We start from the raw sequence: 72,089 nt of genomic DNA, 5'->3' as shown, positions 1-72,089 counted from the left end.
AAGGACATTTTACACGACAACATCAAGATGCAAATTTAGGCGTCACGCCACAATATTCTCCGACGCTTTATAATTTTATGTTATCCTGATGATATCTTGCCGATTGTTTTTGTACTTTATTATACGAGGAGGCTAAACGTTGCGCGCGTGAATCCTTTTTCTTTTACCTGACTTCTAATGCACTTTAGTAAGGAAGAGTAGGGTTGACCTCGAATATTTGTGAATTTGTCAGACCACAGAGTGCGTGCGTGGGAACTTAACATTAATGTTGGTATCCATCAGTAAGTTTTGGTTCACGCTGTCAAAGTCCTCTATGTCATAAAGGTGCACTATACATGTTTGCTATTTCAGGACTTCACGTAACTTATGATAACGTAATGTTCTACTTTAAAATGCCTTATACTAAGGTAAAAGCATCACTTCCATGATGCGAGTTTATGTGCTGAAACCAAAATACAAAAGTGTGAGCTGTTATGTCACGCAGTATTCACTAGATAACTATAGGCTTTGCACATGCTGCCTGTGCCCTTTGATAAATATAATACGAAAACAATATAGCTATATTTTAAGTTCATTGCGTTATAAGACATCTATTTGGAAATAAACATTAGAAAAGTTTATTCCCACAGGTAAAGCGCTCAGTCTGTAACACTATCTCAGTCCCCTCTCCCGACTGTTTATCTACACTTTATACACAGGCTATGCCAGTTTTCAGTTTCCGTCTCCCGTGGACCCAAGCTAACACCTAGAAATCGGTTTCACTATACATCTTGCTCTATCCTTTTTGTAACAGTGTGATGCATCAGCGTCGTTTCCTTTTTTTTTTTTTTGTCTAATGTGGTATCCTTATTTGCACCCCGTAGAGATATCCCCGTTGGAACGAAATGCGAGAGCAAAATCCAGCAATGTTTTGACAAGAGTACTGACATCTTCCGGTATTTCATTGATAAGCTTTAGCATCTGAAATCAACGCAGGAGTTATGATGGAAACCGTATCCGAAATCGAGATATTTCAGCAATCTCAGGTATTTTTGTGCGTAAGCATTTTTAGGCGAGTACCCCAGCAAAATCTGACAGTCACGCGAAAAGTGTAATGCCTTGTATTTCTACAAATATGCGTAATTTCCGATGTTCATACATTTAATCGTTATAATACGATAAATTTAGATGATTGATAGCTTTATACGTTAGAAGCAACAATCAAAACAAAAATAATTGATAAGAGAGAATACCATATGATGAGATTTATGCATACCGATAGCGATATATAGGCTACCTTAGAAATTGCATGGGAAAGCCTATAGTTGGGGTGAGCCAACTGAAGTTTGAGGGTGGACAAGCTTGAAATTGAGGGCTGGCCTAATCCAAAGTTGGCTCTAGGCGAACTTCAAATTTGGGGGTGGGCCAACTTAAATGTGGGGTTGGGCCAACTTAATATTTCGGTGGGGGCCGACTGAAAGAGGGGGCTATGCTTGCGCGTATTTAGACAATTCCAGTGGAGTTTCTGCATTTTTTATATTGCAGCCATAGCCTAGCATGTAAACAACCCAGTACTCTGCAAAACGCAACTGCATAGCTATTCAACCTATCTGCATAGCCATGCGCTACAACCTCGAGTGAAAGCATGACACATGCTATTTTAAGCGCCTTGGGGAGACCATTTGCGCATCCAAGTTTCATTTTTGCTGAATTGTTTGAACATTAGGTTAAACCAACAGTATATATAAAAGCTGGCGCTCAAGAAAAAGTCCAGGCGGCATAATCGTTCTGATATTACTAAAAATTTAGCGTGTAACATGAGCCTAAGCAGTCCGGTGAGTAAATGGATGAATAGCGGAAATATATGTTTGAGGTGGCAAAGTAAAGACATTCATTTCAATCGTTATGTGTGTGAAAAGATGTGCGCAGAAATAAATAAAATATTAGACACAAGTTATACTAGAATGTGGCGAGCCACATGCGCATATTCATAGGTCATAAGAACAACTGATTTTATGTGAACACTTCAAATTTATATTATGTATATACTATGGGATACGATTGTGTCAATCTCGCATGACTTTGAAATACTTCTCCAAGTATTTGAGATAGAAAGGCAGATTATTAAAAGCTCTTGTAAATACTTGAAATGAGGCACCAAAAACAAAAACTCCTAGAATACATGACCTACGCCCATTGTTCTTTGATACTTTTCTTTGATACACTTTTTATTGAAAAGCTCAGTATTCGACTCTACAAGCTACCAGATAATTAGCTGTATAGGCTACGCACCTTCGCAAAGAGACTCGTCCGCACCTGCTAGGCAGTCATCAGTACCATCGCAGAGGAATAAACTTGGAAGACAATCGCTGGGAGATCGGCTTGGGCAGTGGAACTCATTTTCTTTGCACATGGTCGTGGCACCTGAAGTGAAAATGCAATAAATGGTTACACCCATTAACCGTAGTTCATACGTTATTCGGTCGATTTCAAAAAAATAACAAGTAATGAAGAAACTGTAGCATGCAGCATAATTTACGCTTGTACGTAACATTCTGCAGCAAGCGAAATCAAGATCAGCCAAGCTTTCAAAGTGACTGGAACATGCCGTTAATTGCACGCAGGAGAAGTTCATCTGCAAAATTAAGGAGCGTTTTGACCTGATTATAAATTTCTCATCCAGATAATTGTCAAAAGGTATGGTGAAGCTTACTAAAAGGTTCTGAAGGCTCTAAGTGACTTCGGCATCACTAATAGCTGAAGCTCTAGTGTATTGTTGAGGCGTCAATAATCTAATACTAGTCGCAAGTAAATACATCACATGCATTGTGAACGTTCTACTGAGCGCAAAAGTTGCAGGAATTGGAGAGGCGTGGGGGACAGGAAAGGTGCTCTCTTATACTTCTGTAATTTTTTAGCCTACCACAGCGTTCACAATACATAACGAAGTAGCCAAATAGTTCAACAGGACCCAACTAGCCCTCCTACATAAAACATGACATGTACGTGTCCCTTAGTCAGCGTATGCTGAGTCTTTCATTCTATGATTTTAAAGGCTTTCCTTCTACAGACTTCGCCAAACTAGTTATTTACAGCTTTTAACCTGTTACATGAGTCTACCGTTGCGTGGATGCCTTGCAATGAAGTTTTCACATTTAGAGAGCAACATCGAGCTGAACACCTTTGCTGGGATACTGAGCACAAGTGCATGCACTTTGTCTTTTCTTAGTGTACTCACAATATAGAGACCTTTAGTACGGCATAAATTAGCACCGCACAACGTACAGAAAAATAGCGGAATCGCACTGCACTGATGCGGGGCACAAAGCTAGCTTTGTCAGGTGTGCACCTTTTTTATTGTGTGGGATAATAACGCTAGATAAGCAGGGATAAAATTCCTCAAAAAGCTGACAACGTTTCACTAGGTGGATTTTGCCTCTGACAAAGATAGATTCGCCGATCAAAACGTTGGCCGGCCTATCGCAGAAACTTTATACTTGTATATCTATATCTTCTATACCACTGTGGGCTACTCCCCATCTATTGGCCCCCTTCCCGTGCTTATTTTGAGCATTTAGTAATAGAGGATAACATATGCAAAGAGTGATATGGATCAAAAATATGATAGTATCTTCTGGGAAAGAGCCATGAAGTTTCTAGCAAATAGCTTATGATACTTTAAATTTATGCTGTACTAAGACTGTCTATCACTGCGCAACATTAGGCACGTAGTATAGATTATCAAGTATTTCAATATATGTAACGTGAATGCCACAGGCTGCTGAGAAAAAACACTTAACACATAATTACTTCCAATTATCTATCAACAAGGCAGAGTAAGCTTGGTTGAATTTTTTTCACTATTGCGAAGACTTCGTTTTTGTTGCTATGCTTCATGTTGAGTGATTTTAAATCTCAACGTTCTGGCAGATCTTTATTTATTTAGGCTTCGCATGTTGTCTTTCAGGGCACAAATACCATCATAACTAATATTCACCGTGATTTTGTCAATACGTCCTGCATTACTAGTTATCATTTTTTGTGGATTTTCCTTTCAGTAGAAGCTCACATGGCAGTGAAAGATATAAGAATTGCTCGCCCCCAGTGATCAGGAAACATAGTGGTGTTCTTAGTTTTGTGTTCTAAAAAAAACCTTGCGCACTACTGGCTAGTTAAAATGGTTATGTGCAGCCACATACTGCAGTCCTCGTCGAGTCCATTTGGACAATCTCTTATGCCGTCGCACCACAATAAAGACGGGATACAGGTGATGCCATCTCCACAGTCGAACTCGCCATGGGTGCACTTGATCGGCATTTCCGATGGCAGAGTACTAGGCGGCTCAGTACTCGTCGCTGGTGTTATGCTATCCTCTTCGGTAGAAAACGTGGTGTGTTCTGAAAGACAATTAAAGCATTTCAATAAGCCACTGTACGACAGAACGTGGTTCAACAAACACTGCAACCTATAAGAATATGGAAATTGAGAGTGATAGCAGTGGTCCGAGGCTTACAGATTTATTCAAAAATATAGGTTCTACATTGTGATCCTCGTAAGTATAAATGCATGCCTATATTTTTCGAGAGACCACTAAAGTATATTTGGCTAAAATATATACCGAAAATAGCGGCATCGTGCAATGTTGTACTGTTACTCAAGGCGAAACAGTGTTAATGGGGAATTGACATTCATTTGACAAGAAACATTCATTAAAGCTGACTTTTTCACCTGCACGTGTATGTAGGGTTTGCAAGTTTCCTTTTGTTCAGGTCAGGCCTGTCTAAGCACACTGATGCAGACGCATCCTTTTCTTTTACATCAACTAGCCATTTCGTACTGAAATGAGCAGGTACAGATAGCAGCCATAATTCTTAATAACAATGGAGCAACGGCAAGTGTTTAATTAATAGCGACAATATGGTGCCTCTAACAAAAAATCTGATCTTTTTGCCAATACTAATTAGAATTTTTGTCGGTTGATAATTTAAAATAAGAATGCCTAAGAGGAGATATATAAAACGAGTTAAAATCCAGCTACAAAGAAATTTCCCTTTCGATGTATCGGCCTTAAATAATATATGAGGTTTTAGGTGCCAAAACAACTTTCTGATTATGAGGCACGCCATAGTGCGGAATACAGAAATTTCGACCACCTGGGATTCTTTAACGTTCACCTAGATCTAAGTATGGTGTTTTCCAATTCGCGCCCATATGAATATTCAAAACTTTGGCAGTCATGATCATTATTAATAGAATATTCATCAACATAATTACGGCCATTATAGGAAGAAGGACCGACATAACAATCTGCAGTAGCCACTGTCTTAGATCAACCGTTTAATTTCTTTTTGTGATGTATTCTAGTCTCGAAAGTTTGAAGGACGTTTAAGCTTCTGCTTTAAGAGTGGAACGCGATAGCATTCAAAGATTCCTGACTATTGTCATGCTTCCCGGCAATCGTAGCTTTATAGCGGATACGCGGAGGTAAGCGCCATCTCGTTGGTGTTATTGCAAGGAACCGAGCTGGCCTCGCCGCTCTTAGAATCGTAGACACGCTGAAAAGGGGGTTTGTGTTTAAACTTCCCCGTAATAGAATTATGTTTTCTGGTATATTCAAATTACAATCCCAAGCTATCATGTATGTAGGTTGTGTTTAGATTGAACTTTAAAATTTTTTGACACATTTTACTTTGAGGAATTCAATTAGTTTCGTAACGCCTCTGCGCCAAGCGGAGGGCCTGCGTGGTTGTGGTTCGGAATGATTTTTCACAAAACCACGTCCTACGCAACAAGCCAACCTCAGATTTCTTTTGCGACATGGGGCCCTTAACGTCATCGCTTTGATACACCATGTAATCATGTGCAACATAATACACTTGTACACTCTTACTCTAGCAAAGTGCCAGTTATGTGCTCAAAACATTCCGCGACCTCCCCTAGCTTTACTGAACTATTGTTGCCAACTTTAATGCTAAACAGATGATGCGCTATTTGGAGCCTTTAACATTCGTATAGCTCCGAATTTTCAAGCCACTGCGTGTACTAGTTTCACGCTTTCTACAGGGAACATGCATGTGTTACAAGGGGCCCTTTAAAGATGGCTATTATTTCATAAATACTGAGAAATCTATCTCAAGCATTTGCGAACCCTCCTATCATGTCAATACCATAATAATGTTTGAAAGTTCACGTTTAGGGATTCTAGTGTACTTCCCGCAAGGAAAAATCATATTACATATGACATTCATGAGCCACTTTCTGTTTATTTATATGCTCTTTTAATTATAAATTAATTCCTTTATTGGGCTACAATACATCTTGAGCAGAAAATATTTCTGCTATATAAACTCGAACCCATTTATAAATGCCTTTCCAAACGTGTCATACTTAAAGAAAGTGGCATTTAGAATGATTTCTTGATGCAAGAGCTTGAATTTCTCGAAGTGCGTTGCAATAAATTTCACAAGCTTCTTTTGATATTCCATATTTGTAGAAGCTATATTTATAAATATACAGACTCTAGAACCTCCAAATATAGAAATAAATAAATATCTAGCGTAAGCTGTAGTTCCATGATATATCTCACAGCTACATCAACATTCGCTTTAGATTCACATATGACTTCTAAAGTTATATGTGCATAAGAAAGACAATAAGAAAGTATCATTGCCTGAGACGGACGGTTCAGAAGTCCTCATTGTGGAGGGCTCCTCCGGGACTGCTGTCATAATCACTGTGCAAAAAAAAAACAATTGGATTTGTACACGTCACAGCACGCATGCCAAGTATATTATCTCACAGCAGGCCTGCCATGTAGCGTTCCTAGTTAAAAGCACACAGTAGAATCAAAGCTTTGCTGTAGAACTCGCGTCCCTCTTGTCTTCAGGATAGCAAAGGCTAGGATATCCTACTACGACTGCACGTACCCAGCGTGGGGATTGGTCAAGATTTGGATGGAATTACACAGATGCTGTTAATACAAATCGTGGTCAAGTGTCAGGAAATGGATAAAAACAATTTTTGAACAATTGAAGAGAATCGCCTTGAAGCTTTATTCCAACTTCAGCCTCATCTACTCCATTTCCCAGGGTTTTGCGTTTGTTCATTTTTTATCCGGAGGCTCGTGCTGCTTCGAATCATAAGATTTCATGAAAAACTGACGAAGCTGTCATAAAGCCGGTCCGACCACTCCTAGAGTGTGATTAGCATTATTATGTATGAAAGTTCATATTTAGTTAATTATAGTGTACTTGCCCCAAGCAAATTATGTTATACATATAAGTCAAACATGGCCTCTCTCCCAACTATTTATTTCTTTGTGCTCTTACTTATCGATCCATATATTGAGGGATGAGAAAGTATCTTGAGCGAAAAAAGATTCCGACTTTATAAAATTGAACCCAACTATAATTCCCTTTCGAAATGTTTAATAGTTCACGAAAGTAGCATTTTATAGTGGTTTCTTGATGCAAGAGCATAAATTTCGCCAAATGTGTTGCAACTAAACCTCAAATATTTCTTTTATTGATATTCCATATTTTTTATAAGCTATCTTTATCACAATACAGACCCTCGAATCTCCAAGTATAGAAATATACACCTAGCGTAATTCTATATGTCACAGCAAGATCAACAGTCGCTTCAGATTCGCATGCCTCTCACAGTAAGCTAAAACAATTAGAAAGTGTCATCACCTGTGACTGGCACTTCCGAAGTCTTCATTGTGGAGGGCTCCTCTGGTACTATTGTCGTAGTCGCTAGGCAAAAAAAAAACATGATTGCGTTAATATACGTCACAGCATGCATGCCAAGTATGTATCATCTCACAGCAGGCACATCATGTAGCGTTCCTAGTTAAGAGCACACAATACAATGAAAGCGCTGCTGTGGAACTGGCTTCCATTTGTCATAATGTTTTCCAACTTCAGCCGCCTTTTCTCTATTTCCCAGGGACTTGCGTTTGTTAATTTTTTATTCAAAGGCTCGTGCCGCTTCAAATCAGAAGATTTCATGAAAACCTGAGGAAGCTGTCATAAATCCTGTCCGACCACTCCTAGCACGTGAATAGCATTATTGGGCCTCAAAAATCATATTTTGGTAATATAGTTTACGTCCCTCAAGCAAATTATATTTTACATATAAGTCAAACACGTGCTTTTCCCAACAATTCTTTTACTTATCAATTCATTCATTGATGGGACTAGAATATATCCTGAGCGAAAAAACTCTTCGGCTTTATCAAATTAAGCCTATCTATAATCCCCCTTTCGGAATGTTTCATACTTCAAGAAAGTGGCATTTTATAGTGGTTTCTTGATGCAAGAGCTTCAATTTCGCCAAACGTGTTGCAACTAAACCTCAAATATTTCTTTTATTGATATTGCATATTTTGTATAAGCTATTTCTATTACTATATAGAGCCTCGAATCACCAAGTATAGAAACATACACCTAGCGTAATCTTGTATTTGCATTCTATATGTAACAGCAACATCAACAGTCGCTTCAGATTCACATGCCTCTCACAGTAAGCTAAAAGAACTAGAAAGTGTCATCACCTGTGACTGACACTTCAGAAGTCTTCATTGCGGAGGGCTCCTCTGGTACTGTTGTTGTAGTCGCTACGCAAAAAAAAAAACTTGATTGCGTTAATTTACGTCTCAGCATGCATGGCAAGTATATATCATCTCACAGCAGGCACATCATGTAGCGTTCCTAGTTAAAAGCACACAATACAATGAAAGCGCTGCTGTGGAACTGGCTTCTATTTGTCATAATTTATTCCAACTTCAGCCGCCTTTTCTCCATTTACCAGGGACTTGCGTTTGTTCATCTTTTATTCGAAGACTCGTGCCGCTTCAAATCAGAAGATTTCATGAAAACCTGAGGAAGCTGTCATAAATCCTGTCCGACGACTCCTAGCATGTGAATAGCATTATTGGGCCTCAAAAATCTTATTTTGGTAATATAGTTTACTTCCCTCAAGCAAATTATATTTTACATATAAGTCAAGCATGACCTCTTTCCCAACTATTTATTTATTTACTCTTTTACTTACGGATTCATTCACTGATGGGACTAGAGTGTAGCTTTAGCAGGAAAAGATTTAGGCTTTACGAAATTGAACCTATCTATATTTCCCTTTCGAACTGTTTGATACTTCAAGAAAGTGGCATTTTATAGTGGTTTCTTGATGCAAGAGCTTCAGTTTCACCAAATGTATTGCAATTAAACCTCACAAATTTCTTTTATTGATATTCCATATTTTGTGTAAGCTATCTTTATCACACTACAGACCCTCGAATCTCCAAGTATAGAAATAAATAGCTAGTGTAAGCTTGTAGTTCCATGCTTTATCTCACAGCAACATCAACAGTCGCTTCAGGTTAACATGCCTCTCAGAGCAAGCTAAAAAATTTGAAAGTATCATTGCCTGTGACTGACGCTTCCGAAGTCCTCGTTGTGGAGAACTCCTCTGGTACTGCTGTTGTAGTCGCTACGCGAAAAGAAAAAAAAAACGATCGCATTAGTATACGTAACAGCCTGCATGCCAAATATGTTATGTCCCAGCAAGCGTGCCATGTAACGTTCCAATAGTTAAAAGCACACAATACAATTAAAGCGTTGCTGTAGAACTGGCTTCCATTTCTCTTAGTCTATTCCAGCTTAGTCTTCTTTTCTCCCGTCCCCTCCCCCAGGCCCTCGCGCTTCTTCATCTTCTATCTGAGAGCTCATACGGCTTCAAATAATGAAATTTCATGAAGAACTGAGTGAGCTGATATAAAATCGTCTTCGCGCGTGAATCGCTAAATTTCTGCTATATGTCTATATATCGCAATATGTCTGAAAGTTCATATTGCTACGGCACAATATGCGCGATCACGAAAGGCCAGCAGTGTGAAGACGACGACGACGATTAGAAGCTAGCGCGGGCTGTTGCCTCTTGGCCAAGCGCAGCGTATTTTCCTTGTAAATATATTTGTACATAGCTTTTCGTCTGCGTCTTCCTACGTAACATATCTGGTGGAGGTGGACGTTCCCTGTACCTCGTCACGGAGCTTCGCAGTGGACGGTACGTCGAGCCTTCCTTCATGGCTCCCGGCGACGACAACCCGACTCCGCCGGCTCCGACACCTGCTGCCACTTCGACGACCTACATCACTCTCCCCGCTCCCCGTGATCCTGGCGTATTCTCGGGCCAAGATGGGGAAGACGTCGATGACTGGATCAGCCTGTATGAACACGTCAGCCGCAATAACCGGTGGGACCCTACTATTATGCTCGCCAACGTAGTCTTTTACCTCGGTGGCACACCTCGAGTTTGGTATCGCACGCACGAAGATGAGCTCACCAGTTGGGATTCACTTAAGACACAGCTTCGAGACTTGTTCGGCAACCCCTACGGTCAACAACTTGCCGCGCAGAAGGCGCTTTCCGGCCGTGTGCAGACGTCAACAGAGCCCTATGTCACGTACATTCAGGACGTCTTGGCTCTGTGCCGCAAAGTTGACACCCACATGACTGAGTCAGACAAGGTTTCCCACATCCTCAAAGGCATTGCCGATGACGCCTTCAACTTGCTCGTTTGCAACAACGTAGCGACGGTGGATGCTGTTATAAGAGAGTGCCGCCGCCTGGAACTCGCCAAAAGCCGACGTATTGACCAGCAGTTTGCCCGTCTGCCCAACACCCCAGCGACATCTTCCTGTGCCGACGCTCCTCGTCCCAACAACACTGCCGATGTTACCAGGATCGTCCGGCGTGAGATCGAGGCCGCCTATCCGGCTGCCTTCGACTCCAGTCCCACCAACACATCTGCAGTCACGGTCTCACTGATCCAGGCAGTTGTCCGCCAGGAGTTTGAAAACATGGGTCTTCACACCATCTGCTCGGCCCATCGCCCTAATACCCGCCCGGCTTCTTCGATTTCGCCCCATCCCGCATCTTCTTACCCACCACGTTTCCGCAACCCATCTGAATGGCGCACTGCTGACGACAAGCCTATTTGTTTCCACTGCCATCGAATCGGGCACATTTCTCGGCACTGTCGTAGTCGCTGGAGTTCCCCGAGCCGGCCTACTTATACTGCCTGCTCTCGCCCCTCAGGTGGCCCTTCTCGTCCCTATGCCGCACGCTCCGATAATGCCGCCACTGATTCTCCTGCAACGAACCGCCCCTATTCTCGTTCGCCTTCGCCCCAACGACGACAATCTCGCTCTCCCCAGCCCCGTCGCTCCTATTCGCCGACTCCCTTCGGACGCCGCTCCCAGCCGGAAAACTAGACGGTGCAGCGCCTCGAGGTGACGCTGCATTGCTCCCTACGCCGCCAAATCCTCTACTGACTTTGCCCACTCATCTGAACCTTCTTGACGTGCAAGTCGACGGTGTTTCTGTGTCTGCTCTCATAGACACTGGGGCGCATTTGTCCGTAATGAGCGCTGACCTTCGTAACCGGCTCAAGAAAATTATCACGCCCGCCACGACGCCTGTTGTCCGTGTCGCCGATGGCGGAACAGCCCCCGTAATTGGTATGTGTACCGCCCGCGTCTCCTTCGCCGATCGCTCAACAATCGTGCTATTCACAGTCATCGCCCACTGTCCCCACGACATCATCCTCGGCTTAGACTTCCTTTCCGCACATTCTGCTCTCATCGATTGTTCCGCCAGTACTCTCCGCCTTGACCTGCCTGTTCTGGATCCTGCTGAACCACACCCCAGTCGCCTCAGTTCCGCCGACTTCGTTCGCTTGCCACCTTCGGCACTGACCTACGTTGACCTAGTGTCATCCCCACCAGTCCCCGACGGTCACTACATCGCGGCTCCTATGCAAGACGTCCTCCTTACACATGGGATCACAGTACCCCATACAGTTTTATCTATTACGGCGAATTGCGTCTGCCTGCCAGTGGTCAACTTTGGCTTGACGACACAAGTGCTGCCACGTGGGATGTCTTTGGCCCAGCTTTGTTCATTCGAGGATCACTCAGTAGCATCCATTGCAGTAGACGACACTTCATCCGATACTCCTCTACCATCGCAGTCGGCAAATTGTACCATCGCTGACTTACGGAAAATGATTGCCCCCGACTTGCCCTCCGAGCATGCTCGTGAACTCTACCGCGTTCTGTTTTCCTACCACGATATTTTTGACTTTAACGATCGTCCTTTAGCCCAAACTACAGCTGTCAAACATCGCATTAATACCGGCGATGCCCCTCCTATTCATCGCCGCCCGTATCGAGTGTCACCAGCTGAGCGTCAAGTTATTCACGCAGAAGTTCGCAAAATGCTTGCCAAGAACATTATTGAACCATCATATAGTCCATGGGCGTCACCTGTAGTACTGGTCAAAAAGAAGGATGGCTCATGGCGCTTTTGCGTGGATTATCGGCACCTTAACAGGGTTACCAAAAAGGACGTGTATCCCCTACCTCGGATTGATGACGCCCTTGACTGCCTCCACGGTGCTCGCTATTTCTCTTCTATTGACCTTCGCTCCGGCTACTGGCAGATTGCCGTGGACGATCTCGACCGCGAGAAGACTGCTTTTGTCACACCCGACGGTCTTTATCAATTCAAAGTGATGCCGTTTGGTCTATGTAACGCCCCTGCCACTTTTGAACGCATGATGGACTCCCTTCTTCACGGTTTCAAATGGTCCACGTGCCTGTGCTACTTGGACGACGTTATCGTATTCTCCCCAACGTTCGCTACGCACCTCGAGCGCCTCTCCGCAGTCCTGGACGTTTTTCGGCGAGCCGGTCTGCAACTCAACGCATCGAAGTGCCAATTCGGCCGTCGCCAGATTACCGTCCTTGGACATCTCGTTGACGCGAACGGAGTGCAACCGGACCCAGGCAAGATCCATGCTGTTACGCACTTCCCTGTTCCGAAGTGTGTCAAGGATGTGCGCAGCTTCATCGGCCTTTGTTCGTACTTCCGCCGTTTCGTGAGAAATTTCGCCGCCATAGCACGACCACTAACCGACCTTTTGAAAAAAGACGCTCCTTTCCAGTGGGGCGATAACGAGGCCTCTGCATTCTCTCATCTAATCGACATTCTCACAACGCCTCCCGTTTTGGCCCATTTCGATCCTTCTGCGCCTACCGAAGTCCGTACTGATGCCAGCGGTCACGGAATTGGAGCAGTACTGGCACAACGCCAGCGTGGCCACGACCGTGTTATCGCTTACGCCAGCAGGCTCCTCTCACCCGCGGAGCGCAACTATTCCATTACTGAGCGTGAGTGTCTGGCCCTAGTTTGGGCGGTTGCGAAATTCCGCCCATACTTATATGGCCGATCCTTTTCCGTTGTCACAGACCATCACGCGCTTTGCTGGTTATGCTCACTGAAAGATCCTACAGGAAGACTTGGTCGCTGGGCCTTACGCCTCCAAGAATATTCGTATACTGTCACCTATAAATCTGGTCGACTGCACAAGGACGCTGACTGCCTGTCTCGCTACCCGGTCGACGAGCCTGACGACGCCGACAGTAGTAGCGCCAACGGCATTTTCTCTGTCTCTGCCTTCGGTAACATCGCCGATGAGCAGTACCGAGACCTATCGCTGCGAGCACTTATCGAGCGTCTGCGCTCTACACCTACCGACGCATCCGTTCGCCGATATGTCCTCCAGGGTGGCATTCTGTATCGAAGGAACTTCCTCCCTGACGGCTCTGACCTTCTTCTTGTCGTGCCAAAACAGCTACGACAGACTGTGCTCTTTGAGATGCATGACGCACCCACTTCAGGACATCTTGGGGTAACCCGCACGTACGACCGCGTCCGCCGCCGCTTCTATTGGCCTAGTCTCGCTCGCTCCGTTCGACGCTATGTTGCTGCCTGTGATCCCTGCCAGCGTCGGAAGACACCTCAGGTGCTACCTGCCGGTCATCTCCAGCCGATCACCGTCCCTGTGGAACCGTTCTTTCGTGTTGGATTAGACCTGCTCGGTCCCTTTCCCACGTCATCTTCTGGGAACAAATGGGTAGCCGTCGCGACTGATTACGCCACCCGATACGCTATCACTCGGGCTCTCCCTACCAGCTGCGCCACTGACGTCGCGGACTTTCTCTTGCGTGACATTATCTTGCTTCATGGCGCCCCGCGACAGCTGCTTACTGACCGTGGTCGAAACTTCCTCTCGAAAGTTATCGCTGACATTGTGCGTTCCTGCTCCATTCAACACAAACTGACTACTTCATACCATCCTCAAACCAATGGCCTGACAGAGCGGTTAAACCGTACTCTTACCGATATGCTGGCCAAGTACGTTTCCAAGGACCACCACGACTGGGACATTGCCCTTCCTTACGTAACATTTGCGTACAATTCTTCCCGGCACGACACCGCCGGATTTTCTCCCTTTTATCTACTGTACGGTCACGAACCTACCTTGCCCCTAGACACGGCACTTCCTCCTGCTGCGGTCTCAACAAGCGAGTATGCGCGCGACGCCATCGCCCTCGCTGACCATGCACGCCAGCTTGCCCGTGCTCGACTGACGGCCTCACAGACCACTCAGCAGTGTCAGTACAACGCCCGCCATCGTGACGTACAGTTTTCACCTGGTGCGCTCGTGCTCCTGTGGTCGCCCTCTCGTCACGTCGGACTTTCAGAGAAGCTCCTTTCGCGATACACAGGGCCCTACCGCGTGCTGCGCCAGGTGACGCCTGTGACTTACGAAATTGCTCCTGTGGCCTCAACCTCGTCCTCTCCTGTGGCATCTAGTGATGTCGTACACGTCAGTAGGCTCAAGGCCTACTACACTGCTTCCGAGTCCGATCTTTAGTCGCTCCGGGACGGCGCTTTTGCAGCCGGGGGTAGTGCTACGGCACAATATGCGCGATCACGAAAGGCCAGCAGTGTGAAGACGACGACGACGATTAGAAGCTAGCGCGGGCTGTTGCCTCTTGGCCAAGCGCAGCGTATTTTCCTTGTAAATATATTTGTACATAGGTTTTCGTCTGCGTCTTCCTACGTAACAATATTTTATTACTATAATGTACTTCCGCCAAGCAAAGTATATTTTACGTAGAACGCAATCATGGGCCCTTTCCAAATTATTAATTTGTTTGCTCTTTACCTATGGAATAATTTATTCATGTCACTACAGTATTTCTTGACCACAGAAGACTTAAGCTTTATAAGATTGAACGTATTATAAGTGCCTTTCGAAATGTCTTTAAAAGAGAGACGTTGTTTAGTGATTCCTTGATGCAAGAGCTTGCATTTTTTGAAGGGTGTTGCAATAATAGCTGACAAACTGCTTTTGTTCGTGTTGCATCTTATGTATAAGTTGGATTTATCACAATGCGTATCCTTAAACCTCAATAAATGCCACAGTTAGGCTGTAGTTCCATGCTCTATCTCACAGCTACATCAACAGACGCTTCAGATTCGCATGCCTCCGAGAGTAAACTAAAAGAAAAATGAAAGTATCTGTGCCTGTGACGGACGCTTCTGTATTTCTCATGGTGGAGGGCTCCTGAGGTACTGCTGTCGTAGTCACTGTGAAAAGAAAAAGATTGCATTAGAATATGTCACAATGTGCATGCGAAATATATTATGTCACAGTAACCGTGTTCAGTAAATTATGTCACAACTGACATGCCAAGCTCTGGAAACGGCTGCCACCACAGCAAATGCATTCAAGCACCAAATTTCGTTTTGTGCAAGTCAATAGCTTCGACCGTTTTCAGTATAAATATCAAAACAAAACCGAGGTCTACAGGAAAATGGAAGCTTCCAGTGATCAACAAGCGTCCAATAATTAATGTAGGCCTCTGGAGTCAACGTTTCGACAAGACGTGCAGTCTTCGTCAGAACAACTATGTTCCAGCAGTCGTACCAGTAGTTATTCAGTTGCCACCCTGACAAAGAGAACTCCACTAATTGAGACGTTGGAACCAGAGAAACCTCTAAATTTGTTGACCACTGTTGAGAAATTCAGTGGGGTCAGGGAGACCTATTCTACCACAAGCCCTTTCAATATACTAGCAAAATAGAATTTGTAGGTATTTTAATCTAGAACTATAAAACAGCTGTTCTATAAGAACTAAAGGCAGAGTTACCTTTCATTATTTCAAACATTACGTGTCCCAAATAACAAAAAATACTTTCGTACAGTTCCTTTACTCAGAACTACTAAGTGCACTAGTTAATTTTCTGTGTTGCTACCTGCTTAAGAGGTTCCATTTGTTCCATTAAACTCGAAAGTTTGCACATTAAAAAATGAAACAAAGGTGACTTACGTTGATTTTACTACCAGATTTATTTTTATTATAACGAGGCCCATGCCCCACATAATTCGCTCATAACGGCTGGAAGTTCGTTTAGATCATCGAATAAACTTTTGTTCATTCCTTACAATCAGACCTGTACTGTGGCAGAAAATGACGACCCTCCTCAATGGTTACAAAAGTTATTCTTTCTCAACTAACCCTGTCCAACAGCTTGGCTGGAATAAACTATGTGCTCAATGCATCATTTATTGGTAGCAGAACTGCTAAGAACCCAAGCCTCGTACTGCTAGGCGTTGAATAGTAGAAATGAGCATGCTTCAAAATAAAACAACTGCAGACAAAGGAGGCGCCTGCTCATAACACGATATGACCAGGATGGAGGTAGTGGGCATGCATGTGGTGTAGAACAAAAAAAGAAAGACATACACTATTTCTTCAGAGAGCCGTGCACGAGGAGAATGAGCAATTTGCAAAGCCTCGTTACACAAAAAACAACAGTGGATTGGATAAACATTATTAGCGGCCACGCAGGGACCGAGAGGGAGTAAGTACCTGGCGGCCACTCCGTGGGACTACAGGATGAACCATTGCGGGTCTTGTAGCAGCGGCCCTCATATGGTCTACTAAATAGCAACATCCTTTTGTTTATTTGTCACTGTGGTAAGTGCTCAACGATACATTTTTTGCAGATCTGAAATAATCTGAGCGCAATTCCCACTAAGCAATCTCCTAAGACACCGCTAACATAAGAGAAAAGTCTACCAAAGCAATCCTTGTTAGGGCAGACCACTCACTTGATTGTGAAGCAGTTGTTGTGTCTGGTGCACCTTCACACTTGCCCGGGCGCATGTCGATGTCATCAATAGCAACGTCACCAGCAAACTTTCCAGCATTGGCTGTGATCACGACCTGAAGGGAGGTCAAGGAAACTGCGCTGTAATGTCAATCTCAAAGCGACTGCTGCCTCATTCGTTGATAAGAACCAGATGACGTAAGTTACATCATTATAAAGGCTGCAAGATGTCTAGGTGAGTTACTGAAAGAGATGCAAAAGCACGTAACAATTAGTTATGCTAGCAAAATAAAAATGTACGCGAACCCATCTCACAATGAACATCGACGTTTTTTGCGCTTAGCATTGATGCGCTTTGCCGACGCACCGTATCGCTATTGCGGAAGGGCGTCATGCCTGAAGCATGTGCGCAGGCGGACTCCTATGAACACGCTGCGCAACCTAGCTGCGCTGCCGTGAAGTCACGCAAAGGGCGTGATATATTGAAGCAACATTGTCATTACATATCTGACGTTGGTTTGATTCCGTTCAGTACTTGATAAATTTCAAGTGATTTATTTTGTCACCGAAGAGGCCTGCGATGCTCAGGTGCAGCAGGCAGGGCTTAATTTATTAGTTTAGTTATCTTATTTTATTGTATTTTGATTGTTACACCCGATTCCTCACGTGATTGAAGAGCGACACATACCCAGTTGCACATACCCAGCGTCCCAAGTTGGTGCAAGAGAGGTTCATTGAATAGCAGCCCGCTGTCAGCGTCACATGTCCAGTGACATATTTTATTCCGACAGTTTGTTTCAGAGTTTTTCAGCAGAGCAATACGATGTTCTACCCATTAGATCATGGAACACCGAGTGATTCCAGCTGCCGGGAAAATATTTAGACACATAAAAAGATACGCAGCCAGACATCGGAAAGTTCGTTAGGTATTACAATAATGCTCAGCACAATGAAGTTCTGGCTGTTACCATCTTAGAATGCATATCGATGTTAATGTGATTAGCACTGAAGCAATGTAGTGACGCAGAGCATTGTCACCAGTGAAACGGCTCCTGCATGAGGCTTGTACTGCGGGCGGGCTCCTCTCTCGCGATTCCGCTTAGTAAAGTTTTCGTATAAAAGGTCCTATATGGAGAGACAGACCACCAGACATAGCGTAAGCCGAGTGAAGTTTCGAAATAATTCTCATCGCATTGAAAGCACACGCCATGGTGCGGCCGACGCCACACCATGGACACTGTTTCGAAAACGCTGTCTCAGTGTTTCAAGAGCAGCAAATGCATAGTTTTAAAAAAATGTCACTGCCCAAGCACTCCTCACAGATGGTTAAGCAGCGAGGCTGAAACGTGTGGCTCCGGTGTTTATCACTGCGTAAATCCCGATGGTTCATTAAACGACAGTTTGATAGAGGGCCGGATCCTCGGTAGGCAGTTGCTGCTTGCGCTCGGCTGCACGAGCGTGTTCTTCTGCCCGTGCTTCAGTATCGGCACGGCGTAGGCGAGCTCCTACCCGGTTCTGCTCGCGGCGTGGCTGATCGAAAGTAGCCTGCTCCTCATCAGTACGTATGCCACTTGGCCTACTCATTTCGGAGCCGGAGAAAAACTGATGCGAGCGCGCTCGGCTGTGACGGAGAACAACGACGTCAATACTGGCGCAGCCAATCGCGTGCCTCTCTTTCTCTGTTTTTCTTTTTTTGCTCGCATGCGCATGGGGTTGCACCACAGAGGTTTTCGGCGTACAGGGGACAAACGGATGAACACACTGACAAATCGGCTTGCCATATACAGATTTGCTACATAAAGGTGACTTCGCGCTCCGCTTGCGAACACCGCGCGCCACGCACGAGTGGAAAATCTGGCTGATATGTTTACAGCAGCGTATGCTATCAGCAGAATTTGTTTTTTTTTTCACCGAGTTCGACGGGTGGTTCAAAGCCTCTTTAAATTTACTTGCCTAGATAACATATGTAGTTGTTACATGTCGCTCTTAAACGTAGAATCAAAAATATGAAATTGATGTTTTAATTGAAACCAATTCTGACAGATTTCTGGGGTGAGGACTTCTGCTACAGCATCAAACAGAGCGTAGAAAGGCATTAGCGAACTTCATGGCTTCAGGTATTTGTAACACCGCTACATTTGTTGCCTCGATGACCACCATACCTGGCCCTTGCGCCATAAAGCACCATACATCATCATCATTGATGACCACCTTCAAACATTGTGTACATGAAATGCGGGTAAACTGTATGCCTCCGCAAAAGCTGAAGTACCGCCACAAATATCCGCAGCCATCCCAAACACTCCTCTTTCTTTCAATGTTTGGATGCACATGCCTGGAAGAGTTGTTCTTTACTGATGCATCTGAAGGTCGAAAAATTTTTAAATGTTACCTATAACGCGAACTGCACTGAATAGTGGCTGCAATTTACGAGCAATCTTGAGCATTGAGCAAGCAATCATTTGTTGGGTTCTATAATTGTGGTTTCTAAGTCAGCTGAAAGGGGGAGGGGGGTGGGGACTAAAGCGAACTGGAGTTGCTTGGCGCAGTCAGAGATTCGGACTCCGCACAAGCGGTAAACAAGGCAACAGAACAGTTCAACAAGTCAGTTGCCTAAAGGTGTGTGTTTCCGCCCTTCTGGATACAAGATAAGGAGTCACAAGAGTCTGGTTTGGATTGCGCAACCTTCGCTTGCGTTCTAGGCATGAATAACGCCACGAATGCTTCTTCCAGTATCTAAGCCTTTCGCTTACCTATTTCCCAAGTTTTTGCGTCGGAAGGCGTTAAGTGAAAGGACGCAACAATTATAGTGCGCACAAAGCTCAGAATTCTGCAGTTTATGTTACCCCATTATTTTCAGTAAGCTGATCTGCATTCTCACGATTTCATTGCATTGTTACCCACCGAAAACACACGAGGCAAGTTGTCGCGTTCCACGGAGAGCCAAGTCCACTCTGCAGGACCCGTGGCATAGACAGTAGTCCGCTGGTCATACGGCACGCCAGATGCATCATTGAAGGTGACGTTAAGTAATGCATTCGCTGCAAGAAAGAAAACCACAAGAATAAAGATTCACCATTTTACCATCTTTCAATTAAAGTGCATTATTATCATAATCGCCGTCGCTGCTGTTCATGTCATCTGCCAGATGAGGCCCATTTCAAGACAGTTAATGCTCCTTTAACGCGCGCTTTCTTCTTTCTGACATTTCATTCGTGTTGATCTAGCACTCGCAAATTCCGTAATATCGCCAAGCCTTTTGTCTACCACAATGATTGTATTTCTTTTATTATATGCCAGTATATAGTATGTGTTTCTCTGCCGACCATCATTTGGCCGGACCAGCTCAACCTCCTCTTTCTTCTCGTCTTGCATATTGTCACGTAGTAGTGACGGTGAAGAAGGTAGGAAAACTGTGATTGACAAAATTAGCGTAATATTGAGCGAACCTGTGCTCTCAAAAGCAGGTTACGCTCAAATGACAACGATAGCAGCGAACACAGTCGGCATTCGTCAAAATTCTGATCTGCTGGAGAAGCGCGTCGGCTTTTATACATGGGTCATCAAAGGTTCCAGAGAAATCGCTGGTGCCCGCGTGTCCTCCAGAAAATTCTACACAATTCGCGTCGCACACGCAATCAGATTGCACAAGCTTCGGTGACAACAAACAGCAGATAGAATCATTCGAGAAACGCTCGAGAAACTTCCGACACGTGCGGAGGCGTCCAGCGCTAATAACTTTTGCTAGACGGTGAAAAGCGATCACCCAAAAAAGATAAACCAGTACAGGTGTCAATACCGAATATTACATGCCACAGTTGTTGTTTTTCGGTCTTACGTGTACTGCTCTTTTTACCTCCGTAATCCTGTATAACGCAAATAACTAGCAGGCCATTTCTGAATATAACAAAAGGACTTTGGGGTAAATATGAAGCAAAATTATCAAGGAAAAGAAATGCTAGCTAAAACACGTATTTCCGATGCTCAAGAGCTAACCTATCCGCTATTGACAACAATTGCATAAGGGGATCATCGCACTCACTTCCGTTCTTCATGTGATAGTAGAGCTGGAAGCACACAACAGGTCCTAAGGCAAGGGCCTCACTCTGCAAACTTCCTATCAATATGTCAGACTGGTCTTGAGAATCTAGCAGCAGGTAGTATCCTGGGAAAGAAATACAGTGTGAAAACAATGCTCAAGCCATATAACTACTAATATTTATAAGATAAATAAAAAACCAAACAAATATTGCAGAAATGATTATGTGGAGATGATGATGATCATCAGAATTTATGATATTCGACTACACATCCTACAATACACAAAATATTCCATGTGTTTAGCGATACACTGAACCTACTTCTCACCACCAGAAAATCGCTAGCCGAGAGAGTACTCTTGAAGACTTCATTGTTTTGACCTTCCCTGAAACAGTTTTCGTCATATGCCTTGACAAAGAAGGTATTTCTAAGAGAATGGTTTCTGCCTAACGTTGCATGTCAGCCCGTATACTAAAAAAGGGTACAAGTAACAACTCGTACATTGCCCTCTTCTCAAGCCACGGCGTTTCCCTTCACCTTTTAGACCTGGCGGCTATCGCAGTGCACCATCTCCTTGGCCGTAATAACATGAGGCAATTGTTGCACGCTTTTAGTTGATTTGAACATAGGATGTTCCCACGTCTCTTTGCTGCGTCTCTTTCTCGTTAGACTGGCTTGCGTTACATCAAGCGAAAAAGAGGCGTACTGAGCTAGGCATTCACTGCACTGCTGTGAGTGTACATGCAATACTAAAACAACAAAGTTGCTGTTAGCAGTAATATGTTGATTTGATAATAGCTGGATATCATGTCAATATGTAATGCGTAAGGTTACAATTGGGTCTTTAGTACGCCCGCAGGATTTCTTTGTGCTCATCAGTGGAAAGCGAAACCGTTCCACAGCTATGCTAGAGCTGCCGAGAACTTTTGAATGTGGTTAAATTGGCTATATATAGAGTTTTCTTTAGTCTAGAGTAATGAACGAAACGATTAGAAAAAATAACACATGTTGACAAGGAAATCAAACCCTCACTTCCTGTGAGGGTTCTTATTTTATTTATTTTATTTTCATTTATACGCATAACATGGCTCTATGACAAATCCAGAACCGGCAGTTGCCGCTAAAAGTGTCTTAGGTATACTTGATTGTGGCGCGAAATACATTTCGTGAAAATGGGCAGGAAAAGAGAAGACAGTGAAGCACCCTTTTTATGTCCCTTTTCACGAAATGTATTTTGCGCCACAATCAAGTATACCTGGAAAATCTAAGCACCAACTTGCCCAAGAAGTCCTTTTGCCTAAAAGTGTCCTTCCTTTCAAAAGTGCTGGTGATTGCTGCCTTGACCAAGGAGGCTGGTATTGACATTGACGGGCAGCGATCACGTCTTCTACAGCGCACATTTAATGCACTTTACTTCCGACAAACACCCTTGTAGTGTAGGGCGAGAGTGACAGACCTCTGGTACTATTCATGTGCCTGCCGCCAACAGAGGCATCGCTGCACCTATTTCATGTGAGAACACATCCGCGTCCTATCGGCTGCCGTCGTCAGAGCTGCATCAGACGAATCGGACTGTCCGGTGCAAGTAGGCCACTGGTTTTAAGAAATGCCTACATTTATCGCATTTGTGGATTTATTCTTAAGGGTAAGTAAACTACAATACATGCGTATGCTGATAAATATTGGCTGAATGAAGCGACATGTTTGTAGCATTACCAATGACGTGACATGGGTAGCCCGTCGGATCGCTCACCCGAGTGACATCACTCGCCCACTCTGCAGAGTGGGCAGAGGTAGCTGCAAACATAGAACGTGGTGCCGACGCGATCACTAGCGATGCAGATTTTAAAACCTTCTCAATATAACACGCGTTTTAAGCACTGCTCCTAATTCTCTTTCTTGATGATGAGAATACGGACTAATGGCATTTGAACACAACCGACAAAATGTTATTCGCCAGTTCTCTCTACACGGCATTATGTAAGGCAGCGGCCACCGGAAGTGTAATTCGTCTGCGTTTGTTGCTCCTCTTCTACATTTCTAGTGGCACCCTTGTTATTTAACCGTACTTTTCTTTTAATATTGTGCACTTGCGGGCATATTCCTTATTCTGCTTTGATGCCTCAATAGTGCCTATATTTACTGGGAAATGGGCTGCGTCACCGCACCTCCATTATATCGCACATGTAGCCATTGAAATATTCAAGTCTGCACAACACAAGAGACTTGAGCGTAAAGTGTTTGCGTACTATGACGGACAAGTTCGAATGCTCGGAGGTACACAAAGAGCATTCCTGTTTTCTCCCTCACTCGCATGCCTCCCCCTGCTCTCTGACCACACCTACAAGAGCTGTAGAAGGTGCAGTTTCATGTGGCGCCAGCTAGTGTTCGCCTTGTAAGGTTGCCCTGCAATCCCTTTTGAAGTTGTTACAGAAACGTGCCTTGTTTCTAGAAATGGTTACGAATATCTGCACCCAATAAAATACCGCTATATGCGTCTAGAAGTCTGTGCGCAGTAGGAATAGAAACCACTTATGCAAAGCAACAAAGACATGCAGTGCCAGCGCTTCGTTGCCGGTAACTACGCTAATACAAGATCATTGAAATATGTTGTTGATTACAATTGTAAATGGATGTCCACATATGCGAGACTCACTGCATACCTTGAAAAAAAAATGCGAGAAATGGAACAGCATTACGTCGCAGCCTTTTGGGGTCCTGGATACATGTTTTAAACCGCGTTCGCCACACTGCAATATGCCTTTCAGAAGCTCACTGAAGACACGTGCTGCCCCTTCTAGGAGCGAAGCGTGCCTGTTCGTGCTCCAGAGCAGACCACCGTCACTTGCACTATGTGTATATAAAATAAGCGAAGGAAAACAAGGGCTCGATCTTCTTAATCACAATCTTATAAAACCGATATATATATATATATATATATATATACACGTGTTGAACATATATATATATATATATATGTTCAACACGTGTACATTCTCCTAAGCTTTGCCATCCCGACTCTGCCTCTACCACGGGACCGGCTGCCGACACATACGAGTCGAACATTTTTTTTTCTGTTCGACACTCGTAATGGCAGCGCATTAAAATGATGCACGGCTTTTCCAAGCGCCACATGCTACACGCCCTTTGCTGTTCGTCTCCCCGCGCACATTTGTTACGTTTCCTGTGGCTTAGCTTCTTTGCATAAGAAAAACCCTACAAAGGTAATTGGTTTATTGCAGTTACACAGCTACAACGAGGAATAGTGCTAGCGTACAGACGCTAATCTACAGCGTGGACGTTATTGGTGGCGCATAGTTCTACGTGTATATATGTCTTATAATTTCTTACTGCGAAAGAATGACGCTGTAAACATTGCACGCCTGTTTCAGCAGGCCGGCTAGAGGCTTCTTTACATTGCGGAGAAACCTCAAATCGCCGTCTGTCAGTGTTAAAATATAGGTTGCTTCATGAGTCACTGAAATTCGCCAAGTGTTTCATGGGTATCGCCAGATTTTTATGATGGCTAGGAGATTATCTGTGTTTAGAACTTGAAGACACATAATGGCTGTTCGCAAAATTGATTTCAAAGACTTATGAAGTAATGCGCAAGTAGCGATCTTTCTATTTACCTTACCTACTTCGTTACACATTTTACACAACATTCACCGCCATTCTTAACTAATGACGACCTTCTTTTGATATGACCGTTCATAACACAGCCAAAGCTCACTGTGTTGCTATCCTAACTTACAAAAGACACTCATATATAGATTAAATACATCACTGCTAATATTTCGTCTATAAAACCACCATTATCTTACATATATGGTGACGTCTACAGCAACGCAGCTTATGCGAGAAAATTGTGCATCACGATGTTTGCTTACACTATTTCCATAAGCCCATGAAAGGGCTTGACTACTAAATGGTTCTTCTCATCAGCCAGAACGAATTGCGATGTGTGAAACCTGTGATACCAAAGCCCCCCAATATCCCACTAAACGATAGTATTGCAAGGAGAACTTCAGCATGCAAAGATAAAGTGTCATGTACTCCAACAACAGAGGACAAAGAGACAACAGTTACAGAGGTCCAAGAAAATGCAACAATTGTGCCAGTTTCTGGCTCTAAACGTCTGGCCGGCCGCAACCGTCTGATATCGTTTGCGTGCCATCTTTAATTAAAGCGTCTGTTGCTGGTAAGCGAACTGGTAACAGCGCGAAACGAGATACGTTGTGTAGGATTGTTTTACGAAAATAAAAACAGACACTAAGGACCACTGTTTTCTTTCATGGTATAAACTTCTACGTTCTTATGGGTACAAACAGCTAAAAATTCTATTTGAATACCTCGTCCTCGGCAAATGCGTTTAACTATACTCAACGCGCAAAAAGGCCCACTTCGCGAGTGAACAACAGTGTTGTTATCAGTTCAAAAATTTTGCGTACATGTTGTTCCCAATGGATCAAAAAATGCACCAATTACTGATTATAACAGTATTCATTAACCCTGCCTTGAAGTTGAGCTGTGACTCAGCTTTCTTCTTTCAAACAATTGAGTAAAAGCACCGTCATGTCCACCTGAATAATGCACAGATTCTCACCATCACTGGTGTCCTTAGTGTGATCTCTCTCAGGCCCACCGGGAGACAAGATTGTGCGACCCCTGTGACGATACCACTGCGCGTGGCTAAAGCCTTTGTTATTGTGCCAGTTGCACATGTCCTCTTCAAAGGAACAGCTGCCTGGTTTAGGGCACGCCTCGTTTCCAAGGCTGATGTCATCTATTGCCACTGCAGTGCCCGGACTTCCAGAGGTCATTCCTTCGAACACCGTCTGGGCAGAAACGGAAACAAGGCTGCATTTTTTTCTCTTTCAAACCGGTGTTACTTGCAGGTATCCAGAAGTGCTGCCGCCACCATTACGTGATTTAAAATCAATGTATAAGGCACACCTCCCTGAAGCATATTTATGCATGCCTGTCACTCACAAAGGAGACCGAAAACCGACGTCGGAGCAAGATACATCTCTATGACTCAGCTCTACTGCCACACCATACTTTCTTAACCGGTTAAGCCGCATGTTTTGTTCTCGACCCCACTTAATACACGCTGTCAGGTACTTTGTAGTGTAAATTTTGTACGGTTATTTTTTGCTACTGTAAAAGACATCCGTGAATTCAACGCTGTGAGAACAAGTGGGACATTTCGCTGAGTGAACATTTTGGTTAATTTTGTTCCAACGAAAAGTCCCATCGGTGTCAATACATCTCTATCGGCCAAAGGTTTCGTTGCATGGATCCCAAAATTCCCTTCGTCCGATAATTTCAACATCATGGTTACCATGCACGCGCTTGACACGAAGAGACACCAGCATGGCTCAAGCGGCTGTCTTGGCTGTGCTATGGCAAAACATTCATGCGTCGAAGACACATTATGCCACGAAGAAAACACGGAATTTCGTAATTCCGTCAAAATACTTTGAAATGGGAAAGGCAATTCAGAATAAAGATTTAGCCAATCTTAACTTGAACCATTATTTCATTGCCACTATGTCACATTCATGACTGCCCGCGTTCACGACTTGACAGTAACAACAATAGGGATCATAGCGCTGGAAGACACAGACAAAAGCGACAGAAGAGGACGTTGTCTCGCTCTTGTCCGTGTCTTCCAGCGCTGTGACCCCCGTTGCTGTATCTAACCAACTAACCGATAGAACCATATTTTTAGACTTCACAGTAACAGCCTGTGTCAGCGTGCAAGAGTCAGTGTCATTTCCATTATCATGAGAAAACCGCGATAGCAAACGTTCTCGCTTATGACGTCTACGATTCCACGAGAACTTCAGGGTTTAAATGCAAAAATTTCATCCAGAAGATATGTTATTGTACACCCTAATTTACTGTTATTAAAGTCACATGCTTCGCAGGATCGCCTAGCCAAATGGTTATTCTAAGCGTGGGCCCTATCTTATTTGCGATTGTAGCTGACAGGTTCTAAAAATGCAAAATAACTAATGCAATCAATCGAATGGTGCACGACATGCTGTGGTTCATAAACGGGAATGAAACGCTATCTGAGGGAAACAACAGTCGCCTTTAACTGTATATAAACTTCCCTACTATGCAAACCACTACATGTTTCATCTTATCCCTGATAGCCCAAAAGGCGTGGTGTTATTTCTGGTTTTTTCGAGGGGGGAAGATTGGTGTGTGCATCTGGTGTTTTCTACTGTTGACGCAGAAATTTAGGGTATGCATTATAATCAGAGAAATATTGCGGAAAGAAGCAACGGTGTACTTTCACGTCTCTATATTCTTTTTTTTTCTGATGTTTCTTCAATGCTACCTGCCAGAGACTTTGATCAATTCTGTCCATCCCATGAAAGTCAAAATAATGGCAAAATTATGGCAGTCAAGTAAAAAATTTGCTACAGCTTCCCCGCAAGACCCAACTAAGGCTTCTGGACACTTTATTCATATAGCCAATAATTCAGTAGAACTGTTTTAGCTACACAGATCAAAATAGAGCAATTTTTAAGACGACATAGATGTTAACTGGCTAACACACTGGTAACAGCAGCAGCAAAATTATCTACACACTAAAACCTGGCTATAACGAAGTCTAAGGAAGCGCCGCATTTAGTAGCGGTTGTGCGCTTTCACTGCCGCACTGACCACCAGCTAGGAACAAGGAGCAGAGGGGTATTGTTGTTAATGTCGGCGTATATGAACGAAAAAAAAAAACAGCTCAACACTGTCGAAGGACGGTAAAATATTGTGTGCCGTACCTTGAATAGTGAGATCACACGCTTAGTGCGAAGACGTGGGTTCGTGTCCCATCTGCGGCCAGTTGTTTTCACATCCCCTGTCATTTCCTATTATCTAGCATTTCCATTAGAAACTGAAAATAAATTGCCCTATGCTGTCACTGGTGTCATTACTTGTTGGATATATATATATATATATATATATATATATATATATATATATATATATATATATATATATATATATATATATACTTACACATACACACATACTTAGAATATACACATACTATGCTTACACATATACACATACTTAGAAGTCAGGCTTCTTCCGTCATAAGAGAGAGAGCATATGATAAAGGAAAGGTAGGGAGGTTATCCAGGACTGAGCCCGGTTGGCTACCCTACACTGGGGAAAGGGAAAAGGGGACGGAAAGATTAAAAGAATAAGAAAACGTCTACTGGGGATATCGTTCGGTCCCTCATTCCGCATCATAGACGCTGACTCAATCCCGTAGCTTTCAAATATCGCAGCAGAGCTTTTGTGGCCTTTTGTAGCTGCGATATGCGAGGCCATGGTCCCAAGATCTTGTTCAAGGTGAACGGTGTTCTATCTAGCTGATTGAGAGCTGTGCAGAGGTCATGTCTTTCGTTTTCAAGAGATGGGCAGTAGAACAGTAGATGTTCTATAGTTTGCTCGACACGGCAGACATTGCAGTCGGCGCTATCAGTCATTCCAATCAAAAACGTTATAAGGCAGGCGCAGTACTTACGATGGTGTTTCCTTGGGAGACGGTCAAGTTCACAGCAGCAGATTGCCAGCTCTTTGTCGTTGTATAATCTGCCCTGTGGAACCACAGGGATTCTTGCTGTACCTGGTCAACCACTCGAGTGATATTAAGCGTCTCAGTTGCAGAACCGGCAGCAAGGAACCAGAATCGGAGGCAGCGTTGCTGCGTCGCATCGTACCAGTTTTGAGGGCTGACCATGCGGCCACTAGGAGGCATGACCAACGCAAAGGCACCTGTCGATTTGCATGCGAGGAGGCAGACAAGCGACAATAAGTTGTAAATATGCTATAGTAACTAAACTTTTAGCCTCGGCTTTGCTTGCAGTCGGATGTCAGCTGCAATGGCTGACAGCCATGGCACGACCATTTCGAGTAAATACGTTCTTCGCGTTTTGTGTACTCTAGTATAAAAGGCGTATCACTAAAGCTTCCCAGCTAGAAACGTTAAGTAGAAATTTTTGAGGTAATTAGTAGAGTTTCCTTCTATGCCATATAAACGCGTGTGCCCAGCTTTTTTAATGAGTTCTCGTGGTTTCTGTCATACGGCATACACCAATCCACTCTCTATGCATCATTAAAATAACTAAGGTATAAGCATAAGATGCACATGCACGAAAGTGCGGCAACACATCTTTATAAGTCATTTCTGCGCTTGGGAAGAACTGAATACATGACAGGACAAGCAAAATCACAAGAAGAACAGCAACTTCATGGAAAATATGCATAAAATTTAAAGGCAGAAGAGTATATGTAGGTGATATTACTGCCTTAGTGTCAGTATGCCACAACTACAGCACTCAGGTCAATGATTAAAATGTGTTTCATGCTTTAGCCCTGATAACATTCGCGGGACACATTTCAAGGAAAATAAACATTCATTCATTAAAGTATGATGATGATATGTGGTGTTTAATGGCGCAAGGGCCAGGTGTGGCCAAAGAGCGCCATGACAAGTGGTGATGTTGACGATGTATTATGGAGATGTGACTTCGCTGTAAAGTGGCCTAAAAATAGTTGCTGTAAAGTGCATAAAATCTGCGTGATATAAAATTATGGCGATGATTAATTACGAATACTATGAAAAATAAAATCCATCGTAAAAGAATGACACAGAATAGAAAATATATGAGATAATAAAAAATACCTGGAGCACTGTTGCCTCACCAGAGCCCTTGAAACACAAGAGCCTAGAGGCACGTGCTATACAAAAGAACTATCACAGCGCTATCCTCTATACAGAGGAGGCGCTACGAACGTGTGGGGCTAATAACATGCAATACAACATCTTTCAAAAAACCTAGGACGGCGTTGGTGTCAAAGAGTGGTTCTGGACCAAGTAACATAACGGGATGAAGGGGGATGTGGTGCCGGTATGCTAAGAGAAAATGTTTCTTTCTTTCGGATTCGGCTTCCCGACACTCCAGTAGGACGTGGAGGACGGTTAGCCTCTCCCCGCATCTACCACAGTTTGGAGACTCGTTTCCCGTGAGTAAAAAGTTATGTGTGCCAAAAGTGTGTCCTATTCTTAGTCGGCAGAATAGGACATCTGTCCTGCGGGATTTTGTTACAGGAGGCCAGATACCTAATTGTGGCTTTATTACATGCAGTTTATTATTTATTTCTTCGTCCCACATGCGTTGCCAGTGGTTTCGTAGTTTCCTTCTTAAGAAAGGCTTCAGGTCTTTGACAGGGACCGAAGCAGTAGGACTAACTGCATGTAATGAAATTGATGTGGCCATCTGGTCCACTAGAACGTTACCCTGGATGCCCCTATGGCCAGGCACCCAGCATATAATCACATGCTGGTTAGATACATATGCTTTACATAACACGGAATAGAGTTCAATTAAAACAGGATTTTTGCGCTTACAGAACGATATCAAAGCCTTCACAACACTTAGGGAGTCCGTAAAAATAACTGATTTTTTGAGTTTTGTTTTCCTTATATGCTTCACGGTCGACAATATTGCGTAGGCCTCAGCCGTAAAGATACTAGTTTCCGGATGCAGTACGTCGGATTCCGAGAAGGATGAACTGACGGCTGCATAGGACACCCCGTCGTGTGACTTCGATGCGTCTGTGTAGAACTCCATACAGGATTATTTGTGCTGGAGTTCCCGGAAATGCATTTGAATTGCAATCTCTGGAGCGTTTTTTGTAACTTCCATGAAAGATGTATCGCATTGTATCAACTGCCACTCCCAAGGAGGTAGCAGCTTGGCTGGATGCATTAGGCGAGGTTCGAGAAGTGGAACATGCATTTCATGACTAAGCTCCCTCACACGCAGCGAGAAAGGCTGTCTTACGGAAGGACGATTACGGAACAGTGTAGCATATGTCATGTCGTTAATGGTGTTAAAACAGGGATGTTCAGGATTAGAGTGGACTTTCAAAAAATATGTTTGGCTGATGTATGTTCTCTGGATATGAAGTGACCACTCATTCGATTCTGCATATAAGCTTTGTACGGGACTCGTTCTGAAAGCTCCTGTGGCTAAACGGATACCCAGATGGTGAACAGGGTCTAGCATCTTTAGCGCGCTCGGGGCGGCAGAGTTATATACCACGGCACCATAATCTAATCGTGACCGGATGAGGCTCTTATACAGATTCATTAGGCACTTCCTCTCACTACCCCACGTAGTCTGGGATAGAAGTTTCATTAGGTTCATTGTTTTCAGACACTTTTCTTTGAGTTGTTTAATGTGTGGGACGAGAGTGAGTCTATTGTCAAGTATAACACCTAGAAATTTGTGCTCTTTGTTTACAGGTATCTGTTGTCCACACATTTGTAAGCAAGGATCCGGAACTAGGCCTCTCTTCCTTGTAAACAGCACACAAGAACTCTTTTGAGGATTGATTTTAAAACCATTTTTCTCTGCCCACCCTGACACCTTGTTCAAACCATGCTGTAGCTGTCTCTCGCATACTGCGAGGTTACAGGATTTGAAGCCTATTTGAATGTCGTCCACATAGACGGAATACAAAATGACTGGTGGTAAGGAAGCACGAAGCGTTGTCATTTTAACAATAAAAAGTGTGCAACTGAGCACGCCTCCCTGGGGTACACCAGTTTCTTGTGTAAAAGGACGTGACAGCACATTGCCGACTTTCACCCGGAAGGTACGATTGGACAAGTAGCTTTTTATTATGTTTATCATATTACCATGAATGCCCATTTCCGAAAAGTCTCGCAAGATGCCGTACCGCCACGTTGTGTCGTAAGCCTTCTCCATATCCAGAAATACCGATAGGAAAAACTGTTTGTGGACGAAAGCGTCGCGAATATATCCTTCAATACGTACAAGATGATCGGTTGTGGACCGCCCTTCTCTAAAGCCACACTGACAGGGATCTAGCGCTTTCTTCAGTTCAAGGAAGTGAATTAGTCGTCGATTAATCATCTTTTCAAATACGTTACAAAGGCAGCTTGTGAGGGCTATCGGGCGGTAACTTGCCACTAAGGAAGGATCTTTGCCTTGCTTCAAAGCAGGGACAACAATGGCTTGTTTCCATGCGGTTGGAAGGTACCCCACAGCCCAAATAGTGTTAAATAGTGCAAGTATTGTAACTTGCGTGTCACTGTGTACGTTTTTAATCATTTCATACATTATTCTGTCCGGTCCTGGCGCAGAGCTCTTGCATGCGTTCAAGGCAGCTCTCAACTCTGCAATACTAAAAGGACGGTTGTATGGTTCGTTCTGACGACATTTTCTGATTAGAGGCTTACATTCTTCTATTTGTTTGTGTTTGAGAAAGGATTGTGAATAATTTGTTGAGCTTGACACGTTCTCAAAATGCTCCCCAAGTGAGTCTGCCTGGTCTTGTAATGTATCGCCCTGTGTGTTTACCAGGGGGAGTGAATGTGTTTGCCGCCCTCTAATCCTATTAACTCTGTTCCAGGCTTTGGCCTCATCCCTAAACGAGTTAATGCTCGATAAAAACTTGTGCCAGCTTTCTCTTCTGGCCTGTCGGCGGGTTCGCCTGCCTTGGGACTTTATTTTTTTAAAGTTCATAAGATTCTCTGCAGTGGGAGAAGCGCGTAGCAACCCCCACGCCTTGTTCTGATTCTTACGGGTGATCCTACATTCGCTGTTCCACCACGGTACACGTCGTTTGCATGCCAGACCACTCGCTTCGGATATGCATTTTGATGCGGCATCTATTATGAATGATGTAAGATATTCTACAGCAGCAACAATTTCTAGAGAAGACATGTCGGCCCATGAGATGTTAGTGAGAGTTCGAAATTTCTCCCAGTCGGCTGTGTCTATCTTCCACCTAGGAGCTTGCGGAGGATATTCGTTTTCTTTAGATGTTCTTATCAGTATGGGAAAGTGATCACTCCCGTAAGGATTCTTCGTAACTTCCCATTCAAGTTCGAGCAGTATAGACGGGGAAACTATAGTAAGATCTATTGAAGAAAATGTTCTGTTTGCTAGAGAGTAATATGTGGGTTCCTTTTTATTCAGCAAGCACGCACCGGAAGAAAAGAGGAGCTGTTCAACAAGACGACCTCGCGCGTCTGTACGAGAGTCGCCCCACAGGGAGCTGTGCGCATTGAAATCGCCAAGAACAACATAAGGTTCTGGCAATTCGTCTATAAATGACTGAAATTCATGCTTGTTTAATTTGAAGTGTGGGGGTACATAAAGCGAGCAAATGGTGACGAGTTTATTTAAAAGAACAGCTCGAACCGCCACTGCTTCAAGGGCCGTTTGTAGCTGTAAACGCTGACAGGAAATATTTTTATGAACCAAAATGGCAACACCGCCTGATGATACGACAGCATCATCGCGATCTTTGCGAAACGTGACATACGGTCGGAGAAAGTTTGTGTGTTGTGGTTTTAAGTGTGTTTCCTGTAGACACAGCACTTTTGGATTGTGTTTTTGGATAAGCTCTTGCACGTCATCAAGGTTCCTGAGAAGTCCTCTGACGTTCCATTGAATTATTGGTGTATCCATATTGGTAGTAAATAAGTGCTGTGTATACGGAAACAGATGTATTAATTACAGAGATTTCAGAGCTTAGGTTCCAGAGCTCTTTCGAGGCCCTGTAACCGGGGTTTTACTCTTTTTGAAGCGTTCGAGGGAACCTCGACGCTCCTTAGGCGCTTGGTGCGCCTTGAGGATGGGTGTAGTGTCCATTGCCTCTTGTGAGGCGCCGGACACGTGCTCTTGCGAGCGAGATGTTTCCCGAGAGAGTCCCGCCTTGGAGGGCAAGACCCCTGCGCCCACCAGCCCGGAGGTCGATGGGGCTCCCTGAGGGATCTGGCTGCGCCGGCTGTTGCCAGCGCTGGAAGGGGCCGGGGAGGTTGGGACAGCCTCGGCGGCGGCCACCTTCGGGGTCGGTGGTCCCTCATTCTGCGTCGACGGAGCAGCGCTAGCTGCAACCGCCGCGGGGGCAGATGGCGTAACTGCCGACTCACTGCCTGTGGGTCGGACAGCCGCCGGAGGCCGTTGTGACGCTGCCCCCTGACGCGCCACATCGGCAAAGGTTTTCTTGGGCAGGTACGATACCCGCCTGCGTGCCTCCTTGAAACTTATATTTTCCTTTACTTTAACTGTTACAATTTCCTTTTCTTTTTTCCAGGATGGGCACGCCCGCGAGTACGCGGCGTGCTCCCCATCACAGTTTACACAGTGGAGAGCATTCTCACAAGCTTCAGATGCGTGTTCGTGGGCACTGCATTTTGCACATGTTTGGCGGCCTCGGCAGCTCTGCGAGCTGTGGCCGAAGCGCTGGCATTTGAAACATCGGAGTGGGTTTGGCACGTACGGCCTGACACGGAGCTTGATGTACCCGGCCTCGATTGATTCGGGCAAGATACTTGATCCAAAAGTAATTATTAGGTGCTTCGTCGGAATCTCTTTTCCATCCCTCCTCATCTTAATTCTTCTGACATTGATCACATTTTGTTCGCTGAAGCCCTCCTGCAGTTCCGCTTCAGTCAGCTCAAGCAAATCATCATCTGACACAACACCACGGGTGGTGTTCATTGTACGGTGCGGGGTTACTGTTATGGGGGTCTCTCCAAATGACACTAGTTGCGGTAGTTTCTCATACTGTTTTGCATCGCGGAGCTCCAAGAGGGGGTCGCCGCTTGCCATCCTCGACACTTTGTAACCTGGACCAAAAATATCAGTTAGGGACTTTGAAACAAGGAATGGTGACATGTTTCGCACTGCTTTGTTTGGCTTTTCGGAATGAATAACATGGAAGCGGGGAAAATTCTGGGTTTGGCGTCCAAAAAATTTGAAGACATCTTCGGTGCGCCCTCGTTTCTGAGGGCGATCAGTAAGGGAGGGGAAAGAAGTTTCCATGAAAAATGTATGCATTCGGCAACAACGCCGACCGCCCACCACGGAGCCCAACGAGGGGACGCGGCAGAGCTTGCGTACAAGTCTGCACGACGCCAGTCGTACGCCGTCACTATAACCGAATATGGTGTACCCAAGGTTGGATAGCCACACAGGGTTAACCCTTGCCGCCAGGAGAAAGGAAGTAAAAAGAAGAGAGAAGGAGAGAGGAAAGGTCCAAAAGTGAGAGATAAAGACGAAGATTCGAGGAGGGAGAGACAGGAAAAGGCGACTGCCGATGTCCTCCAGGTGGGTCAGCCTGGAGGTGCCGTCTATGTGAAGCCGAGGCCGAAGAGGTGTGTTGCCTCCGCCGGGGGGCCTTAAAGGTCCAGACACCCAGCATCGGCTCAACCCCCAGGATCCCCTTTTCCCCAGACACGGCTAAGCCGCGCACGGCTACACGCGGGAGGGTCCAACCCTCGTGTGCTCGGGTACGTGGTGTCGCAACGCACCAAACGCCTGCTTGCGCAGACGCCCCTGCGGGATTCATTAAAGTAGAGCCATGACGGACAGAATCCGTGTACCACAAGTGATAACTAACCTGGCGGTGCCCATGTGGTGTGGTCTGCTGCAGGCAGGATGGCGCTGCTTCCCTTTGTGATTTCCCAGTTGTGAAGCTGCCAGCCACATGAGCCCGAATCAAATGTGCACACTGTTCAGGAGAATGAAGAACACAATGCATGCATGGAAATAATATTGGCAACAAAGGAGTATGCAACACTATACAGCCCTTTTGACCTGAAATATAAAAACACGACTTTTGAAAAAATCCATTTGAATAAATCAGGACAATAAGATCATTCAGATGAAACTTTTGTCATAATAAAAAAATTGGAACAGTTACCATTTCCAGGATCACACGGGCCATCCTTGAGTTTGAATTGATCAATGGCTATTACGCCAGGTACGTAAGGTTTCAGCACAGCTTCGAAAACAAGCTACGCGAGCATGGGAAAGAAGAAAACAAAAATTACGTTAAATTCACGGTACTCCTCAATCATCTCGAATGGTAACAAGAAATGTATGTTTAATGACACTTTCCGTCCTGTCAGACAGCTTAGCTTGTCCAAAGGAATTCGTTTTACGAGACAACGCGCAGTCAGTGTACCATTGGAAATCACAGTACACAAGGTGTGCTCAAGAGTGCACAATTTAATTATATTGGCCTCTGCATTGGTTACTGATGCAAGTGCCAGAACTGCGTTATAAATGACTCTGTGTAGGCATTTCCAATTTAGGTTTGGCAAGACAATATCTTACGGAAGACTGTCGTTCCTCAATGTTATCAGGCTTCCTTAATGTGTTCACCCAGAGTAATCTTCCGAGCGGTCAGTGATTCAGCTACCGCTGGTGGCTGATAAATAATACTGACACATACACAAACATGAATGACGGTGATGCCTGAATAAAAAAGGGAGGAACAGTGTACTCATGATGTCATTGTGAGCTCATTACGTGCCTACGGCAGGATGCAAGCAACTGTTCATCTAAAAATTCTATTTCTGAGAAAAGACCGGTGGACAGTATGGCTTTAGAATTGCTATAATGAAAATTTCTGGTTCGGGTCACTTCTGATGTGTTAATAACAACAATATCGTAAACAGGAACGAACTTATATCATCAAATACCTCAACCAATTTGAGGACAAACTGCGTTAATAAAATAATTTCACACTTTCAATTACCAGTAACCCAAGCTCGTAAAATTCTTAAGCCCAAGTAGTTTTTACGATAACTCCATGAGACCACAAAATCGCAATATTCTTCAACTAAAAGTTTAAGGTCACTCCACAAGTAAAACTATGTTGTGATCCTTAACTTTAAATTAATCAGAAGCATGACTTTACAGTTCATAGAGAAATTTAAAAGGTTAAGCCGCTGACCATTAATAAGTTATACTAACACACCAAGCAATATATTTAGGATGTCGAAATTTATCGATCATGCTACATTGACCGTAAACAATTTTCGAAATGTTTAGTAATGTGATTACCTGCTGCGGCTCATCGCAGTGGAGCTGCACTTGCCCCTGCTGCCAAGCCATGCCCTGTGGCCCCGAACGTGTCCACAAAAGGCTGGTGGAAATGTTGTCAACACGCTGGAGGAGGTTCAGCTCACCACTATTTGGGTGCCACATGTTGTACCTGACAGATATGCGCACTAGATTATAAGCAATATCAGAACTATTTGTGTCTCTGTTGAATGCCTTACGCCAACAAACTAATACACAAGTTTTGAAAGTTGGCCGGTAGATTAACCACTCGAAGTTGCACACATAAACAAAACAACTTCCGAAGCCTCAGGCAAAATATGCCGACAAGCAGATAAAATTATAAATGAAAATGGTGCTCAATACTTTTGTCTCGAAATCTTAAATTTTAATTAGGTTCGCGTATTGCTTTTGCAGAAGTGCATAAGAAGTTTAATACAAGAGAACTGCTACGAAGCCTTCAATTGTTCCCTAGCGGTTTTTCTGGTTCAGTTACTTGATAGACGCATCTGCTGCACTTTTTTCTCTATGACTAATGCTAATTGCCCTTCGAAGTTAATTGTCTTGTTAGATGTTTTATACGTATTTATTCCTAACTACTAGCGCTGCGCTTCAGCTTTTACAAGGTAGATGTCAGTGTACACGCCTATATAATTTAAAATGAAATTACCGTTGGACCCTACTGTACATACAAATTCAGTGAAACAAATCGCGTATGCATGGCTCAAGTAAACAAAACAGCTCGAGAAAATACAACATTGTTCACAGACGACAATGAGCACAAATGCCTAATGGAAAGCACAGGGCAAGCAATTCACAAGAACACGAAGACTGTTTTCTTAGTCTCACGTCTATCAAATCAATATTATGAGGCCACAGAAGAGGCTGAGACCCATGACTGCATTTCTTGATTGTTTTAGGAAAGAATGAACAAGTGTATCAAAAATGTGAGCTTCCCAAACACAGTATGCACACTCGCGCCTCTCTCGCTAGCTTTATTGTTAATGTTCAAAGTGTGTCACCAGAGGAAATACAGAGAAACTTGGTCAAAACTCTCCTACAACACACCTCAAGTGTTCTGTCAGAGACTTTCAAATTGGTTTAATCTACCCAAGTTGCTACAAAGAAACGCGTAACCGATGGTTGGATGAAATCAAATCCTTACAGTAGAGGAACGTAATGCTCTAACCATCAGGCCACCATCGTACGCATTCTTCTCTCGTGCCAAAGTCGCTTTTTGAAACACCTGGAACGTGCATCACGTTACCTTTTCACGCACTATTCCCTCGTGGAAGCGCTAGGAGATGCTCTGTTAGACTGAACTGTCTTCGTGATCGGCTGACAATTTTAGTCAGAGGAATACGTACAAAGTTTATAAAGTCCGCGTATTATGCTGTTGCAGTAAAAGGTCAACCAGAGATTCTGCTTCCCATTCGAAAAGAGCATGGAAATTATTAGAAGAAAGCATTTTGCTATAAATCCCAAAGCAAATGCCAATATAAGATCACTCCTGCAGCCCGTGGCTGAATTTTTATTCCACATTTATCCGAATCATATAAGATGCTGTCCCAGTCCAGTTACGCCTATATGTATGTCAGGTTTAAAGCCAAGCAAGCAGATTGAGCCCTTGGTTTTATTACCACTGAAAAAAAAAACATCATGCGCTTTGTGTAGCCTCACACATAGCACTAACGTCTATTTTCTATGGACATTTTGTAAATGTTTTTTCTAAATATTTATCCATGACATGTAGAGCCAGTTGCTTAAGTTCAATGTGTGATGGTAGTAAAATTTCTCTTGACCTTTCTGAGCAAGCATCGTTGCTACGTTTCTTTTTCGGCGTCGATAGTTACTTTGCATTTGCCACAGAATTTTGACACATCATTTTTTTTTCATTTGTCACAGCGCTAACAAAAACAATTGCATTCAAGCATTATAACTTATATTATATTCGTGCATGTTGGAATTTATAGGGACCCCCCGCAGTGGCGTAGCGCCTATCGTGTTGCGCTGCTAAGTACGAAGTCGCGAGATCAAATTTTCGCCGCGGCGGCCCCATTTCGATGGGGACAAAATGCAAGAACGTCCACGTCCTTTGCATTGAGATCACGTTAAAAATCTCATGGAGGTCAAACTTAATTCGGAGTCCCACACTACGGCGTGCCTCTTAATCAAATTGTGGTTTGTAGCGCGCAACACCGAAGAATTCAATCCAATTCAAATTTATATGAAGAGATCTGGGTACCTTTTATGCTGTAGGCACATTTCATTGAAAATTTCGGTATATGCTACAAAACACCAAATGCTCTTAGGCATGTTCCATAGGTCACAGAACTTCTCTTGTATCGAAATGGCAGCATATTCCAATGACTTAAAGAGCGTACGAGCTGTTACTAAGCCTGAAACTCGTGACACGATCCAAGCGACCTATTAGCACTGCTGTTGTTTGCTTCTATTATACGCCTTCTGTGGGCTCGGAGCACGGCATAGGAACGTACGTAGAGTTAACGGACAATAAAGGACAATAATATCCAGGTTCACAAGAAAGGTAAGCGCGCAAATGTGCCTTCGAGGAAGACTTAGGTGTGAATAAATGTATGGTCGGTCTGTAAATTAAGATGCACAAAACCACTTCAAAACGATCTTCAAAGTATTAATCGCGAATGTCAACTGCTGCTGCCTATGTGATAAGACGCGACTTGCCTTTGCAAGCACGTATGCAATACGGCTTTGATATTGCAATTGCAGTTTCTGTGAAGGTCATGAATAATAGAGTTTTAACGAGAAAGGTTTGATCACAACACACAATTTGTTGCAAAATACGTTAAGCGTGCACCACAATGTGAGTTGGTCGTTTGAGTGGGGACTTGCCAGAAAGTGAAGCATCGACCAACATCCGGCGTGGGGCTCATCCGCATTGACACAAGGTGGGCCTTCTTCACTGCAGGGAGCGTGTTCTGGGCGTACATGTAGGAACCTGCATGAAATCATGCCATTAAGTGTTACCACTGTTAAGAGCACCGACAGCTGGGTGGAAAGCTTCAAGCAATTTTGTCAGCGTTACTATATGTTTATATAATGCATGGCGTCATTTCTGTCGTTAATTCAGAAACTAATCGGTGATTTACAAACTAAACCGAAAAATTAAGAGTAATGACACTCACTGTGAAAGAGGGGTCTGCAGTTATTGAAACAGACGACATATGACCACAAACCACTACTGATGTCTTCCTTGTGTCCAGTGATTTACCTTCTTCTTATCAGTCCATTTTTACAATTTCATACACTCATGATATTTCCAATTCAATTTGTCCTTTTGGCTACCCGTGTCCAAAGGAAGGCGCCATATCTCGACTGAGTTGGCTTTTAAATAAAGAAAATGGCTTCGGGCACATGACAAGATATCTTCAAAACTTCTGTGTCAAAACACTTTTTATGTCAGCAATTCTTATGTGATTTCCTGAAAAAGTGTGAAATAAACTCTAGGAGAGTGTGTTGGGAGGCTAGTTGGTAAGACATTTTTTTTTTGCGAACTTAAGCTACACTAGGGACGAGACAACGAGGACGAAGAAGACGGACGAACACAGTTTAGAAGAAGACGGACGAACTGGTTTATTGAAATCACACAATGCTGAAGATAGGGGCCTGGGGAGGGAGTGTTCCATGGTCACGCGCTTATGATCTGGCTTGTGCATGCGCCTGGTTCGAGGAGGCAGCATTACGTGTGATTGAAATAAAGCAGTACTCAATCTGTGTATGTCCTGTCTTCTTCTACCTCGCAATCTGGTCCCTAGCACACCTTAAGTTCACAAAAAATTGTGAAATAATGTTTTAAGAACATTACTCATTTCCTTGCTTACATTTTTTCGGTGGTGAAGTGATTATTATAGGCAACGTTTATTGAAGTATAATGGGGATGCAAATGTGGGCATCGCTTCACGTAACTCAGTCCTCAGTACTTCAGTTGCACAGAAATATGTACAACTGCAGCCCCATTACTGCGGGTAGGTTTGCAGCACGCTCCGTGGAGAAAAGCAGGACCCACGCAGAATTAAGCAGCTAATTATCGCATGCCGCTATATCGTTCCTTGGCGCCAAAGGTCTTGGTTCAGTTTACAAGATTTTCATCACTGCTACCTTCCTGGACTTTCGCGGCCTTTGCACCCTAGATGGCTTTAAATAGGTCGTCGGTGGTCAGTCACGATTACCTCATCACGTCATCTACTGCGACGTAATCGTCAGCAATCGCCCCTATTGATGCGTTACAACAAGCAGCGTATACTGGTTGAGCTATTTTTGAAACAGTGCGACAGGGCTACTTATGAAATCGGCATGCTCATGAGGCGGCCCGTCAGCGCCGCCTTCAGTGCAACTGCTGAGCGCTTTCCAATGACGTCTGCGGATGCAGTGGTGCCAACGCTACCTGGTTTTTAGTTGTAGAACAATAAATAATCTATCAGGAACACCTAAATTTCTTCGTCGTACAGACAAATTAGTTGTACAAGCAAATTTGTTGCAGTGGTCTTCCTTGTAGAGGCTTTCACAAAACATACAAATGATAGGAATCAACCCGGGACATAATAAATATTTCGTTATACAGGTCATTTCGCTGTACAGGTGTTCGATTGCACATATGCAACTGTTGCCCAGTTTGTACCATTAATACCAAAATATGAAAACCTCCAGTAACGTTACCATTGGCAAATAAGTTCGCCCAGAAGAAATCTGCCACGACTATGCAAGTATGCGAATAGCTGGAACGCAGCATGTATGAGGCATGTGCAGCGGTTGGACTCCTCCTTCGCATTTCCCTCTGACACGCTGTGCCTCCCTACGGCGCCTCCTTGAAGTGCTCAGTGACTCGAATTGACGTTGAAGAGGTTCATTGCAAGGTAGCGCAGCCGCGTGGCACATACGCGCATGAATGGACCTCATTTCAACTACACTACGTTTGAATCGACCCCATTTTTAGATGCCACTATCTCCAGAACCGACCCTTAGTTCGATGGGATCGACCGACAGCCGTGAAAAGACAGTTCTGGCAATACTAAGGATGCTATTTGTGTTAAAACATGTTTTCTTTTTTTAAAAGCAGAGCTTAAGGGTGAAAACGGAAAAGTTTGCAATAGACTTAAAGGGGAAGCCAAGTGCTTGAGTATTAATTAATACAGGCGCGTTAAGTGAATGTAAACACTCTCCCTCCCCTCAAAGTGTGTACAACTATAAACAAAACGGGAATGCTTCCTGCACTCAAAATTATTCAGACTATGGTTGAAATTAGTAGAGGAGAAACGAACACAGATCGGCGCATTAACTATCGAAAAAATTCATGACCAATTTCAGACATGCGTCTCATCTTGAATAGCTTTGAAACGCACCAGTGCCTGAGGAGCTCTTTGAAGGCTGCCACGTATGCGAAGGAAGCGCAGCACCATCAGCTTGGATAACCCAGTCGATGTCAGACGCCAGACGCTCAGGGAACCAGCCGCAGTCCTGAGGCCGGGAAAAATTGCAGCTGACCAGCTGATTGGCTTTCGCTGAAAAGCAGTGGGGAAAAAGCCGTGTAATCCTGAATCATTTTAATAGCCATATCGTTTGTCGTTTTCTTCATATATAAGATGTCATCTCATTGTGCGGTATGCAGGAATAAAATGAAACGTTTTTTCAAGGCATATTCTTTTGTGCAGGGGCAACAGAACCATCCATCCACAAACTTCTTTTCAGTCACCAATGAAGTGCAATATGTACTGTGTTGGTGTGCATGCAAAAGGATTCCAATGTTTATTCAGTGATTATCTTAAGACAACAACTGCGAATACTATACTTCAAGGCTTGTACTCACATCCATCGATATGGGAGTCTGGATGGCAGTTGATGTACTGTGGGCGATCTACGCTGACGCCCACTGCCTCTGCGAGGTAGAAAAACTGTAAAAATAATCACACCATCAACTTGAAAATGCTGCCTCGTTGCCTTGGAACTTTATTCGCACATATCGCATTTCTAAATTTACAATTTATAGGGAGTTAGGTTGGTGTGTTTTCTGCGCTAAGTCACTTTTCGAAATTGTAGATCCGTAAACTGCTTGACTGAGCTGAAGTTTATAACGCGCTCACAGAAACTCTCCCATCGAGTGTGATGAAATCTTGCATCTCATGAAGAGAGTTACGAAACAGGGGTGCCTGCCAGCTGATCGTGCGGTTCGCGACACCTGTCCGAAGTGTTCTTCAAGGCAGATTTTAGTATTGTAAACAGTCTGCAAATGTATACTTCCTACCACAAACATTATTAGTAAAAATGTCTGTTATTCGTTCATTACAGTATCAAACACATAAAAAGAGAATGAGCTTGCCTTTTGCGTTTCGGCAGCACAGCCCATACGAACAAAACTCACCCTAGCTCCTGCTGCCCAGTTCCCAGTCTTTGCAGACACATAGGTCCATTTGTCTTGAGATCTGCTTGCGTAAACAGTTGCTAAGATGACGGCGTCACGGGAGGAAGGGTCATTTACCGATGGGGGCAACACTCCAAATATCACGAAGGAAGTTGCTGAAAGATAGCAAAGATAACAGCGCAAACAATTTTTTTAGGTTGTTAAATTTCTCAGAAGCTTACTCATCGGGATATTAAACTATGGTTTCTACACTTCTGTCCCTGTCAGCAGCTATCATTTGGGAGGTTTCAGTTCTAGACATTCATTTCATAAAGACTGAAAGTGCATAGGATTGATCTATATACAGTAATGCCGGCCGTTAGAAGATAAAATATGATTCTGAAGACGTATGCCACAGATATTGCTCAAACTGTAGCGGACCGCGTCCCCCTTAGTCTAACCTTCTTCCGTAAACCTTTGTCTAGGAATGTTCCCGAGCATCGGAGTAGAGATAACGTCTTCATAAGGAGGTAATTACGAAAGAAACCTGCAATGTTACCGCCCATGATGCCGATCACCTACTAGTAGTCACCATACTTCTAAATGGTGAAAGGCTTGGGCGCTTCAAGATAGGTGGATACATTAGTAATGGCTTTAGCACCTCGAGTCATCACTTGCACAGTGGCGCGTTTACTACTGTGCAAGAGAACCTTGACAGGTAAAGGACACTACCATCATTTTTATTGGCCATGTAAGCCAGCTTTTGGTTGCGGACGGGCGTGACCTAGGCGAGGTGTAGGCCCTGCGATATGCTCGCGTCATGGGCGAAACCATTGCTGGCGTGGCCACATCTTTCTCATTGGTGGATTAGCGTGTGACGAGCGAATAAATATGGCGAATAAACATTTATTCTAACGGGCAATACAGCAACACAGCCTTTGTGGACATATAAATAATTTCGCAAAAATATTCATCCCTGAAATGACACGCGTGCTTAAACAGCCGCGAGCTCGAAATATGCCATAAATGTCCCCTCCCCATATACGTCTGTAGCTAGCTAACTTGCTGATGGTCAATCACTTCTGATTGTGGCGGCACTCTGCCTTGTGCAACCCGCCGTGGTTGCTTAGTGGCCATGGTGTTGGGCTACTGAGCACGAGGTCACGTGATCAAATCCCGGTCAAGGAGGCCGCATATCGATGGGGACGAAATGCGAAAACATCCGTGTACTTAAATTTAGGTGCACATTAAAGAACACCAGATGGTCCAAATTATTCCGGAGTCCCTCACTACAGCGTGCCTCATAATTATAAAGTGGTTTTGGCATCTGAAATGTCATAATTTAATTTTTATGCCTTATGCAAGACCATCAAAAATGAAAAAAAAATCATGATTCAAGTGGCAGCCTCGTGAAAATCACATGAGTGCACCAGCTACAAGAAAATTGAACAAAGTAAATTCACCGTTACGGAAGTTATTATGGCGTGAGAACAAAAGTAGAGGGACCATGCGAATGCATGCCAAACTGCCTCCCCAGCCGCCAGCTGCTGCGACACTTACCTTGGATAGCGGCGTTAGGTCAGAAATGTTATTTAATTTTCCTGCAGAGCACAAGCTTTTCCCACTACCTCGTTCTCTCGCAGTGAGCTCCGCCCAGGAGCGCGTACTTATATTAGCCCAGGAGTACGCGGCTGGTATCAGTTGCAGTGATGCTGCTGTCAAGACAGAAGCGTCTTTTCATGGCATCTAACGAGTACTTTGTCTTTGTGAAAAACAACAGGAAACCTCATGTGCCGTGCCGGCGAAAAAATGAAGCAGGACACATCTCTCGCGTAGCGTTTTCCTCGACGGCAGCTGACGCACCGGAAGTGCCAGGCAGACGACATTTATCACATGATCGCGTGGTCGTGTGCTTTTGGTATCAACTGTACAAACACGCAAGTCTACAGAAGTCAGACTCCCAGACGAAAGCCCGCGTTTCACATTGTTGATACAGTGGTCGAATGATTACGGCGTGAATTTTCCGATGTATCGAATGAGACACTAAAGTACTAGTGCCACTCCCCACAGGAGCGATGTTGGTGAAGAATCAATATTAGTAGGAAACAACTTGCCATTAGAAGTACGCACAAACCCGCAATAGCAAAGCCTCGCGAGATGGAAAAAATAGTGCGGCTACTTGTAACGTGCGATGTATAGTGATTGCAAGCGCCCAAAAAAAGGCAGGAACACTTCGTCAGATCTGTCCAGGCTGCTGATTGGAGGCGAATCACAGAGGTCCCACGAAAGGAGTTATATCGCTCTATCATATTTAACAGTTTTAATCATCTATGCAATGGGCTCCAATTTTTGTGGTGTCAGCAGAATGTTAAGGTTATGAAATGTGTATGACAAAAAAATGCCACAATGATTCTTCGAAGCGTTGTTCAACGAATAAAGTGGAACTTATTCATCCGATGTCAGGTGTCTTGGTGCGGAACCAAGCTAAATCTCTTTCCGGGATATGAAGGGAGTAGCAAATTGCTTTCCTTAAACTTGGAAATCAACTTGGGCACTGAAAGGCGTACTTAACAATGATTTAAAGAAAAATGCGGTCAGCTACTCGATCACTCTAGTACGCCGGAAAATCAAGATTCTCATCTTAACGAAGCTGTAATATTTTATTGCACTATCTCCCGCCGGCAGTCCTGAAAATTTTGTAAATTTGTTCAAAGTTGAAAACCTGTCAGCTTTCTAAAATGTTTTTTCGAACCTCTCTACTATGCTCAGCACATCCAAGGCTTTGGACTTGCAGCAGTATTGTCTCTATTGAAAAGCACCTACAAATCTATGAGTAGCAGCGTTCTAAGATGGAAGTGTTGAATGTAATATGAAAGTATTCAGTATAAACTTTCATATGGGTGGTCCATTTTATTCGTGCCAGCATCTGAGATACATCTATAAGTATATTAAACTTATAGGAATAGAATTCCGGATAACTTACAGAGAATTTGCAGTTACATTGAAGAAAATTGCATTGAAGTTATTCTTCGCTTTAGCCGAAGCAGTTTACATGAGCAAAACTTAGTCTGTGCACCAGCACACGTTACCTGTTCAACATAGTTAGTTTTCGGACCCGCAGAAGCATGCACGGTTACGTTTCATTGCTTTTCCACGTTTCCAACATAGAACATGATATAGAAAACCACGCCTTAACAGAAGCTCCAAAACTTTCGCAAAACGCAATATCTTGCTGCCAGTAATCTACAAAACCTCTTCGTTCACGTGCAAAAAGAAAAAAAATGTACTCACTGTTGCCAGTACCAACGTAGAAACTGACGACACAGGAGTGAGCAATTGGGCCTAGCCTTGGCGTGATCATTGAGTTCCTACCGCTTCCAACAGGCACATCTGTAATTTCATTCAATAAGATTGTTTTGCGGCTGAAACAATCACATGTAAAGGCTGACAAAATTTGAACCCGTTCTTGACTGCCATAGTATGGTAAAGTGAGTAAGTAAAGTGAATTTCTTTCAATTTACGCCCACGCTTCATTTTGAAAAAGATATGCAGATGCAATGCACATGTTGGAATCTACAGGAAGCGAAGCTTACGTGCAGTGGTTAATGAAGTGCTACAAGTTGCCCGTTTCCTCCCAGCGTTTAAGGCATAAAGAAAACTGGCGTGCGCATGTGCTTTCGCGAATCCTTTCTTCTCATGTTCTTATTCATTTCTTCTTATTCATTTTACGTATGCCAGCTGCTTCTTGGTAGATGCCCCGTGGATGGAATGTGCTATAGTATGAAAACTATAACAATCATGAACATGATGTGCTCATCTCAAAAATATATTTGGCGCTGGCGCTGTTGTACCGCCCGCTTCTTGGGGGCATGTTCCTCTGAATCGATATCATCATCATGATAATCAACACACGGAAACGCTTACCAACGCGGAGCGATCATTTCAAAGCGCTAGTTGGTGTTGACACGAGGCAATTTTACGTCCCACTGTGGCCTAATGGTTAGAGCATCAAGCTGCTGCGCTGGGGAGCCATGGTTTGCGTCCCACCGCTGGACGCGCTTCTTATTTTTTTACAGCGACGCTGTACTGTATACCTCTACCCCCAGCCCCCCCGCGCCCCCCCCCCCCCATTGCATTTATCGAGTCCCTGGTCAAAAATACAACCAATCACAGTTGCAGGTGCGCGCCGCGTGCGCCGTAGGGTTGCTTGCGGCAACAACAGATGGCGCTCGTCGCCGCACATCCGCAAAAGCGCTGGCTCGAGCGATGCGGGGAAAGAAAAAAGAACCAGAAAGCTTGCGTTCGCACATAGCGTTCGCCACAATCGTTTCCTGGTAAAGATTACGGTTGCATAAGCTGCAGTTGCCGGGAAGTGGCAACTGTAGCATATAAACGAGGGAGGGAAGTAACTACACATTCATATGTAAAAGAATATCCCCCCTAGCAACTGATTTCATTTGTGTTCTGATAGCGTTATGGAAAGGCCATGCATAGTTATGACTACCGAAGAGCAACGTGAACACTATGAGCGGCGACGAGAACAGCGACGTAAATATGCGCAATGACGTCGTGCTCAGGCTAAGTTGGACGCAACGGTTCCTGCCCAAAGCAACTAACGCACAGTCAGGACGCCTGAAGAGCATCGCACGTACAATGAGCAATGGTGTCATGCTGCGTCACTGGTCTGTCGGATCAAGTGATACCACAAATTCGCTGGCCAGCCACCTTCTCAGTGTGGACTGGAGCCAATTTTTTTTTCAAGAGTAGGTAATCTACTCGGCGATAACCCCCCCGACGAACACAGGTGACACCATGAGATGGTAGGGAGAAAAAGCTTCATTTATATAAAGAAACTTAAACCACTGAATTTTGAATAAGGCTAGTTTATGGGACATTCCAAGATCGCCAACCTAAAATGAAGTTGTTAATAGTGCTGCTAAATAACTACAGATGGAGACTTAATGACCAAGGAGGCATGTTCTGTGCACAGAGCTGTCATAAGCATTCGGTAAATACAATGACCCCGTTGCTAATGTCTGGCGCATCAGCCGAGAACTTCGTTCCATGACCTCACCACTTTCTCCTTTCCACTACTGTCGGCTGTGAGCGCCTCCTGCGGTGAACGATGGCCAACTGTATCACGAGATACAGCAATTTTCTACGAGATAAGTGTCACACCTGCTAACATCACAGAGCCAACGGGCGCCAGATGCCTATGACGTCAAGGAAACTGAAGTTTCTTCGAATCATGGTATGTTCCGACACTCTGCAGCTAAAGAGACAAAATGCTCTCTAAAGCAAAATATTGCCTTACAAGAAAAGTTCGCCTTCCTCAGCATAGCAGAAATATGGTCCACTGCGAGAGCCATCTCCTCTCAACTTCCCTGAATGATACGCTAATCACCGCTTCAATGGCAAAGCAAACGACGTGGTAGATAAAGGAAGAATGAGTTAATTATAAAAAATATTTATCGAAGCAACCTGTCTTGAAGTTGTGTAAGGAATAAGAACCTGAATCTCACAATATAATTTTGTTTTCATTAATGTATTCTATGTCACAGAGAACCGAAAGTTCATACGTCAGCTGAACAGTGATATATAATGTTGTCCTTGTGCCAGTAAGTGTACGGAAGCTTGGGAACCACATACGAAAGATAGGAAAATGAGAGAGGGACACTTATAGAAATGTCAAGGCTCATGTGCAGCCCACTTTTATTGTTTTTCTTGGGGTTGAAAGGCGGAATGGAAGGAAATATCGCCGGATGTGAACAAAACGAAATATTTACCACGTCATAATATACGCCGCAAATTAAGGTAATTGGGAGCCGCTTCTCGTTCAATGATCCGTGCTGCCTGATACTGATCCGTGGTACGTGCTAGCCTTGAGCATGTCACACCGAGCGAGAAAGCTGATCTTCCAACAAAACTGACCTTGCAGACAGCATGCTGAAATTGAGCGTAATATTTATTGCAATATAGTCCCTATGTAATTAATTACCAACACTACGACACCGGTACCACTTAGCTTCGCCCGCCAAGCAGAAACCTTTCCGGTCCACTTCAGTGATATTATTACGCAAAAGTACCGAATATTCACGCTTGCAGGCAACCAGTGTCGTTGAGCAGAGGCGCTCAGGGCTCGGACTTGCACAACAATTATCCCGCTGCGGTAGCACAGTGGTTATGGCGTTGTGATGCTGAGCTCGAGGGAGACATCTTGGTCATGGAGGCCCACACTTTGATAACGGCTAACTTGGGAAACCATCATGCACCTATATGTGCACGCTAAGGAGTCTCAGGCAGAAAAATATACTCTGGGGTAACCCCCTACGTCGCGCATAATAATCAGACCCTTGCTTTGGCACATACGAGCCCCAAACGTAATCTTGAACATGGCATTTTATGAAATTCACTACGTTCTCGAAGTTTTCATTTGCTCTTTTATCTAAATCAGTCAAGTATACATCCGCATCTCTTGGTGGTCGACATGAGCTTACATTCTATTAAGCTGAGAGAAAGCTGGTTTTCGACATTCTGGAAAAGAAATGATGTGATAATGTCATGTCTTTCGTTGCGTACACTGGAGTGGCTCGCTTGAGAAGTAGATTCTACCGCAACGTTCCCAGCAGAAAAATGCCGCTAGTTTGAGGTTATTCAATAAGCGGACATGACTCCCAATCAACATACACGTTACTTAATATGCTTTTCTTTATTACAATATATGTAACTAGCTATTGATTTTCTTCAGTGATAATGTTCTGACGAAATAAACCCTACATTCACTTCACTCTTTCACATAATTACGGTAGTTTTTTATTCATAGAAATGAAGTCCTAAGTATGCTTCTACCAAACCGACAAATAAGCGATAGAATGAATGAAACGATATTAAATTAGTATAAATTTCACGCGGACCCTCCTATACTTTTCTATTACCACCATTTCTTTATTATCATTCAGTGCTTCTACGCCCCTCTTTTACTTTTTTTATTCCGTTTTACTTTGCCCAATGTTGTAAGGTAGCAAACCAGCAGCTCCTCTTGTTCATGTCGCAACCTCTTACTCTGCTTGCTTTCTGTGGCTCCACGCCACACAAGTGCACTGGCTTTCCTTCAACAATGCTACATATCGTGCATGGTGCATCTTTACCAGCTAGGGTGCAAATGGAGAAATCTCGCAAAGTGTTCCGGCCAATGGCGCTTGTTACAACACACCTCTGGCGACAAATTAGTGAAGCAAGTTGGCATTAAGTTGCGGAACAAGCGAAATGATATATAAGTCCATAGTTTTCAATTTATTAATGCAAAGTTTCCCATTTTATTGAGCGATATAATTTGGCATGTACGCTAGGCCAAGACGAATCTGATGGCATAACTGCTAAGAGGGTAACATAAGCATTTCTTACCAGAATTGAGCAGCGAATATGTAGCATAGGATCCGTGTTCGTTGTCACGGCTGTCAGTGACGGGGAAATTATGGTTGTGAATGGCATCTTGTGCTGCTTTCCAGGTCCACCCAAAGCGCGCATTGGGATTTTCGTTCTCTAGGCCGCACAGGTCCCTTGTAATTTCGCATGCACCTGAGTGGTACAGATGAGCGTTTAACAAGAAATTTTCACTATAGAGCAAGGAAAAAAAATGATTTGTTATGAAAAGAAGTAGTTCAATTTGTTAATAACGAAAAGAATGCATTTCATCTTTACATGAGCTTTCGGCAGAACTGTAGAATATTTCTGGTGCTAGCACGAGTCCGTCTCATAGTTGCACATGTAGATAATATATATCACACGTATACGTTAGGCTTTTCGTTGCAAATGTGTAATATCTCTTTCCTAACATACTTTTTCTTCATACAAACCCAAATGGCTTAATGTGTTGCTTCTTATTGCATTATCCTCGGCCTAAGGTATCTGAACTTTGTGTGTCCAAAGTAGGATTATATATTTAGTCACTTGCAGAACCATCTTCAATATTAACACGACTAAGGTGCGTCCACATATTTTTATCTACGCTAGGCTTCACTCTTAAGTAAAGCTGTGAAGCTGCATCTGGATCGGACTCATTTTCTTGGTGTATATATGCCAGAACTGTGCATATTCAAGTATTTAGACAATATTGCTACACGCTTCGGCATTATGGAAACACCACAAGGCAAAATCTTTTCGCTAAATATTTATGTGGTGCAGAATCTCTTATGTCTGCCATTTCAACTGCTAGTTCAGATGAAGATATACATGTTTGAACTTTTGAGTTTCATTTTCTTTTGCTTTTAGGAATACTCTCTGACTGTTGATTGTTCCGCATCTTCTTTCTCACAGGTTGGCACAGCAGCTTAGCTATTTTTTACGTGATGCTCTTCTCAGTACAGCAAAAGCCTCAAGCCAAATGATAGCAATCGTTTCGTTGCACTCTACGTGGAAGTACTTCTCTGGAGCCGCGTTTCAACGTATTTTGCCGCCCCAAGCGATGTCGAATTATTGTGCCCCGTACAATGTGTCGCCAAATTTGGGTGCGTCAGAATAAGGTCGCATTTACGCCGGCGACAGAGATTGGGCACGTGAGCTACGGCGACTGGCAACCAAGGAACGACTCGCATCAACCAATTTTCACGCCAGCAAGCGCGACCTGCAGCTACTACACGGAAGTGTGTCGCTGTTGATGCGGTTTATGTCTTCTCACACTGCCACCACGACGTATACAGACGTCCTGCTCCTACGCCGCTGATTGGTTCAGTAGGTTTGTGAATGCAGAACGCTGCGTATCGACCAAGTGACCCAGAACAGTCACTTTTCATTTAAAGTGACTAATTGCGACCAACTTGGTTGTGCGACTTCTGTGACAAGCGTGAACGAGCCTTAAAAAAATGTAATGCCACTTTGTGTGGCATCTTTAATGGCAATAAGAAATACGGTCAAGTAAGGCCAGCCTGGCGATTATTTCAATAGCATTTTAAGATATTTTGCTGGCCAAAACAAAGTAAAATTATTGTACCGCACTCTAGTGGGGCACACATCCTTGTTTTACCGTACTAAAAAGCTTTAGCGTCATATTTGAGGGCAATATAATTGTATAGAATGAGGTTACCAAATAGGAAGAATGCGCCGATTCAGTTAGCAACGTTTTGAATATATTTTATCGCTACAATTGAACTAGAATTCTTGTGCTGATCTTCATGCAGGAATCAAATTCAGGTGTTTCCTATGAAGCATGTTTAATGTCGACTATATATGCAGGCATTAGTAATTGTGATGGAAAAAGTTCAAATTTTTCTACTGCGCGGGGTTTTTATTCAGCAGTACGTTGAAGACAATGTCAGATAATTGTCCCCTTTCCAAGTGGGGCACAAAAGTTAACTATGTTAAGTTAAAATTTTTGGCGTCACGTTGTCGGCATTAATATATGTAACAAAAGAAGTCTATAGACACGTTTCTGGATATCAGCTATGTGTTTATGATCACTCAGCCACATAACAGAAGTGAGTAAAAATGGAGATACAGAATCCGAATAGCAACCAACTTAATCCAATGTTGTCTGTGGCCCGTCAGAGAAACGTGCTGGTGAAGCAGGTGAGGGGCTATCGAAGGTGTTGCGCCCTTTCCGGGATGCCGCCCTGCGCGCCCGCCTGTGCCAGCTACACAATAAAACGCCTGTTCTCGTCTGTGCACAGTTACTGTGCACATCTGTATAAAGAGAACGTGTTCAATGTAATTTCAAATTTATTTAAGCCAGTTCTTCGATTTCCCAGTCAAATAAGTTTTGCTATTCTGCTTGGCAGAGTGCTGTCACATAACCGCTCATGGGCGCTACAGCGACGGGATTTGGGATTCGAAGTTTTCATAATAGCCAGCGACATATCTGTAAAAAGCGAAGAAAATCTAAGCACTTCGATTAGAACACTTCTTTGACATTAGCACCACTCAGACTGAGTGAAGAAAATACAGGGAAAAAGAAGAAGAAAACAGAGACAGGGGGGCATCAAACTTACAGCAGTTCATGTGTTACCCTCGGGAATTGCCTTTACACGAAGCAATAAATACACAGTCCAAGAAACACCAATTTGTTGCATGATAAAGATAGAGAGGGATTCATCACACACATCTCTTTAAATCTTCCTATGGCTTCAGCATCTACAATATTATGTGTAAGATGATTGGGGCTACGACAGACAATATTCCATTTGTCGAAGGCAAAAGTGCATCCACATTTCTTGCTGTGTAAAGCAAGAGAATCACGAGATAAGACACTGCTGTTACGCTCACACAATCAGCCATTCAGACAGATCGTCAAGCTTTCATTCTGACAAATACACTGCCAAAATTGCGGTTGTGCCCTTGTCTTCGACAAACGGCCTCTTGTCGTTCCTAGTCACAATCAACTTAGACGTAGCATTAAAGAAGCCAAAGGCATAGGAAGTTTTGGAGAGATGTGTGAGAGTTTGCCATCTGTATCTGTAGCATGCAAAACATTTTTGTTTTTTAGTCTGCCGTGCCTGTGAAATGCGCTGTGTTTTATGATTGATTCGTTCACTTCGTTTAAAAGCAAATTACAGGTGTCACGTCATAAATACATGAAAATTTAGTGCCCCCTGTCTCCCTTTTCTTCTTGCTTTTCCTTTTCTTCATTTGTTCAAACTGTGCAGTTCTAAAGACGAGGAAATGTGATTAATTGCGAACATGTCTAAACCACAACTGCTTTCATCAGACGACGAAGTTTTGCTGCTCAGCTGTTTCTTCTTTTGTCAGGCGCTTGTCGACGAAAAACTAACAAATGATTTAAAGTGAGCGCATAATTACCAGAGCACCCCACTGCAGGCATTGAGCAGTTAGACTATAGTAACTACCAAGAACAACCAGAGGGTACTCCATCAAACCGTGTGACATAATACAGGCTGTGCAATCACGACAGCTAACACTCACCACAATTAGCTTCATCAGCACTGTTGGAGCAGTCATCTTTAAAGTCACAAACTTTAGTCAGTGAAATACACTGCTCGCTGTTGCCACACTGGTATTCATTGTCACCGCAAGCAAATGGTGGTGGTGGGGGTGGCGTAGGGGACATTGTTGGTGGAGGTGAAGGTGGCATTGAGGACACTGTCTGTGGTGGTTGCGATGGCGTTGGTGCTCCTGGCAGTTCTACAAAGGAAAAATTGCAAGAAGAAGTAGGATAACAATGATTTGTCTCAAACATACGGTGAAGCACTGTTTGAGTGAACGCCTGTTTTGTGGGTGAGAAGTTCGCAGATATTTTCCTTTGAACGGATGTGGATGACATATACGCTTTTTTAGTAGTTCCTTAGTAGTTGTAGCAAAGTTTACTTGCAGTGTTTTCGTGTATAATATAGCCTAAACTGTAATGAAGGAATTCGCAGTTCATCATGGAAGTGGTGATGACTATGCTAAGAGGGTCGAGGCGCCAAAGTGCTGCAATTAGCTCACACTATTTTGTCCTGGGCTCTTTCTAAAAACTTCCTCGCAAGAACAGCACTCATGACCCAGAAGAAGAGTGCCCATTCAGGCTACGACATATGCGTTGTGCAATTCCTACTGCCGGACACGCGCCGACATATTGTGGCCATATTGCAAAGCATATAGAGCGCACTTACCCTTTCGAAGTTAGGGCGCACCAGAAGCATTGCCCGTTACAGATACAAAACGACTACAAGGCGATGTTGACTTACCATGCGGCACCTTCAGTTATGCCTTCAGTGAGTACAAAATTCAGAGAAAGACGGCAGTATCCATACTAATGTAATTTTGTTAGTATGGTACATTTTATTTTGACCACTGAGTGACAGGCCATTTGTATTGTTTCTTTATATTACAGTGGGGTGCGTACAGTTCATACACTCAGATTAAGAGTACATAGGGTCTGCAAATTTCACTCGTTCAGCCTACACTTTCTTGCATTTATATCAGCATGACGTTTGGTACTGCTCCTAGTGTATTCGAAGTATGTCGTCATCATCAGCCTATATCAGGCCTCTCCAAGCGACCTCCAATTACCCCTGTCTTGTGTCAGCTGATGCCAAACTGTGCCTGCAGATTTTCTAATTTCATCGCGGCCTCCAATCACCCCTGTCTTGCGTTAGCTGATGCCAAAGGCTGCCTGCAGATTTTCTCATTTCATCGCCCCAGCTAATTTTCTGTACTCTTCAACGGCGCTTCTCTTACCCTGGCACCACTTCCGTACCTCTATTTGACCCTTGCTCACCAGCCGTGTACATGACATGGCCTAACCCAATGCAATGTTTCCTCTCAATGTCAACTAGAATATCGGGCACCTCCGTCTACTCTTTGATCCACGCCATTCTCTTCCCGTATCTTGAAGTCACGCCTAATAGTTTTCGTCCAATTGCTCGTTGCGTGATCCTTTGCTTGGTGTCAAGTTTCTTTACTAACTTCCAAGTTTCTGCCCGATTTGTTAGTACCGACGAAATACCCAATGATTGTATGCTTTCTCTTCAAGCAGGCCAGCAAGCTCCCGGCCGTGATTTGGTCATTTTATGGAACTTGTGTACGGGCCAACGAACTTTTTTGCTGGTGTATATTTCCTTCTCATGATCAGAGTTGATGAGGATAATTGACCTTGATAAACGTACTCTTGCACAGATGCTGGCGGCTGACTACCAATCACACATTTTTCCCTTGCCAGGTTACTGAGAAAATTCGCTAGAAATTGCGGCTACAGTGTAGAGCCAGCAACTTCAAGGTTTTATGAGAAGTTGCTGCGTGCCTTTTATATCGGAAATGACTTAACGAATTAGTATGACTTAGTACAATGTCGAATCGTATTTGTTCCACTCAAACATTGGTTCAGTAGTGTACTGTAGTTCTGCTAAATATTACTCGTGCACGTTGTTTTCAACTATAACTATCAAGAGCAAACGCACAGCGTCAAATTTACGTAAAGCTTTTGTAAAGCAGTTATTGAAATGCCGTAAATTTTTCCACTCGATTCCTACGTCATCGGTGTAAAAAAAAGCGACTGGCACGCCCGCATGCCCTCTCGCTAACCAGTGCTACACAATCTCACACACATGACGATTATTTCAAAGAGCAAATTAGCGTTGGCACGATAGAAGTATGCGTGTGTTAGTGACTTATTGGTTGGAATATTGGGCTGCTGTGCTCTAGGACTGAGATTCGATGCCACCATCGAGCTCGTAATTCAATTATTTTTCAAGTGCGAGCTATTCGGCAAGTCAACAGCAACACCAAGCAGCCCGGGTCCGAAAAGTACGGGAGGGTTCGCAAACAAACAGCTTCACTTCATTTTATGCAAAAAGTTACGTCTGTGTCGACCTCTTCAGGTTGCCATAGGTAGGCTCCCACAAATGTGCCACGGCGCGGAGTAGAAAGCAATGCGCAGAGAAGGTGTAGGCAAACATGAATGTGCGCCCGAGGATCTAATAAATGTACTACACAGCGAGCCTGAAAAACGAAATCTTTGGACAATCTAGTCCTATATAGCCTTAAAAGTAGGGCAAGGCCTAGTTGAGTTCCCACTACTAAAGCTGGGACGGGCGTTCCCTGCTTCTAACAGCCATAAATCTGACATCGAGGTGACCACGTTTTTTTACCACGTCCTATTTTGCAGAGTGACTCATCACAGCTTACCTCCTTGGTAGGCCGTGCAGGTTGTTGAAAAAGTGACGTCGTCGATGGCAATGTAACCTGCGTTTCCAGGTTTTCTGTAATTACCAATGAAGGCAACCTTCGGGAAAAGAAAGTCATGCAAGAATGTTTTATAAAACTTCTGGACACGTGAACTCTAGAGGATGAAGTATGGTTTTCACGTTGCGGTCACGATGAACGACCAGACTCCCAAAAATGTGAGCTACGACTCCAACCCTTCCTTTGGCATTTTTCTGCCAAAAAAAGATGACAGTCCTAATAAAACGATAGCGGCGAGCACACTCGTAGGTAGTCAAATTTCGTAGGTAGGCAGTCAACAGGTTTCCTTGCTCTTTGCACATGTGTCGCAATGCATGTGCAATCAATAATGTTTGCGTAAACTCGAAAATTTACAGCAGTATTCGCGTCTCCTCTGCTTAGACAATATTGTTTCGCTATACAATCGGCAACAACATTCACAATATCGCGGATACACTAGGCGCGCCTTGTTCTGAGAAATAGCGTGACGACCGTGACAGTCAGGCGAAACACAGTCACCGGAGAAATAAAAAAGAAGGTCTGTGTTACAACGTGGCAAAAAAAAAATTCTTGTTTAATGAGATTGAGCATGCGACGTAAATAGTGCAACAACGATTCTCAAATACACGCGAGCGCCAGCGCTTACTCTGCAATGTATGATGGCACATGCAAAAGTATCAGACGGACATGACCCGTAAGTACAGATTCGACGACCTACTACTGTTATCGTCGCTGTCTTTCTTAATTAAGTTACATTAGGTTGAAGAGCTTTCAATGCCCAAAATCACAATACGATTATGAGGCACGCCGTAGGGGCACTGTGCCTTAAACTTAACAGCGTGAAATTATTTACCGTACAACTAAATCTAAGCACACGAGCTTTTTCTTTCGTTTTGTTGTGGTTTAAATGCATCTTGAATTCGAACTCCCCTCCTCCTGCACAACAGAGCCCCGCCATTGTCAATAAGGCACCAGCTCTGATTTAATTGTTTTGTAGCTGGTCAAGAGATTTTGTTTTTCATGGCTGTCAATTAAAATCTTTACCCACCGCCTATAAAAATCACCATTATTCATTTTCAACCATCAGGCCATGCTGACATATTGAAGTTAAATATCGGCGCCGAGAATAACAGAAAAAAATAAGCACATACGCATGGAAGGCAACCGCTGCTTCCGACGTCGGGCCCGTAATAAATACTGCGCCGTTCTAAATGTGCAGTAGTGCGTACATATGGAAAACTGACTTAAGATTAAGCACTCTTCATCTTTACCAATATGTGCTTCGCATCATCTACACGTCCATGCATTCACGGATTTCATTGCAGCCCAAAGCTTTCACTGAGCCTGGTATTTTGTTAAAACACATTCACATCTGTGCACACCAACTAGATCTCTTGGAAAAATGGGATTTACGGCCAAAAGGAAGCACACAGGACACCTGTCAAAAGCTATGTCGTGGGTTTCTTCCTTTTCTTTTTACGTTCTTTATGAGTAGTTCGTTTTTTTTTTTTTACCACTAACCATGTCAGTCGTAAATCGACTGCCCATCCCACCATCTGGAACACAAGACCTCGAAAATTCCTCTATCCATTTAAGACTAGCTATCGCCACTGACGACTGTCCCCGATGTGTTTTGTTATTGCTACAGTACCATTATCTGCTTGACTAGAGGTTCCTGCGCATCATTTATGCACTCATTGAGCTCCTCACTAAATCTCACACAGCCAAAAAAAATTCATATCGAACCCTTTGCAACATTGCGCTTGCAAACGTACACCCTACGGTAACAGATATTAATCAAAAGCACTTGCCAGAACAGTCACATTCAAAATATGTTGTATATATCCCAGGAGAGTACTAATCTGAGCTTTTCTGCAGTATGTAATATGCGCCAGGTGTGTTAAAGAATGGGATGAAAGATGCTTCTCAGTGCTTCCATCTGCTTCCTGTGCAGAGCGTTGGCTGACAGCATAAGGTTTTTCATAATACATGTTTTAAACAGCAGACATCTAGCACAAGTTATTTCATTCGGTAATCAAAACTTGGGCTGTGAAGTCAGTCCCCTGACTCTTCTCCGTATTCACTATAGGGTAAAGGACTAGACGCATTACGCTCCTCAGAATGAATACCGAGAACCATTTACCAGTAGCTTACGTTTGAAGCAAATAATCCACAGCAATGTACAAAGTCAGTGAAGCAGCGTATGGAGTAACTGACTACAAACTATCCTCAAGCACCAGTTATCTCTTTGTTATTTTTTTTTGGGGGGGGGGGGGGGGGCGAGGTCGTGCAACGAGTTTAGCTGTACCGCACTGTTTGAAAGAAGGAGAAATTTTGTGAGCACAGGGTTAAAAATTTGTCACTTCTCATTTAGAAATATACGACAAAAAATCTCATTCGCTTGTGTGTTCGACATTGCGGAATTACCTATGGAAGGCCAGCGTAGCTGTTACATTCTCTCTTCTAAACCTAGCATGCCACTGCAATGCAACGTAGCTCCTGGATATTATTTCACCGTGGTGACATGCACTGCCCAAGTCATTTTCCTTCCATATCCGCTGATGATTGCCCCTTGAACTCAATGAGGCACTCAGTTATACCAATTTTACAAAACATGTTCAATCATACATCAGGTTTTAGTGACTCAGGTACACCTGCATCAGAAGCTTCAAGTAGAAATGTCATTTCCTTGCTCAGCCATACTGTTGTTATTGGTTCCCCCGATATTATGGTCATTGCGGTGGGCCCCGCAATGGTATGTCAATTTCTTGTTTCCTACAATTTAGTCTTATCACTGTTCTTCAGTATTTCATTTTATTGAAACCTTTAAATTATTATATGGCTATTTATTCACTCTGTTCTAATACTATAGGGTGAAGTCCACTAAATATGAGGTTCGCAATTTGTTGCCACCCCCTCATTTACACCATGCTTCTGTTATCTCTGCAGTATATTCTCTAATGCAGATTGTTTATGGCTTTTATTACAATAAGAATTTTAGTTTCCTTACGCTCTTACAGTAATCTTGTGTTTCAAAAGGTTCCATGAATATTATTTTATTTGCCAAGATTTCGACCGTTTCTCTGACCCCTACGCTTAACCAACGTATTTAACATTTACCCTACCACTGATGGGTAGTCTCCCTCGTATTTCTCAGGAGCTTAATGTTGATCAAATTTTATTTATTTTTCAATCAGGGCGACACAATGTTCTTACGTTATATTTAGCCCACCGTTTGTTGCATGAAAAGAGTTCATCTTTCTTACAGCATATGCAACAATATGGTAAATAAAAGTAAACCTTCTACTGCTGCCTGCGAAGATATAACAGCCAAGCTTATCGTCACAGTCAGGTTGCTTATGAGTGCGTAGTCTAGACCATAAGGTCAGAGCTATCTATGATATCTGACACTAGGCATTTCACAACAAGTAACAACATAAAAGAAACCAATGGCTTACCTGGAAGGGCTTCGGCTGCATTAACTGCACATGCGCGGGAGTAAAATGGAAGAACTGTGACGGATCTACCGACCGCCACACACTTTTCCAAGGCCCAATTTTAGAAGTCCGCACGCTAACGGAAAACTCAGGCAGACTTGTTCCTTGCGCAGTGTAGAAGAATGTCATCTGTGAAACGCGCGAAGAGCAAAATAAAAGCTGTTGGCATTCTTGATTTTTTTTGCTAATTTAACCAATATGCTTATCGTTGAGTGACTTTATCACATCTATTTCGTTAACTTTCATTGCATCGTGCCGTATAGTTTTCAACCGTACGCAACCTGCCTTAAATTTCATTTGTCTCGCTAAAACTACCAGCTTCCCTCTTCAGCCAGTTCCTATTTTTACTATTTTCTCCATTCATTAGATACATTTTGATGAGCATTTAAGGTTTGTTTTCTCAGGTGTGTATAGCCCCATAGACTGAGCTTAGCTGCTAAGCAAATACTTTGCCGCGCATGCACGCAAGGTCCAGTGCGCATGGCTGTTAGTGACCAGCCTGAATGGCTACTCAATCTCCAAGCTGATTGAGCCTAGTCGGTATCGAGCGGCGCCCACTCGACTTATAGTTTACTGCGCAGCACACCGGGCACCATCGCGGGGCTTACAATATTAACGCTAAAAATGTCGTGTTATACTCAATATCCATTGCGCATCATTGTGTCAACTATGAGCGGAATCCGCCTTAAAATTTTTCAATGCTCATTTTAATTTTATGCGCAATTCAATTTTTTTTGCGCGGTATCTATTTCTTTTGTCTCAAAATACTACCTAGAACTGTTCCTTCTCAGTGTGCACGTATACATATTTATCTGCTTGTCAGTATTTTGTCAGTTTTGAACGTCAGTATTTTGCAAAGTTGCAAGTCCCTCTTGCAACTTTGAATAAGTGTTTGGCTTGGCATTATCTCCAATCTATTGTATGTGCTGTTGTCTTCGGCAACTCAGAGGGAACTCTCCTATACATTATAAAAGCCGCGTGGGCCTCCGTGAAGCTGAATCACTTAAGCGGCTAAGGCAACTTTCATCTCTTCAATTTCTTACATAAACACACCTATGTACAAGTAACGAAGGAACATACGGTCGCAAGAGTTTTGCCAAAATGATGCCGCAGTAGTGAAGTTACGTCCTTTTGATGAGCGATTACGCAGCCACCTCGGTTTCTCGGTCATTTTCGCTAATTCTTCGCGCGGATTGTCTCTTCCTCGTCGCTTATTTCTATTACTTTGGGCGAAGCAAGAAAACCTGCGAGTCGCGTCAACTGAACGCAGCACGGAAGAATGTCACATCCCTTGTCCGCCTCTGATCAGACTCCGCGCGAAACGAGTAAATGGAAGTTTCTCGAAAGGCCAGTTGCACGTAGTGGGTCAAACCCATTTCTCCGCTCTGAACACGCATCTGGCCCTCGCCTCCTTGGCGCTCTAGTCCCTCTTGAGTAGGCCCATCGGCACTTTAAACCCAAGGGACATCATGCGCATCACTCTGCTGGCATCATAACGTGTGAACGAGAGACAGGAAAAGGCTCTGAGATTGCTACGAGATTGCTGTTTGAGTTATTGGCTTTCCCGTGGCACAGGAAGGTGCTTTGTTCCCAAACGATGATCATCAGACACGTTCGTGCAGCCTGCATGTGTGTCTTTAAAATGTGCTCAAGATGGGGTTTCGGAGCCATTTAAAGCTTCTCCGTTTAGGCCAACATGAGGGGTATTTCTAGTCAATGATATGAATTTGAACTCAAGTGTAATAATATGGACAGCACTGTTGCAGCGTTCTGACAACTTCATGGGCTAGGCTTTACAACTGAAAGCCAACTGGCCAAGCTTGCACCATGATGGTCATGAAAAGACCATGAAAGTGAACAAGATTATGCCCGCCGATAGACGCCGTGAACCTCTCCGATAGGCGTTATTTCAACTTTGCCATTGTATCATGGAGCAAAAGCGGTTCGTGGGGCTAGTCGGTGAGGTATCTTCGAGGGTGTAGAGTGCAACGCTAACACCAGGGATAAAAATGAGACACGGACGAGCTTGTATCGTAGTTGACAAGCAAGTTCTGTCCAACCTCATATAACACCGTCTCTTTGGGGCTTCTGAATGACGCATCAACATATCTACGCATCAAATATATTTTCATTTAGTGAGTAAATGAATGAACGATTATAGTGATTCCTCTAAACAAACCACGATATCTTTTTATGCCCAGGCTACTGAAACATTTTTAGGTTTTCAAGGTACAAAGCACGTCAGACAATTACGCAGAGCGTAACACCCTTCAGCCGTTCTTTGAACTACGCGTGAGTCAAGATGCATGCGCAAGAGCTTTCTTGTGATGGTCAAGGTAGTATATTCACACTCTCAGCATTTCTGCCACTGGTGTAGTAAAAAATCGTGTATATTGCTACGTAAAAACTAAGTGAGATATGTGGAGCACAAGAGTGCAATACAACTGTTGAGAACTGAGTACAAGACGAGAAAGTCCTGCCACCAGGATCATCATGATCTGTGTGTTCAAATAAAAGGGCTTGTAGCGGGGTTTTTACTATGGGAAAGATGGCTCGTGGTATTTCCACATTCTGGTGCCGTGAAACCCTGTACTTTTCAAGCGATGAATTGACGCCGCTGCAGGCATCACCGAAATATTCGTGAGGCGGGAGTATCATGTGTTAATTTGGGCTCCGTTCTGACCTTGCCCCTCAAGACGGCAGGCCAACGTTCGCAAGGGCGGGATGTCTGTGAAGATGGGCACGTCCTATACTCCTAGTCATCGGAGCAGAAATGGTATTTTTCAGCAGAAATGGTATTTCAAGGCAGGCCGAGGCATTTCTGTGGTGACACCCATCTTGCAGGTCCGGCCGTAGACGTGACTAGGCCATCGGATGGGGACTTGTTGCACCACAGTAACAATGACAATTTCAAGGATTGAAACTGCTGAACAAAAAAGTTCGTGACATGTACCCGTCAAGAAGACCTGACCATAGAGCGTACTGTAGCCATGCCTACGTATACGCGATGGCATCCCCCTCAGGAAGGCATTGATCACTACAAAGGACTTTACACAGTGCTTGATTCCGGTTGTACTCTCCACGTTGCCATTAAAGAAACTGCTGCAAAACTCCCATAGAAGATTAGATGCAGACATTCAAAGGTTGATTACGTAAACCGATCAGTTGTTATTCCGTTATTCTGTCCTCATACACTTTCAGTCACTTTTGCAGTAAAAATAGGAGAATCTCGTCAATATACACCACCTTATTTAGTATCAGCTGGATATCGACTATCTAGCGAGCGATGTAGAAGAATCTATTAATTTAAAGCTGGTGGTTTGGTATGCAAAAGTTGGTTTAGAAATATGAGTGAACGAAATGCCGCGCAATTCAGGAGCACTTTCGTGGCGTCCCTGACAGTGCATAAATAGCGGCGGAACGCCGGCGAACGTTACTGAAGTCTGAGGAAGCAGCACTCCAATGGAAACTACGACGGGTCTTTCCGACGAGGCGACGGCAGCGCATGGAATAAGAAAAGGCTTGGTTGGAACTTCTACACAGACGCGGCGAATAAATGAGAGCAATTTGAAGAAGTTCCTCAGAAAGAACTTCATTCAACATTCCTTGACCTCCGACTGCGTTGAGTGTTTCGATGTTCACGGTGGTCCTATGACGTTCATAGAGGAGCTAGTTAGTCCTGAAAATTTACCGAACACTACACATTATGAAGAAAAGAAAAGGCGGAATCGAAAACAATCGAAAAAAAAAGTCGGAAACCTCTAGAAAAAGAAGCAGAAGAAGTTAAAAAAGTTAAGTTCCTGCTACCGCTTCCGAAGAAGCGTCAAATAGTATTCAAGTTTATGCCTGCGAAAACGAGAGAGACAATGCCTCAACGAAGATTCCAGCTCATTTGGTTCGGATCATCTAGGCATAAAAGCCATGCTCAAGGCGTCGAGAGCATTTTCACCAAGGAATGAAGAAAACCTGCCTTCATGCGACAAAGACAGTATGCAGTCACATTGGAAACAAACGCATGAATTGAATGGACACGAGAAAACACTTTAACGCAAAGAGTAACCACCAACCAAAAGAAAGCAAGACCGCGCAAGAAGTTTCATTGGTGTAACATTAGGCCGAGACTCAACGGGTCAGCAGCACACATGAACGCCTAAAGGGACCATGGTGATTTAATCAGAAAGAATCATCCTACGAAAATGCCGCAGGCAGTGGCAACGCCGCTGGAAGATAAAGCGCTTTTATGAATATCGGGACAGCTTCAAGATTGACAGTTTGCCTGCACCAGGACTGTCTCCAATGTTAAGGAGGGCATTGCATTAAGAAAGACAATGTGGAGGGGGGCATTGCGATAGCGCACTGAAGTCGACGATTAAGTAGGCGTCACTGATTCATCAGCCCTGAGCGGTGGGCCTGCAGTGCTCAATGACAAGTGGCTCACGGACCTACAGGCCTCTAGCTGGTAAACTAGACAACACCCTCTTTCAGCTATTTCTACAAGGGCGACCTGAAACAACAAAAGATAGGGGACGCGTCTAGTAAGAGGGACACAGATGTAAGTGAACAAGAGAGATGAACACCGACCGTCACGAGGATACACGCCGCAACAAACGCTCATTGAATGACGACAATGCGGATGACTTCCTGAAGCGCTGAATACTCGGCGGCACCAGCTGACAAAGCTTACAAGTGCAGACGCTGAGCAACTTTGAATTCAGTGCATTTGCCTTGGCACGGGCGAAAATATGCTAATGATAGAAGAATGTGCTGGGGGTAATTGGAGATCGCTGGGAGAGGCCTCCGTCGTGCAGCGGACATAAACTAGGCAGATTATGACGATTACGACGACGATAATGAGGATGATGACGATGTAAGGAACGTCTGACACCCGTATCATCACTATTAAAGCCAGTGTTCAAATACAGACGAAGATACCGGTAGCCATATTATAGCTAGTATAGTAATGCTATCAACCGTGGAGTCTGCCTTCGTTCGTTACAATGCTCACTTACCGTGCAAAACGTTGTGTGATCCAAAGTTGGGCCAACGATAGTGGCAGTGTTTATTCCATGAAAAGTAGGGCGTACTATAATAAATTGTCCTGCAATGAAATACAGATCGCATGAACATAGCGGAATAATGATCACAGCTAATTTACATACACAGTAACCAATAAAACATGTCTGCCTTTTCTTTTTTCACTACGTGACACAAGCAAGCAGTGGCTAGAAGGCACTTCGTTCAATTTTATTAACGCGAGAAGCACAATTTGGGACACAGTATAATGAACAAAACGTTCCTTCATTAACCCCGAAGTAATATTTATTCTTTGATGCCATCTATTATTGCCTGTGTTTTATGCAATTTGTAAATATGAAGGCTTAGAAAATAAAAGCTTTCGAGTGTAACTTGAGCAACAGCGAATCCACAACATTTAACTGCCAACACAGAGAGTAAGAAACTCATGAAAGCAGACATATTCCACAAGAAAAGCATAATTACGGAAGTGCCGCCCTACATCATTTATGTGATAAAATATTAGACTTATGACGAAGTGCACCTGAAGTAACGTTGCACCCTTGAAGCCATTTGAAAGAGTGAAAAATTGGAGGACGCTTAAGCTCCGCCTTCAAGAGTGGAACGCGACAGCGTTCCCGTCGACCCGCCAACGTGTGTAAGACAATGGGCTACGGCGCAGCGATCACGTACGAGGCGCCCCGCATCGGACGCGGTGAGCGTCGAGCAACGCAGCGTTCGGCGCGGCAACGAAACGTGCGCCTGAGCAAGCGGAACGAACCAAAGAACTCGGTGTCTCGGAGGGGGAAACGATGCACGCCAGCCAAACGTCGTCGGCACGGGCAGAGAGATAGACAGATAGCGATCTAAAGAAAGCAGGACGCTTGATTCTGCAACCCGTCAGGGAGCAAGGCGAAGCGTCGTCAGGGGAGAGGAAGTCCGGGCCACGACGCGCCTCACACCAGTCCCCGTACAGCCTCGATGCGCGCGTGGCGCGCCACCTGTCGGGGCAGCGCCGTACATTGAGAGGAGGGAGTCTTCTGTGTCTGCCGCAAGATGGCTCTGCGCGTGCGGAAAGCGCCGAAGAAATGTAGCGGAAACGCACTTCGCTACTCGTTAACTGCGACTTCTGTAAGTTACATGTTCATAATTACCGATATACACCACAGTATAACTTTCTACAGCTCGTTTCTAAGGCAACACCGCATTCACTAGAGGCGTTTTTGTACCGCTTTGAAGCATCGAACTCGTGGCTGTCCTACATCGACATGACTCCATATACAATTAGGTTTCTACCGTTTAAGGTTACGGGTGGTCCTCCCTATGACATGTTCATAGTACTTGGTTTACATAGCCTATGGAGAAGTAGACTGTGTGACCGCCATGCCGAAAGCCCGCGATCTACAAAGTCCTTCTTTCGCGAAAGTGCTGCTCATGTAAGAAGTGTCTACGCTGCGCAGGAACCTCCGCCAGACTGGATGCACTTGTTGGATGCATGTGTGTGTTTGCCTGAGTTTTAAGTGTGTAGTTGTGTCCACTTTGTAATACACCTTCAGTTTTCTTTTCCATGTCATAAAGAAAAAGAAAATCGAACTCGTGGCTGAGTGGTAGCGTCTCCGTCTCGCACTCCGGAGACCCTGATTCGATTCTCACCCAGCCCATCTTGCAGGTTGTTTTTTATTCATGAAGTGCCTGCCGGGATTTATCGCTCACGGCCAACGCCGCGGATGCCGACGCCGACGACACCGGCTTTTCTGCGACACGAGCTCCTTAACGCTGTCGCGTTAAAACGTAAGCAGATCCGAATAGGATCCCGAGTTCGAGGGGCGATTTTCTCTCGCTTGGTTTTCTTTTGTGGCACAGCATCTAAATCTTACGACATCCAACGTCATATTTTCCCTACATTCAATAGAACTTGCTGTCGGTTGAATTACGCTTACTTAACATGCTCTTCAGGGATTGGAGAAACGTACTTGAATGTGGAAGAATAAAAACAGGACGTAAACTGGCATATAATTACAGGGCACCTCATTGGTTCTGTTCTAGTTCTTCCTTCTGCACTTATAAAGCACAAACTGAAATTACAACCCATCTTAATAGAAAAACTGTGTTAGTAACGTGAAAGCTCATATTCCAAATGGCTTGAGAGCAAGGGCCAACACAATCTTCTTGGAATAGTCGCTGGGATAAATACACAAGGATACTTCTATTCCTTTTCTTAATTTTTTAATTGTGGTATATGTTTAAATTAGGTGCTTCAAGACAAATGTGTTCAATAAGTACCGATATTTTTTTTTCATAGTTCCAGAGCCCATGTGTTACTAGATATTCATAATCATAGTCGGTGCTCCGTCAGCTACCTCAGTCTTCAGAGGCTGGAATATCCACACAAAGACCACCCACCGTATCGTGTACCAGCTTTCACATAACACGTCAGTCTATAGAAGCCGGGTGTAATTGATAACAGCTGCGCTCCTACATTAGGCTGGCAGAAACGAGGATGTATTCCCCATTTCTGTTACAGTCAACTGCGTCACGTGCCAGTTAGTCTTTGTACCGAGACTCCCCACCTCTTAACGCCAAGTAAGCATTACTTTATATCGGATGGTGAATATCAGCGATGAGGAATATCGCGCAAGGCAAAAGATTCAGAAGGACTAAACAAAATTATTTGTCATTGAAGGCGATTGTTACGTCTTCCAGCATTTATATAAGCGTTTTCCTAACTCACGAAATAATATAACGCAACAAATATTTCTTAATTACACATTTACTAAGTCTACTTAATAAGAAGCTTTTTCTTCATAAACCACCTGTGCAAGCAACATTAGCGTATGACAAGCGTAGCCCTTTTAATAATATTACTGGTAGTGTAACCTTAAAGGCTCTGTATTTTTCTCGCGCCTCACCACGGATCGGGACAATATCAGCGAGAGGCAGCGCGCCGGTTCGCCAGGCTTCGAAATCAGTGTAGATGTTTGTGTTCCCGTCTGGGTGTGCATCTGTGCGCGCACACAAACTACACAAAGCATATATTCAGCACTTCTCACTCACCAACTGCCCTATTTAGAACTCAGCCTTTTATTTTCGTATATCGCTGTCTTATCGCATGTGTTTTACCTTTACCAGCTTAACCCGACTTGTACTTTCTGCATGCTATCAGGCCGGAACGGTGGTATCCAAATTTAACTGCCATAACTTCAGCCACCTTGCACTAGCTTATACAAATAACGACCTACGCATTTGATTAGCCGCTGGTCAGCGGTATCAAAACCATCAAGTGATGTTCTTTTGTAAATGCCGTCAAGCTACGTTTTATATGGCAACCTTCGAAATCTTGTAGAAGTTACACTCTCGAAGGAATATCCAACGAACATAGCAGCTAACAGACCACCAACTGAAGAAAAAACATGCAGATAACACTGAATGCCTGAACAGCATTTTTTTCCTGCAACATATATGCCAAGAAAGCAATCATAGCTAGAAAGGTGAAGCTAAGCTGGTCTACATAGCATCTGATTCCTGCAGGCTTCACATCTGTGTGTAGTAGTGCTACTAATGTGACTTCATCGTTTTAGGTCACCGTGCGTGTATTCGCGAATAAAGATTGGAAAACACTGCTCATGGTACATCTCGGCTCCACCTCTCTTTCGCAACATCCTCCTTTCGTCATTGTGAGATGGCATAATGAAGCCTAGTGCAGAAACATACACTGTCACTGCGATGTTCAGCGATGCGGGCACAACCAAACGGCGTGTTTATATTTATTTTTTATTTTAATTATTCGCTCAACACAATTTGCTCTACTCTGCTAAAAGAATTGTTGATTGTAGTGTTTATATGTCATGATAAGGTACCGTGGTTCGTCAAGACAGATAGTGTACACTCAGGACCAGGGATTGCAAAAAAGTGGTACAAGACTGCAGCAAGGAAAAATATGAACAGATGCATTATAATTATTTTGGTAAACGATAATTATGTGCTTAGTTCATTTTACCTAAGCCAACATAGTTTGTGGGGAAGTAAGGAAGAAGGCAAGGGTGGAATTTGCTTTAGAAGATGATACGCTGAAACCAGCCATTCATTGGGAAATAGGACACGCATTCTGAGGTGATGGCACTTACTACACATTAGGTAGGGATATAGAGAAAAAAGATTACTACTTTGGTATTGTTGTGACTCCCTCTCCCATTCTTGCAGCTCCACTTTTCTAAAATATAAAGTGAGACGACATTAGGCACTGCAAGTAATGGTTGTAATTCCTTCGAGCAGAACTCAGGACACAAATGAACGCGATAATGTTTAGCAGAGTTGTGCGCTTTGTCTCGCAAATTCCAAATGCAATGAAATAAAAAAATGCTATATTATTAGCATCCACGTTTGGGCATACAACCTCTAGCACAAATCTATTATTGTGAAAACACCGGCTTGGTTATTCATGTTGTAGTGGGAACAGCGCTAAGGACACGGACGAAGGTGAAGGCAAGTAGAAAGTGGCAGGTTGCGCTGTGTCGTTGTAATGTGCTTTCACCTTCGTCCATGTTCTTAGCGCTGTTCCCACTACAACATGAATAACCAAGCCGATGTTTTCACAATAATAGATTTGTGCTAGGGGTCGTATGCCAAAACGTGGATGTTACTCATATAGAATTTTTTTATTTCATTGCATTTGGAATTTGCAAGACAAAGCAGACAACTCTGCTAAACATTATCGCAGTCATTTGTATACTGAGTTCTGCTCGAAGGAATTGCAACCATTACTCTCCCCGCCTGTAATACAAAGCTTGTCATCCGTAAGGGATTCTTGCGATTTGCCATCCATCTTCACTAAATATATGTCCGACATCGCAATTGGCCAGCATTTGCACTTACAAAAAATTTATAGCTTAACAACTGTTGTGAATATGGGCCTTGATTGCATAAAGTGAGAAATTGCGCAGACAGAGATAACAATAAACTGTTTTTAAAGGCATCGTCAATAAGCACTAACATGAGAATAGCAGTATAATCGACGAAGGAATCTCGCTTGAGCCTACATTTCGACAAGGGTACTTTCATTTCCTATGCTGGGTCCGAATTCACAAAGTTATTTGTTCCTAAGTGTCCTTTGCCACTAGGTAGCCGCCTTCGCTAATGATATGTCCAGCAACAAGATTGACTGGAATATGTTCTTAGGAACAATCTTATCGTACGAGTTTTCTTGTGAATACGGACCCTGATTTCTTCTTTCGTAAGTTATTTTCTTTCATGGTGGACGAACTTTCTCTTGATGGAAAATGAAAGAGGACACTTACTTTTATGACCAATTTAAAATTAAGGGATGATTAAGCAATACAAGCCATATTGGCTAAGTAAACTTCTAAAATAGAAAATAGGCCACCCGATTTCATTTGTCGGAAATCAAAAGACGTATACCCGCTAATAAGAAAACACGCACGCAAGCACCTCAAGTTTCGCATGTTGTTCTCGCAGAAAGGACCTTCGATCCGCCAAAGAAATCCGCAAAAAGTTTAGTCTTCACCTTTAACTGTTGTCCTTATTCCAAGAGAGTGCATACAAAGGCTATGCTATGCCACTACAAAAATGTTTTTCCAGCGATTCATTTTATTCTTTACCTGACACTCACTGAAACCAAGAAGTGCGCATTGCCCAAGTTCTTTGCCTTTCTAGTCATTAAGTATTTGTTCAGCCCTGTCAACTTAGCGCGTCAAATATCACTTATTGTAAGCTTCGTACCGTTTGGCGTGCCTGTAGTGTGATCGCGAGTTGGCCCCGTCAATAGAGATGACGCAGGATGGCTTAATTCCCACGGACTAGCAAGGGTGTGCGGTGGTGCCAGGGGCGTCCAGTCACAGAAGGAAGAGTCGAAGTTGCAGCCAAGCCGATAACCTCCTGAAAGTGGAAACCTTTAGTTGGCGTTTCATGGAAGACCACGTAAACAGAAAGAACGTCAATGAACATTGTGAAAACAAAAGGATGAAACATAGCCAAGGTGTCTATATGACATATACATTCGATAGCTTTCACTAGAAGCATATGAACAATATGTTCATAACATCGTTGCTGAAAGGACTGCTAATTTGCTTCGGCAAGATAACAAGTCGAAACTCGCTATTTTCACTACAATCGTTCAATAAAGCTCCCCGCTTTGCCGTATCTTATATTTTTCTGACAATTCTTGTTTGGTTCATCGCATTTTTTTAACACCTGGCTGGATCATGAGTTCAGAGGTTTACGTTCCTGTCAAACGTTTATGCTCATTCCCGAATGTTGTGCGACAAAATCTAGTAGAGACCATTGAAAAAGATTGTGTGCTCCAGTAACGCAAAGCATTGTCGTAATTGTTTTCTGTTGTCTTCGTGTTCAAATACGTCAGATAAGAAGCACGTGGAAAGGCACGCATATCTGGGAAGTGAATGCGAACGGCAGCTTAATTGTGTGTTTATCACACGTGCCCTTCAACCACGTTGCTGACAATAAAAACAACTGTTGGGGTCTCGGTGCTGACGCCCGTTATTGCAAATGGGTCGCAAGCCCCAAGGGTAGCGTTGGCCTGGCGGCCTGGGGCACTGGAAGCATCCGA

General features: G+C 43.8%; 2 protein-coding genes and 1 long non-coding RNA gene across 3 annotated transcripts in view; all 3 read right to left on the bottom strand.

Moving 5' to 3' along the window:
* The window catches only part of LOC126537798 (uncharacterized), a 15,373-nt gene extending 10,980 nt beyond the window's left edge, over nucleotides 1-4,393 (bottom strand). Inside the window, exons 1-2 of the mRNA XM_050184876.2 lie at nucleotides 4,179-4,393; nucleotides 2,272-2,403 (exon numbers count right to left, since the gene is read on the bottom strand). Coding sequence (XP_050040833.1) covers nucleotides 2,272-2,403; nucleotides 4,179-4,296 — 250 coding nt within the window. The 5' untranslated portion in view covers nucleotides 4,297-4,393. The remainder of the gene's footprint in view (nucleotides 1-2,271; nucleotides 2,404-4,178) is intronic.
* A 2,077-nt stretch (nucleotides 4,394-6,470) lies between these two features.
* LOC129386480 (uncharacterized) lies at nucleotides 6,471-8,878 on the bottom strand. The gene is made up of 3 exons (XR_008613854.1): nucleotides 8,537-8,878; nucleotides 7,674-7,736; nucleotides 6,471-6,712 (listed from the first exon to the last, which is right to left on the bottom strand). It is a non-coding gene; the product is annotated as an uncharacterized lncRNA (long non-coding RNA).
* A 6,476-nt stretch (nucleotides 8,879-15,354) lies between these two features.
* LOC126537736 (apical endosomal glycoprotein-like) lies at nucleotides 15,355-65,585 on the bottom strand. The gene is made up of 19 exons (XM_050184823.3): nucleotides 65,503-65,585; nucleotides 60,455-60,622; nucleotides 56,961-57,057; nucleotides 54,258-54,476; nucleotides 50,748-50,921; nucleotides 46,635-46,733; nucleotides 43,365-43,519; nucleotides 42,813-42,897; nucleotides 42,349-42,507; nucleotides 39,842-39,947; nucleotides 36,974-37,124; nucleotides 35,826-35,919; nucleotides 35,523-35,633; nucleotides 28,603-28,853; nucleotides 25,663-25,894; nucleotides 21,058-21,180; nucleotides 19,920-20,056; nucleotides 17,017-17,131; nucleotides 15,355-15,488 (listed from the first exon to the last, which is right to left on the bottom strand). Exons 2-19 carry the CDS (start codon nucleotides 60,620-60,622, stop codon nucleotides 15,355-15,357), a joined length of 2,610 nt encoding a protein of 869 aa, XP_050040780.2. The 5' UTR covers nucleotides 65,503-65,585.
* Nucleotides 65,586-72,089: the final 6,504 nt, after the last annotated feature.

This window comes from Dermacentor andersoni, chromosome 4 (genome assembly GCF_023375885.2).
Source record: "Dermacentor andersoni chromosome 4, qqDerAnde1_hic_scaffold, whole genome shotgun sequence".
Classification (NCBI taxonomy): domain Eukaryota; kingdom Metazoa; phylum Arthropoda; class Arachnida; order Ixodida; family Ixodidae; genus Dermacentor; species Dermacentor andersoni.
Note: the sequence above shows the minus strand (reverse complement) of the source record. Positions and strands in the feature narration are given on the sequence as shown.

Excerpts from the sequence above, each read along its gene's own strand:
- LOC126537736 (XM_050184823.3), bottom strand. The coding sequence starts at position 60,622 with ATGACATTCTTCTACACTGCGCAAGGAACAAGTCTGCCTGAGTTTTCC. Across the intron at positions 54,477-56,960 it reads CTGCACGGCCTACCAAGGAG|AACTGCCAGGAGCACCAACG; the intron begins GTAAGCTGTGAT and ends TTTCCTTTGTAG. Across the intron at positions 20,057-21,057 it reads CTATCACATGAAGAACGGAA|CGAATGCATTACTTAACGTC; the intron begins GTGAGTGCGATG and ends TCTTTCTTGCAG.